This window comes from Ornithodoros turicata, unplaced genomic scaffold, assembly GCF_037126465.1.
Source record: "Ornithodoros turicata isolate Travis unplaced genomic scaffold, ASM3712646v1 Chromosome37, whole genome shotgun sequence".
NCBI classification, from domain to species: domain Eukaryota; kingdom Metazoa; phylum Arthropoda; class Arachnida; order Ixodida; family Argasidae; genus Ornithodoros; species Ornithodoros turicata.
In genome coordinates, this window is record NW_026999367.1 from 132,978 (window position 1) to 205,066 (window position 72,089).

At 45.4% G+C, this 72,089-nt stretch overlaps 1 protein-coding gene across 3 annotated transcripts; it reads right to left on the reverse strand.

Moving 5' to 3' along the window:
- Positions 1-2,392: 2,392 nt before the first annotated feature.
- Positions 2,393-25,052, reverse strand: LOC135373993 (uncharacterized). 3 transcript variants are annotated; one of them, XM_064607012.1, is made up of 10 exons: positions 24,927-25,052; positions 24,435-24,505; positions 23,851-24,171; positions 23,562-23,730; positions 23,309-23,447; positions 21,208-21,350; positions 18,498-18,627; positions 17,346-17,519; positions 9,759-9,905; positions 2,393-2,683 (listed from the first exon to the last, which is right to left on the reverse strand). In XM_064607012.1, exons 3-10 carry the CDS (start codon positions 24,092-24,094, stop codon positions 2,501-2,503), a joined length of 1,329 nt encoding a protein of 442 aa, XP_064463082.1. In that variant the 5' UTR covers positions 24,095-24,171; positions 24,435-24,505; positions 24,927-25,052; the 3' UTR covers positions 2,393-2,500. The 3 variants fall into 3 exon arrangements, with proteins under 3 accessions (XP_064463082.1, XP_064463081.1, XP_064463079.1); XM_064607011.1 differs by having other exon boundaries at positions 24,340-24,505; XM_064607009.1 differs by having other exon boundaries at positions 23,851-24,505.
- Between the last annotated feature and the right edge of the window lie 47,037 nt (positions 25,053-72,089).

The window sequence follows — 72,089 nt, forward strand, 5'->3', positions numbered from 1 at the left end:
GCTGTATCACCAACGGTCCAATGGTGCCTACCGTGTCGCCCACTCCCCACAAATACTGGTTCATTTTACTAACAGTCATTTTCCGTTTTTTTCTCCATTCATACTGCATGGGAGAGAAATTGTGTATTGTGTTATTTGTGTTATTTGTTATTTGTATTTGTGTATTGTGTTATTTGTGTATTGTGCATTTGTTACACATTACTGCATTACTTATTTGCGTGGCAGTATGTGTTATTTGTGTATTACTTATTGTGTATTGTGTTATTTGTGTATTGTGTGTTATGTGTGTGTTCTAAATAGCACGACGAACTTGCCACACATGTAAGATATTTCTATTAGTGTCTTGCTTATCTATGATGCCTTCTTCGCCTTGATGGCATATAAAGAATTCCCGTCGTAACTAGAAGCCAACATTTGTTGACAGTGAGAGGAAAAAGAGCCAAGAATTCGTCCTTTGAAAAGATATTGAATGCCAAAATCGCTATTCCGTCAGACCTGCCATATTCCTCCGGATTTTTCTTTTCTCGGGACCTACGGCAACTCGAGAAAAAATACTTTCTTCTATGCTCAAACTGAGCCAGGCTACAACATTACATATATATATATATATATTTTTTTTTTTTTTTCAATGGTGTCCAAACCACCTTGCCTGAGGTGAGATGTAACACAGACACTTTAGTCCGGCCTGATTTCACCACACAGCCTACGCGCCCGCAGCCTACATGTCTACAGAGTGTTTCACGGAAATCTGCCGGCTGAATAATTAGTGAACAGATGGCGCTAGTGAAGAAATTTCTTTTTGGTAAATACCCTGGAGACATCGGCTATGAACTGAGTAGTGAGCGGTTCATTGCATACAACTTTTAAATTTTACTTCGCACGCTTACGGAACCTCTGTTTTACGCATCGGGACGTTCAATGGAAAATATTTTCGAGTAATTAATTCGGTAATTAATCGGTTTCCATATTTGTTGCGCGGAACAGCGCACCAATACGCTCTTTGGATCAGCTAGCAAGCTGTCAATTTCGTGTTCATCCGCATGGTTGACGCACGGTGGTGACGGAAGATAAGGAAAGGCCGCAAGAGAGACTTCGGTATTCCTTCTCAAAGCGACAGGTAAACAGCTCTGGCGGTTCTCTCCTTCCGCGTGTGAGATAACGTGCTCTTATTATTGATGACGAATGCCCCGCGAGCGCTGTGAACTAGTAGAGTGCACTCGTAAAAATACCGCACCACATAGCATGCCTCTATCGTCCCGAATGATAACGTTATCGCCCGATTTGTTAAAAAGGCAGGTGGAGCATTTTATTTGTTGCCGTGCATCATTTGTAAAAAAAAAAGAAAAGAAAAGAAAAATCGCCTCCCATATTCATCTAATCAAAAGAGAGAACGTTGTCATCCGGGATGATGATTGTCTTGGATTGTGCTATGTGGTGAAGTTAATTTTCAAGAGTATAGAGAAGGAGAAGGAACACCAAAGCATCTTCTGCTGGCTTGCGGCTGTTCCTTATCTTTCGTCACCCCCGTGTGTCAAACAGGCGGATGAACATGAAATTGATAGCCTGACAGCTGATCAAAAGAGCGCATTGGTGGGCTGCTCCACGCAAGAAATATGTAAACCGAAACCAATTAATCGACTAGGTTTTTAATCAATATTTTTCACTGAATGTCCCGATACGTAAAAGAGGTTCCGTGAGCGTGCGAAGTGAAATTTAACGTTAGGATGTTTATTCAATTAATGAGCGTATGCAAATGACCCGCTCACTCAGTTCATAGCCGATGCCCCAAGAATCTTTACCAAAAAGTGATTTCTTAGATAGCGCCACCTGTTCACGAACTATCCAGCCGGGGGATTTTCGTGAAACATGCTGCATAGAGTAAATAAGATCACTGTATTGGTCAGGAGAAAATCTGTCAGAAAGGGCAAAAAAAAGAAACCTCTGTCCGCGGAAGTGTCGATCCCGAAAACGATAAAATGTGTTTACTCCCCCACTCAGCTTTAGGCATGGCATGCTTGACATCAATTCTCATTTTATGCGACATTATGATTAGGGTCGTTCGCAGTATCGCATATAGGACCGAAGCGAATCACATCCAATACGGGATTCTCGTCATTAACTTTGGATGTTTTGGATGTTGGCTCCATTCATTACCATAGCAAAATAGATAGCATAGCAAGGATAGAACGGCTTTTGCTCTACGGTATTGCAATATACGTACTGTCTTCGAGAGGATATCCGCCTGGCCGTACTCATAACGCAAATGCAAAGCCGACACTTCTCATAGCTTTATATTACAGTCCATACTTATGACTTTGGCTCAGCCATCACGCGAGGCAGCATAACACAGCCCCTACGCTGTCTAACACGGCAGGAATACTGCTGGCAGGAGTCATGGATGGAACATCATATATTGCATCATATCACATCAGATTGTTTCACGGCCATGTAAACAATATTCCGCATCCAAATGATAATCATTTTTTTGCCCATGAGCTTATCAGCACTGCTTGCAATCTAACCCGGCGTAGTTCTTGTGCATATTAACTTTTGCCCACTTCACAACGCCAAAGTCACCCTTGGAATCTACGGATGCTGATGGTGCTGAACACAGGTAGTGGAAGTGGACGTCGAAGATGATGTAGCCGCCCGTGAAGCCATAGGTATTGGAAGACATACACATCTGTCAAGAGAAGGAATATGTTGTCAGCAGGTTGTAATGCTTCCTCGAAATTTGCTTCCTCATATTTGAGGGTATGCGTGAGTTTATACAAATTACGTCTTCGAACTAATAGCTGTACAATACAGTATCTAATCTTTCAGAGTCCGCGTCTACATTTTATATCCGGACGTTTCACCAATGTTAACGAAACCCCGAGACGAGGGACAAGGGACACACACACACAACATGTCCCTTCAAGAACCCTTCTTTTCCCTTGTCCTGCCACCACACCAATACTACGAGCTCGCTACCATCCATCATTCACAGGCACCCACCTCCCACTTTAGTGCCTGCAATTCTGGAAGGACGAATATTCCGAACAGAAGGGAGGTATGCCCGTTATCTGAAGCAATCAGAACAATCTTCGCCTTATGGCAACTTCCCTCGGTACTTTTGCGCACTGGTAACTTTCAGAGGAACTTCAGAGGAAGTTCTTAGAACTCGTTGTTCACTCACGTCCACATATTTTCTCGCTTTCTCTCCGGTTCCTTTGTTGCGTTTTTTTGCCATAAAACGTGATATTCAATCAATGACATTTTATTCAGGAAGTAAGAACCGCTGTCATTGAAATGAAGCTGGACCATAGTGTGCCCACCAGGGGTAAGATTCCAAGCGTTCGGATAAACCTCCAAGAAAAACGCCATCATGACATTGGTAGACAGACTACATGGCAGACATGACATTTTGAGAGACTATCTTATTACAGTTTTGAACGAGACTTTTGCTTTCCAGCAGCGTGTCTGGTATTTTGGTTTGTGGTGTAGTATGCATAGCAACACAAAAAGACACATAAGCTTATATCGTAGAAGAACACATAGGAACACCGATGTAATCGTAGAAGTTTGTTCTCCCGTTCTCCCTCTTTCGAAGGCAGTGAGAAAATGATATAGGCTTGTGGACACAATTCAGCAAACGCTACCAAAGTACGACGGTTACAGTGCGGCCATTCGAAGGTTGTGTCACCATACTGTGGGATCGTACAGGAGATGTCGTCGAGGCACAGGTCAGTGATGAAACCAGGTTTATCGATAGCGCGCGCGAGAAATTGAAAAGTCGCCGCGAAAACGACGACGCTACGCGGCTGGCGGGCAACTGTGGTGATGGACTGGTGTGCTATACAGGGTGTCCCTCCGAAAAAGGGCCAGGGGCTAAAGAAAAAAACAGTGCTCTACGCAAATGGAACCAACTGCACGTGCTTGGCAGTTGTGTAGTCTATCGAAAAATATTTTTTCGTCCCCTTGTCAATTAATTAGCGGTAATTAATCGGTAACTATCGGTTTTAGCTCTTAGATGTCAATCAGGAAGTTGTAGTGCATGTCGAAAAAGACGCAACTGAAGTGGTTCGAGCTTGTGGTTTCGTTTTTTCCCGGGTTTAAAAATTGGTTTCAGAAGCCGCGCCCACCACAGAGCGCTCCCCATAATTCGGCGCCCGCGCGCCACGATTGCAGTGCACTCTGATAGGTGTGCCGTGAAACAGGTTAAATATCTTCCTCTTGTGTGACGTGACCCAAGGATGGTCTCCAAGCGCTAATCTCAAGGTCAATGTACGCCGGAGGGCGCTGGAATCGTCGCGCGCAGGTGCCGGATTGTGGGCAGCGATCTGCGGTCCGCCCGGCATCAGAAACCTGGGAAAAAACGAAACCACAAGCCATGGCAACCTCGAACCACTTCCGCTGTGTCTTTTTCGACAAGTACTAAAACTTCCTCATTGACATCTCAGAGCTCAAACCGATAATTAAAAAGTTACGATAATTAATTACCGCTAATTAATTGACAAGTGGCGAATAAAAATTAGGATAAAAAATAGGATAGAATTTTAGGATAGGCCACACAACTGCCAAGCACGTACAGTTGGTGCCATTTGTGTAGATCACTCAGTTTTTTTTTTAAACCCTTGGCCCTTTTTCGGTGGGACACCCTGTATACCGGGCTATACAATCTATGGGAGGCCTCGGTGGCTCAGTCGGTAGCGTGTTCGCCTTCTGATCCAGAGATCGCGGGTTCGAACCCGGCCGAGGACGCCAGCAACTTGGTGGCAGGGTACAAGTTGCTTAGACACGCCGTCTTCCGCGAGGGACGTTAAATACGGGGTGCCGTGTGATGAGCTTACATCGCACGTGGGCAAAAGCATGTATGCGCTGACACTCGCTGCGCGCGTAACGATTTTTGTGGGGCTGCGAGATGCTCTTCTGCTTCGACTCACGTGTCTTCCTGTGAAAGGCAGAACCTTGCACCTCGTCGACTAATACCCAAAACGTACTGATGCAGGATCCACATCGCGCGCAATCATGATTAGGCAGCGATTGTGATATCCCCCAGGTATGGATACAGCGAGTCTCGGCGACAGAGATCAACAACGCACACACTTTACACACTCGACGGGATGATTACACACTCCAAGATACAAGGAGGGTTGGCGCAGGCGCTGTGGCTCCGTTTCGCCCTCGCTACTCGGACTGCCGCTTCCGGGCTCCGCCGATTGCAGCGATGATAGCGGCCCGCACTAAGAAAACAGACGAACGCAGAGACAGACGAAATCGCATTTGTATTAATGTAAATTTCTTTCAAGTAGACATCTTGGACCAGTGTTTTCTTATAATTTTAGGCTTCAGGGGGTATTATGCACGGCACGGAGTGCCCAGTGGGATTTCACCGACGAGGATCGCTGGCCTATCCATATCGTGTGCAACAGTGCGAAAGCAACTGGGCCGGTGGATGGCCTATCGCCCAGTTTCACTTCGTTTTCGGTTGCTTTCGCTGTTTGATCCCTTTTGCATGATGTTTGGAACGTAACATTACGAATACAGACGCATTATAACAGGCGCAAAATAAAGTTGTTGGTGTGTGCTGTTGGTGTCACACACCTTTTTAGGTATCACATACTCGACAATTTCAAACACTCTGAACGTAATAGCATGTACCGCTATGTTTTCGAAAATGCCGCAGCTAGAAGCTGATTACATGCTAATGCTATTGCACATTGCTAACGCACATTTTCCTTTATCTCGAATTTTCAGCGTACTGCTTCAATTTCGCAGGTACTCCCGGGTTATCCGCGGTGCTCTTTGCACATGGGGCCACGAGGGCGCGCGCAGCGACAGCGAGCAGATTCCTTCGTAGCCACCTGTCGGCAGGCTCGTCTGCGTGACCCATAGGCTAACCTCTTTCATCGATCCACTCATTTCATTAAGTAGTCAAGCCTACCCGGATAATTGGCAGAGATAGCGACACACAAGGGCAGCGCGGCTGTCACACGAAGAGCACAGAAAATTTTCTGCGCCCTTCATAGAGTGTCTGCAAATGAATACCCTTTTTCAGGCAGGAAGCTGACAAACACCGCTGTGGAGCACACTCCTGAGATGTTGCGTTTTGTGAAATACGCCATTTGACACGGCGCTTCTGTAGAATACACCATTAGAAACTATCATTTCGATTTGCGCCACAGAGGTTTGTTATACACACTGAATACGGGGTGCCGCAGCTAACATTTAAAAAAATATATCTATATCACTTTTTCTGAGATCAAATCAATTGCAATATAGTATATGCTGAAGGGCACTCCTTAGGGGGGCATTAGCAAACTCGAACGCAAAGCAAAGCTACAAAGTTGTCCGAATGAGAGCATCTGTTCCCTTCGATCCCCTGATACCAGAATATAAAAAAGAAAAACCCGTTCAATAAATCGTCCGCAAAAAAAAAGAAAGAAAAATCGCCGATTTTTACTTTATTTTGTTCATTGCGCATCTTCGGAGACGCGTCTTTCCATCACCCCCAGTGTGGGAGGGTGAATAAGCGCAGTGCTGTCTCATGCGTCGAAGATGAGCTCTAACCTACAGAACAAAAACAAATGGCCGGTTTCACGTCAGTTCAGGCAGGCAGGTCCCATCGACCTCCTGGATTTTCATTATTTTTTTATATTTAGAAGCTCATCGTACATGATGACCAACAGCGGTAAAATAATTTCTACGGAATAGTTTTCGCGGAAAAAAATCAAGAAAATCCGGCCCTGAATTCGAGTGTTTCAGTTTTGCCGTGTTTGCGCGCGTATATCTCCCGAGTCTTAAAAGTTACTGCAGTGAAATTTTTTATGGTTTAGTATACCTACAGGCCAGCAGTCCGAGCGCAAATTTTGGCGCGGGAGCAACGCTCTGTGATATAAAAAATGTCGAACATGCTCTCTCGCGCAGTTTTGTCTCAAATTCGACGCGTGATTTTTCTGGCTGTAGATATTACTCACTGCCATATTTGGTATCAATTCACTCAGCTTTTAATGCTCTTTCATCTGATATATGTATTGCGCGTATAACCCCTACACGTATCTGCTGAAACAGGATTTTTCGAAAAAACGGATTTTGAGCGTCCGTTTCTCGAAAAGGCCCCTTTTTATTTCATTTATATTTTGCCAGGACATGGTCCGATGTTAGACCTTTCATTTTACGTAAAGAAATCCTGCTTCAAAAAGCGTACACTGGCGAATAGCGCGTTAAAACGCGGCCCTTGTCTGCGTGCGTACGTGTCGGAGCCCGGCTGCCGTTACCGCGGGATGGCGGGCCTCTAGTCGATGCTCCCTTTGTTTGGGCAAGGTTGTCTGGCCTTGTACCTGAGCTATTCGTCAGCAAGTTTCTCACGTCCTGCTCAAGAAATAATTCACGCCTGGGAGCAGCATCTGAATGAAATCCTACGTTGCCGTAAAGCCGTATTTCAACGGTTAGGTCAAACTCAATGGTCAGCGAAGGTAAAACCTCACGCTTTCAAGCTCCGCACACGGTGATACCAATACTGGACAAATAAATATGGAGTCAGGAGTTGCTTTTTCCAGGGTTCCCCCAAGTTCCTGCGAAGCTTGCTTTACTTCATTTTACAAGTTATGCAGAGGGCTTTCAGCACAAAACACGTGTTCTGTGTTGAACTTGCAGCAGTACATTTCTTCTCAGAGCTAGGGAAGTGGGCGGGTTCTCGCATTTGTCATAGTCACACTAGAGACGTTCAGAGCAGAGTCATACGAGAGACGCACCTAATGCACTTCTATTTCGCTCAAAACAGCACAGTAGCCATGCCTAGCGAAATACAAGCGTGCCACTGGGGAAAACATATTTCCATATTCACATGTGCGGTAACAGCTGCACGGAAACACACAGTTTTGGTGTTGTGAGCGAAGGCTTGTGTCACGATTCAGCACGGTCACTGTTGGCTTCCATAACTATTGAAGAATGGCTTGACGAGAATGTTCCTGTTGCAGCTAATGATTTACGTGTCAGATGGAGCTGCGAGCCATTTTAAAAATCGGCATAGGCTCTATGAGCTCTCCAAATCTACTTTTGCGAGACATTGCTGTTCAGGAACAGGCCACGACAAAAGTGCGTGTGACAGATCGGTGGAATAATCAAGCACCAGCCACGACGCCTAACTTGCGTTCACTCGAGCAAGACGTCATCTTAGAGTCACAAGATATGATAACGTGCTTGGCAAAACATCTAACGCGCGTCCATTTACTCCATGTATACGGGCTGAGGACGTGGCTTCTTTTCGAACACTTCGAACACAAAAGAAAAGGGAATAGGTAAACGTATACCACATCAAAGTGGCATACAAGGTTTGAATGCGTGACAAAGTAAGCATTGGAAAGTCGAGGCCGAGAAACATTCATACCTGGTACCGTGGACAGTGAATGCAGAAAAGTGACGTTTTCATAGAAAGTGGGTGAAAATATTTGTCGCTGTCATTGCAAAATACTGCTTTTTCGCAGTCCTGTAAATATATCGACATAAGCTACCGCTTTTGAGTACACAAAGTTGTCCCTTTCTTGTACGACATCACAGAAGGCCCGCCATTAGCGGTACCGGCAGCCGGGCTCCGACAGGTATGCACGCAGACTAGGGCCGCGTTTTAACGCGCTAATCGCCAGTGTACACTTTTTGAAGCAGAATTTTTACGTAAGATGAAAGGTCTAACATAGGGCCATGTCCTGGCAAAATATAAATGAAATAAAAAGGGGCCTTTTTGAGAAACGGACGCTCAAACTCCTTGTTTTTTCGAAATATACCTTAACATTTCCCTGTTTCAGCAGATACCTTTAGGGGGTATATGCGCAATACATATATCATATGAAAGAGCACTAAAAGCTCTGAATTGATACCAAATATGGCAGTGAGTAATATCTACAGCCAGAGAAATCACGCGTCAAAGTTGGGACAAAACTGTGCGAGAGAGCACGTTCGACGTTTTTTATATCACAGAGCGTTGCTCCTGTGCGCCAAAATTTGCGCTCGGACTGCTGGCCTGTAGGTATACTAAAGCATAAAAAAATTTCACTGCAGTAACTTTTAAGACTCGGGAGATATACGCGCGCAAACACGGCAAAACTGAAACACCCGAATTCAGGGCCGGATTTTCTCGATTCTTTTCCGCGAAAACTATTCCGTAGAAATAATTTGTTTTACCGCTGTTGGTCATCATGTACGATGAGCTTCTAAATATAAAAAAAATAATGAAAATCCAGGAGGTCGATGGTACCTGCCTGCCTGAACTGACGTGAAACCGGCCAAATGTACCCTATGACATCGGAACTGCCCTTATGTTGGGTTGCATTTTCTGTTTTCTGTTAATGTTCTTCCAGGACGCAAGAGGCGATTGTGTGGTCTTTCACTCTATCACACTGGGGGTGAAGGAAAGACGAGTCTCTAAGATGCGCAATGAACAAAATGAAGAAAAAATGCGTTCCTTCACGATTTGTGTTGCGGACGATCTATCGAAGGATTTCCTTTTCTGAAAACAGCTCCGCTATCAGATGACCAGATGTTTTAAATTGTTCAATTCAAATTTTCAAATTTTTAATTTTTTATTTTAATATTTTTTAAATTTAATTTGTAGTTTATAATTAAAAAGATAATCTTAATAAGTAAATTAAGACATTGCCTTACGAGTTTACTACCCTTTAGCTTATGCTATATCGCACCTCGGAAAAAGAAGAATATGTTCGCATTGTTCGAATATGTCAGGCTACTCAGATAAAGGGCCTTCACAATTATATACATACCTTTTGCGACATAGTGCAATGCGAGTCGTACGCTACTGTGTAATTGCTGTCAGTCGTACGGCCCGCTAGGTCGAGTCGGGTTTGGTCGACTTCGAGGCTCCCCGCATTGTTTATTACTACCTTATGATATTTTCCATTTCCGCACACCTGAAAATAAGGACTCAACGTAAAAGCAAATAGATCAACCTACCAACTTTCGAACTAAATTTCCCTGCCCTATCTATAGAACACAGCCCCTGATGCCTGAAACAGGATTGTGACCAATGAAAACTCCTTTCACGTCACACATAAAAAGACCATCCCATCCAGGTAACATGTGGAACGAGAAAGATAGCCCTCCTCGGTAACGTGTGGACTTGCTGAGCTCAATATCGCCGGTTGAAGCTCGACCGAGGACTGTAGCAATGTGGGAGAGGTAAACATTGAATCCAGCACCGTGTGTCGGTGTTTTACGACGCATGTCAAAAGAACCCCAGTTGGTCGAAATCACCCGCTATGCTACATTGTGACACGTGCAACATGTTGCCGTACTACATGGAGACAACCCTTACATAAAAAATCACTACAATTATTTTATGGGAACGGTACGGTAATGTTCGGCTCCCTCTGCAGCTTAGGACCTCAGGACGTGAAGTAGGGCACGCTAACGGGAGAGCAGCCCAGACGACTGTCTTGTCTGCTTCCAGTTTGCGCCGCAATATAGTAGCGGGGAGCTCGCCTAGTCATTTCCTTGCCATTTTCTTTCTCTTTTATTGCCAGAAACCGAGCAGGCGTTTTCCTTGGTCAAAACAAAACAATCTGGCCTCTTCACCAGCTAACACTTTTTTCACCCAGCCTCGATACAACCGGGCAGTGCGTTACGGTAACTATATATGGTGTAGTCACATTCGCACCGCGAGCGTGGCGAGAGCCCGCATTGGCCCACACGCCGAGGTTCACGTGGGTTAGCAGACGACGATACCCGAAGACGGATATTTGCTGACATTAGACTGAAGCTGTTAAAACGGCAGGATTCGGGTGGGCGGTCGGATGGTCCAGCGTGGTCGCACACCTAGAAATTTCCCAGCTCAGGCCGCGTTGCCACGAAATAACCAGCGAAAAATGTGGTCGGTTGTTCGTGTTTATGTTGCCGCTGTTTATTACCATGAATACTTAAATAGTTAACTGTACGTATGCAACCGTAATCTGACCAAGTGGGCTGTCGTGAATTGATGGCGTGAACAGGTGACGGTATTGACTCCTGCTCCCACATGTTATTGCTGTTTGTAATAATAACGAGCACAAACGCGCAAACACTTATAAAACAATTGGATCCGACCAGGATCTTATAATTGGATCTTATTTTTCTTTTTTTGAGGGGGGACCTCCCTTGGACAGCATACTACTACACTGAGGTCAATCGCAAAGAAACTACAGATATGTGGGTCAGTACTTTCCCCCTTCACCAAGTTACTTTTAACTTCACCAAGACTGACCCCGTCCCCCGGAAGTTATGGACCGCGACTTCACACTGATCGAGCTAAAGGCAGCGTTGAAGCTTGTGAACGCCGGCTCGTCCCCTGGACCCACCCGATAAAATCACCTACGCCGCCCTACGAAACCTTGACGGGCGGTCACTCCAAGCTCTCCTTCATGTCTATAATACCCCTGTTGGAAATTCCTACTTGACTCCATATGGTATTATGACACCAGGTCCTACATGATGAAGGAACCTACATACAAATAGGATCCTGTTTAATTGTGGGTCCTACATGCAAATGCGATCCTACATATAAACAGGATCCTATTTGGTTGTGGGACCTACATGCAAATGCGATCCTACATATAAACAGGATCCTATTTGATTGCGGGACCTACGTTGGGTCCTACATGCAAATAGGTTCCTACATATACGCTAAAATGGCGGAATACCAAGTCCCTCGTGGTGATCCCGTATAATTTGTGCACCCTATTGTGCTGTGTATATTAGGAAATCATGCAGCTTCTTCCTTTTTTTTTATTGATATCGTTCATCATCCCTCTGACATGTCTGTTGAACAATCACACTCTTGCCTGATGTACAGCGTCTTCAACACCTTTACAGATCATGCTAGATGATAGCTCTAAGATATATTTCTTGGAGGCACCTGAAACAATAAAGCGAATTAAGAAGCTAGATTTAACAAGGGATAATACATTATATGTCACATAAAATGTGCCAAAACCCGTGCACAGGTTAACCAGACTTCCCACATATGCTGTTACTTGAGGTCCAAAGACAATTGTTTTGTTTGTTAGCAGCAAGATCAATTAACTATGACAACTGGGGCTACAGCAAGGGTGTCAGTAAGGCATTACCTGAACAGGGTGAAAACAATGCACGTTGCGTTATAATATCCGCGATTATTTACATTCTGTGCATATTTCTTCCACACTCGGGGAAAATATGCATGACTCAAGCTGAGTTATTATGAATTAATAACCAAAAAAGGAAGATCTGTATCTTTAGAGCACCGGTACCCTGTAGCAGGGCCGCTGAAGCATCACACATGGTATCTTCAACCTGATGTTAATTGATGATACAGGTTAACCAACAGGGTAAGAGCACATGATTACAAATGGAGGATAAGGCAATAGGTAACAATAGGGTAATAATCGCACTGAGCGGATAAAGTTATAGGAACCCACACGCTAGGAAGAATACCAAGCAAAAGGTGCACGAAACATGGCATTACATGCACACAACTAACCTTCAATTCGCGAAATCCAACGGCTTTCGGTCTTCCAAGGTACACACACAGAAACAGGTCCAGATACCACTAGTAAGGCATGAAATACAGTCACAGCACTGCGGGGCACCAAAACCACCAAAACTACGACGAAAGACGCTTCCCGAACGAGAGCTCTCTGGACACACGTCCGAACGCTTCTAAGATTTCCCTTTCAAATGAGCTGGAGGCATTCCAAGCTCCAAGGCCGCGCCGCCTGTAACGGCTCTCCTCGTCTCCTCCATGCTCTCCTCGCGCTACATCCAGAAAGCAGAGAGTCGCGCGTACGGGCGACCAGCGCCATTTGAAAGAGGACGTTTTCCCCGTCAAAATAAGTCTTCAATCACATTTCTACGCCAACAAACAACCGATATCGAAAAAAATGCCCCCAGCCCCATGTATAACGAGCCGCTGTTGCCATGTTGTCCTCACTCGACAATGGAGAGAGATAGAAAGATCCCGCAAGTTTCTAGCCGTTCGGTGTTCGGAGTGCACGAATCCGTTAATAGGTGATTCAGATCTCCCGCAGGGTTCAAACCTAAAAACAGGGACGAAGGTTGCAGAAGGAGAGTCAGCCTAAGGAATTTCGGGAATAGCGCCATAACCTGTAGTAAATAGACGGGGGGTGCGAATTGAAAAGTTGTAGAGCAAAGAACGGAGAACGCGCATCCAAAATTTCCAGTAAATTGGACATTAGGTAAGCGAGATTACGGCACTAAAGGAACGGCACCCACGGAAGCGTCTCCGAGCGGGCGTCAGCCAGACTTGCTTGCGCCAGCGCCATGACCCTCCAACTCCAAAGCCCATATCTGGGGAACGGAAAGTCGCGCGCTTACGGAATTAAAGCGGTTAGTAAGAGCACGTCGAGAGCTTCAAAACTATGTCAAACACGACTCTGTAGGTGCAATGGAAACGTTTTTAGGAAAAAAACGGCCGGCAGACCCATGTATTGGGAGGAGTGTAAACACGGAAACCGGTAGCTCGAGAACCAGAAGACTTTGACAGCTGTAGTAAATTTTGCCACGTTCACCGAGTTGAGGCGAGTACACTCCAGAAAGATGAACTGTCCGACGCGGGCTTCCTTCCGAAAAAGGGCCCCAAAGCTTAGAAAAACAGAGTTACGAAGGCGTCTCTGCCCACAACCCCCGAACCGCTAAAGACCGATCCATGGTTCCATTTGACCGATCGTAGAGCGACTCAAGTCCTACTAGGACGGAAATTCTGGCGTCGACCTGACTAGCGGGGCGGATGTTACGGAGCTCCGAATTATCGGAAGTGCAGACGGAGGCCTGGAATTTCCAAGTATCTCGACTACTTTTAGGATTTCCTGCCAGCCGTGAGCGTGCACGTGAAGGGGAAGGATTGGGGAATCCGTCACAACAAACCGCGTCCTGATAGAACAGGTTTAGTCCTAGATATTAGACCGAGAACCCCATCGACACCGCAATGTCGCTCGATGGGGTTCACCCGCCACCTCGACCGCGGTTGCGCACTGCTGTCGAAGTCTGTGCTTAAATAGCACTGAAAGGGATGCACGCATCATTGTATACTTGATGTTTCGTCGACTAGTAATGGACATACTCTATGCATGTTCCATAAATGAATGCAACCAGTCCATTCAGTTGTTTTCAACCTAAAAATATATATCATGGCAAACATAACTAGTTCGTTCTGGGCCCCAGTTTTGAAGGATATATATATGCAATCAAATAACGTTTGTTGCTGTGTTAATATATCACTTCCATATCTCAAAATAATTCCCCACGTCCTCCCCACATGAAACCAAACAGGTCACGTAAGATCTCCTGTAGCTCCTTTTTGATGCCTTGAAGGATCCTACAAGTCTCCTCGTAGCCGGATATAGGCAATGTAGTGTCCTACAACTCTCCTATATTGCCGCATATGGGACAAGTAGGACACCACAACTCTCCTACATAGCCTAATATGAAACATGTAGGATCGTATGACTCACCTATATGTGAATGAATATAGGACATGTAGGATCCCACAACTTTCCCACATGATACAAAATAGGACATAAAGGATCCTACATCAATTTGTATAGGATAAATAGGATCGCATACAACCTATTTGGCTCTTTTTCAACAGGGACGTCTTGGCAACAAGGATTTTTACCACATACATGGAAGGAGGCATTGGTTGTTCCCATCCTGAAACCAGGCAAGCCCCCAATTGCCCTATCCTCCTTTCGCCCGGTCAGCCTGACAAGCTGTATGGGGAAACTGATGGAGAGAGTGGTTTTGCATCGCCTCGACTCGTGTCTCGAAAAACGTGCGTTCCCTCATGAAATGGATCCAGTTCTCGACCTAGTCTCTACAGTTCAACATGCTCGTGCCCATCGACGGATCGTCCGATCGGTTTTCCTCGACATCAACCGCGCATATGATACCGTCTCGCACAATTGTGTGCTGCACGCCTTGCGCTCGTTTGGAGTATCCGGTCGGCTCTTCCTCTGGCTCCGAGACTTCCTTACAGACCGAACTGTCGCTGTCCGTACGTCCCAAGGCCAAAGCCCTCAGCATCCTGTTCCTCAAGGAGTCCCCCAAGGAAGCATTCTCAGCCCGACACTCTTTAACGTGGTGATGGCCGGCCTACAATCAGTAATTCCTCGCAAAGTGTCGTTTTCCGTGTATGCAGATGACGTCGCCCTTTGGACAGTAGGAAAATCACGCCCGGCTCTCCAGCGCCGCCTGCAGCTCGCTTTAAACAATATCCATACGTACCTCACGCACCTCGGGATGGACCTTTCACCCGAAAAGTGTATCGAGCTCCCTTTGACGCGTAAAGCTATGGCCAATTTCCCTCTTTGGCTTGGTACAAAGAAGCTTGAACCGGTACGCTTTCACCGCTTCCTAGGCGTGGTAATCCACTCGGACTTGCGCTGGGCTTGGCACATTAAACAGCGATGGCTCCCCGCAGTTCATCTTTCTGGCTCAGGATAAGGCTGTGATCAGCGTTCCCTGCTCGCGGCTCACGCGGCATTGGTGAGGGCGACTGTGCTTTACAGCCTTCCTATTCTGCGCAGGATATCAACAACTTCATTAAATGCACTTCGGTCCCTGTTTGCTCGAAGCCTTCGTCGATGCCTCGGAGTTCAAAGAATGTTCCAAGTTCCAAGTACTGGCTGAAGCTGGTGAGCTCCCGATTGAAGTTCTCCGTGAACGGGAAACGGCTCGGCACTACCTCCGTTTGCGTGCTCATATTCCCCGCCACCCGCTCCTGAGGAAAATTTGATACCGCCCTGAAAGCGACTTCTATCGAGTAGCGCAGAGGACACGCTAGACTCTCACTGGCTTCATAACCAAGGACACTATACCGCCGAAGTCCCCTGGTCTCTACCGGTACTGCCCACTTTTGTACGCCTCCCAAACCTTCTGGAAAGAAGAGATCAGGTCCCCCCTAAGTCCTCCGATCCCATTTTTATGCTCTGGTAGACGTAAGTAAGTAAGTAGGTAGACGTCTGGTAAGTTTTCTACGTTTACGGCGGCATATACCGATGGCGCATCCCGAAACAACAAGTCCACCTCAGCATTCGTCATTCCATCCGAAGGCGTCGTGCACGGAAGACGCCTTTCACATCACACCTCCTCCACAGCTGCGGAACTCTTTGCCATCCTTTCCTTCTACAACACATCGCTGATTTTACACCGGCATACGAGGCCCATCCGCACCCCTAGTCACAGATGTGTTAATGGCTTACCACACTATCTACGCCGCAGGCCGCAGCTAGTTCTCCAGTGGGTTCCAGCCCATTGTGGTGTCGTGGGGAACGAGCAGGCCGACAGCGCCGCAAAAGCAGCACTCTCGTATCGGAAACGGACCCGTATTGTTCTGCTGAGAGGAGACCGCCGTTCAATTCTGCGACGCCTAGTGAAACCCTGGCTTCCCGCCAACGGACAACGATATTCTTCCCCCCTCTATGTTGAGCAGAGTTGATCCAACGCTCGCTTTCCGCATGCCACGAAACACCTCTCGTCAAGACGCTGCATTAATCCACCGAATACGCCGCGATGTGGCCTTTACAGCTCAGTGGCGTTACCGCTTGAGACATGTTGACTCTCCCACCTGCTGCCACTGTGGTGCAGGATCTGGAGCATATTCTACATTGCCCTCACTACCAACATTCCCGAACCACACTCTCCGAGTCTCTTCGTCAGCTGGACTCTCGCCCTTTCTCCCTATCGAAATTGCTTGGTCCCTGGCCCAATCCAGCCCAGCAACGCTCTGCGCTCAAAGCTCTTCTGACATTTCTGGACACCATCGGACTTCGATCGTTACTGTGAAGGGGCTCGTTATTTTATTCCCCCCATTCCAACCAGCAATGGGGTAGAGTATCGCCTGTGGCGATGAAACTCCCACTCTCCAAGGTCAAAAATAAAGTTGTTGTTGTTGTACTTTCCCCCTCCCTTGATCCACGCCTTGATCCAACATAACGCTGTGCCAGCGGCAGAGAACCAAACTGGGGAGTGTTTCATTCGCTGTCTGTTGCCACGCTGCTTTTTCCGGCAGACGTTGGGTGCTTCTCGTTTTACCCATAGAACAATGCTGCATCAAGTATGCCACATTTTCGAGGAGGATACGAAAAGCCTGACTGGTGACGCTATCCTTTTGGCTACTGAGGAAATTGTCTTGTTTCCTTTAGAAGGCGAGGTAGGGCGGAGACTGACTGGCATAACGAGGGGAAACGACCGGGTGACACGGAACAAGAACGACAACCGAAGTGAGAATTGTCTATCGTTCTTGCACCTTGTCTCTCGGTTCATTTTCCTTACCCCTATAACGTGCAGGGTCCGAACCATAACAGTCAATGTCGACTTACCAATTCTTTTGGATTGACCTGGGTGACATTCTGGCATGGGGCAGTGGGTGGTCTGGCAAAATCGCTGTCTTTATAAATGGTTAAAAAGGCCGCAGCGCTAAAGGAGAGCAATTCCGTTGTCTTCAAAGGCAGTGGTTTGAACCCAGTCACTTGCCTGAATGACAGCGACTCAACCTGCAAGAACAGTAATGACTCCAAAGGGGAGGTAGCTCGATCATCTGCACTAGTACGCATGGGGTGAGCACACGTCTTGCTTAGCTAAGGGCGTATGAACACCTCGTTCAGGAAAACTCGAGACTTTTGCCCTTCTTTTGTCCTATGCTGATCCGCAGAAACAGTTGGGAAAGATGGGGCAAAATCTAGCGCGCGTGCGTAGCAAGGTTTCTTATCGACGCCATCTGTCGAGCTCGAAACGCGCCTCGATCTTTGCCGAAAGACCAAATGGCATGGCTTATTGGACAAAAACATACGCTCGCATATAGGTCGTGGGAATGAATTCTTGTGCTCTCTCGGGTTTTCCTGCAGACCTGCCATATGCATGTGGGCACAGTTACCTCTGAAGTCGGTCCACGACGCGTATTAACCGTCTCGTCACAGCTGTTCTGTCCAGCTGTGCACGGCTGTATCTTCCAGTCATAGAAACAGTTGTTTCGCGGCAATAAGAGTCAAGGGGCGTCTCCGTCAATTAACTGGGGAATCGTTGCAATTTGCTGTGCAAGTTTCGCACGTGCATTTGTCTATCTAGTAGACGACGCAATTGCTCGGAAGAGAGAAATGTTCTCCCGTACGAGGTCGGCCAATCTGCCAGCGTTCTGGTCTAGGCCTGCGACTGTATATTTTACTATAGCCCGGTTTCACCAACATATTTTAACGTTTGAAACGAGATCAGCAGTCCCTGAACTTGTTTGTAACCGTGAACTTTACTTCACCAAGAGTAGTTATTTACTAAAGTATTCAGCACATTTCTCACTAACGTTGCTAAAAAGAATTGAAGTGCTAATTTCAAGGTTTAGCTACCCTTGACCTCAGTTCGAAGTTAACCAGCGTTGGTGAAACCGCAGTCATTTTGCGAGTGACATTATTTCCATCGTACAATAGTACCGGTGCGACGGATTTTTCCGTTTCCGAACTTTAGACAAAAACGTTGCTTACGAATGACGACTGCATAGACGGCATGGCAGATCTACCCCAGGGTGACGGTCCTGTAGTCCAGCATACGTTTGGGTCAGTTATATTGCGATTGAGAGTTGTTCGGTACACCATTGCGTCTGGCTTAATTCCTCTGTAAAGAGAAACTGCTATGATGAGAAGCAGATAGAAGCCCACACCGCATATTCTGTAGCTAGTAGACACTGACACAAGACTTACGGGACATTCATTTCGGCGCACTAGGGAGCCTATTCCATTCAATAGCAGCAACCGAACAGTAATGTTTGTCCACACCGTCCACACACGTACAATACGAACGTGGACGCACACAATAGGATACACAGTAAAAATGATTGCTCAAAATTGGGGCGAAGTCGCGACTGTTAGTGTGTGGTGGTGGAGATGGCATTTCAGGTTGGTTTTGCCACGCTATCCATCATTGTTCGGCGTCTGTTGATACGGTTTATTCTCCGGGAAGAATGAATTCGCTTGCCCATATTCAGCAGTCCGACTTAGCCACTGGTTTAGTGACGTCTGGTCAAGTCTGGTTTAAATTTATCGCGTGAGGACTTCGTCCGCAAATCACGAACCACTATCTGCTGTATTAAGCCGACTGCCGTGAGGCCCTTCGCGGCCTCCATAGAGTTTGTGTGCTCAGCGCATAGGCCTAATCTACGCTTCGCCGGAAATTTTTCGGCGAAGTACAGATACGTTTAGACTTGTAAAGCTACTAGAAGCGTTCGTAAGGCGGATGTCGTTGCACTCCAACCAATGTTTGCCCTCAATGTCTGATCTTGTTCGCCGTTCACACGACGTAAACCCGGCGCTCTAGCGATGGTCTAACTCCCATGTATTTGCATAGGACTGCTTTAAACTAGGGGTGGAGGTAGTTTATAGCCGGTCTAGCGGGGAGCAGCTGTGAATGAGCATTTTTTGATTAGATACTGTCGCCTAGTTTTCAAGTCGATTTCAAGTCAATTGCACAAATTAAGGAAAAAGAACGTTGTGATGGACCCGTGAGCGAAGTAAGTGAGGTAATAAAGTTCACGCCAATAAAAAGTTGAGGAATTTTAAAATCCGCTCTGCAAAGTTAGAACCGATATCGCCCGAGTTAGTGATGACAACATTGGCAGTTACACACTAGTCGCTTTGCCATCCAAAGCTGACAGGAGGTCGTGCACAAACAGCTGTTCCAAGAACAAAAACTGCGCTGATTATGCGTGGTTCCTTAAATACAGCACCTAGTGCCTCTGTCATACATCATTAACAATAGTGTTTGCTGTGCTGCCGTTGCTGGTTCTGATTGATACATTTAACGATTTGTTGCACACTATAGTGATCGCCGGTACTTGTGAACGATCTAACGATCAAAGTTCCTCGTTCCTGTTAAGTGTGTCCTGTTAAAAATGCATCTGTCGTGTAAACGGAGGTCACAAGAGAGAGGGAGAAAGGGGTGGTCACATGGAGCAGTTATACCTCCATGTGCTTTACAGCTATACAGCGGATTATGTTACCTGTTGCCCAGGATGTGAAGGCATAAATATAGAGCAAGTCACTCGCGTTCCAAAATAGTAATATTTAGAGGGCACCTGGCGTTATTTCATTTCATTTATTTGCATTTTCATTTATTTACCTGAACAGCCTCAGAAGAGGAATTACATCAGGGGGTAAAACATGCGCCCATAACCTATATTCGAGCACTAAACAAAAACTACTTCACACAAGGTAACAAATGCATCATGATTGGTAACAGTAGCAATATGAGAAGGTAAGCTATTCCATTCACGTATACCACACTGTACAGGAGAGAGTTCGGTAGGAGAATATTCGGTAGTTTAAAAACATGATCAACACGGCCAGAGATAAAGCATGCAAGCCTTAAATATGTCGAATAGTTATATGTTGGACGTCCCAGTGTATTAACAGCGTACAACATTTCAGGTCTGACTCTGGAAAAGGCTCTAAATCCCCTGAAAGCTTGGCTTGCTTGCCCAGAAAGATGCAAGCTCCCCAGGAAAGCACAATTACGTTCTGTGTCCTTATGAAAACACTATATGTTTTTGAAATCGCTATGAGCATGTTTCTTGGCGCGATTTTGTGCTGGTGAAATCTGGTTATGCTTACCGGCTTCAATGCATGGTGCTGCTGTATATGTCGACTAGGAGAAATTTTGATAAAAAAGCAAGCATGCCTTTAGAATATCAGACTTGGTTATTCGATAAAAGTACAGGTAGAAATATCCCGCAGAGGTATACAAGGAAATATTGCGAGCAGTGCTTTGTGCCAACAGATTTGTATGGACAAATTAGAGCCTCGACAGAGGCTGCTGAGAGGCATATACACTCAACAGTAGAGTGCCAAGCAGCCGCGTTTATAGTGTGCATGCGTTGTGGCCAACCGGCTTCAGAGCAGGAGAGAGTACGTGATCGATTTAAGCTCAAAGTCATTAAACAGCGGTTTAGGTCGCTTGGTTAATACGGGCAACTGAGTTTACCCGTGGCTCTTTCGGGACAACGACCAGGTAGAAAAAGTATCTTTATGTGAGTGTTGGTGCGTATGACCTTAACGCGGTTGTGTTGAACCATCAAATTAAAATATTAAAAGTGTGTGCAAGTCTAATCAGCGTAACCTTTCGACCCTTTCAAAGCCTGCCGCTAATATCCGGATAAGCAGCATCCCGGACCCTCACGTTGGGCACATATGATCTACTCACTGTACTAGCTGATTGAAGTTAGCCATGAGGGTGCTTGGTTGTTGGCTTCCATGGAGTATGGCCACACCTAGAAGCACGTAGCCAAAGTTCCTCCTTGGCGTTGGTTCTGCTTTCATATGGATGTTTAGAAGTCTGTCCGTTTCCTGAAAGAATTCAGTCAACACCTAGTCACTACAACGTTGTCATTGTTGGTATTCGTGGCAATTTCGACAATGCACGCGCAGGACACTCAACTGAGTTGGCGTTTGAAATGAGCGAGTGGTGTTCGAATGGTTAGGTTTCTGTAATGTTGGCTTCTTTGGCACGCTGCGCAGAAAATTGCATCCTGTGCCAGTTGAATCACCAATGCATCAGCTTCAGAGATCCGCGACAAAGGAATCAAGTAAGGGATTGTGGACTATCACGCGGCGGATACTAGAACGCACCTTTTGACACCCCCTAATATCTGAATATAGTCCAATTGCCGGGAGTAGACATCTTTAATAGTTTGAACCGCACCGGCTATCAACAAACAAAACAGTTACAAACAAAAATACAGTTAACGTTTCCGGTCCCATTCGAGTCCCATCATCAGAACGACGCTGTCCTGGTCGTCACCGGGTATTGACGTAGAAGAGGAGCGTAGCATTCTGGGAGGGGGCCTGGTTGTCGATTGATAGCTTCTTTTGTTTTCTTTATGTGCCATGACTCCAGCTGTCTCCTCACCCTCCATTTGTTCTCTTTCGCCAGAATGCATGGGTTGTCCAGGTCTAACACGTGCCCTGTTCTGCGCGCGTGTTCACACAGCTCTGTGGGGTTTGATTTCTCGATATCTTTCTTGTGTTCCTTCGTTCTTGTTCGTGTCTTCCTTCCTGTTTCTCCGATGTACACGGCAGGGCAATCTTGACAAGATACCTTGTATACAACGCCTCGTTCTTCCGGTGGCGTTCTGTCCTTGGGGTGGCTTAGTATGTTCCTCAGCGTTGTCGTGGGAAGAAGCATGAAGAAATAACAAAGGCCAAAGCGGATCTACGAAGAAGGGCATACCCTGAGCAGTTTATCTGTGATACATACCGCCGAATGATGAATACACTCCCGGAACAGGCGGAAACTACTCAAGAAAGACCCATGTACATTACCATCCCCTACGTGAAGGGTGTGTCAGAACCAATTAGACGGGTGCTCTCCCAGGTGAACATTAAAACTGCATTTAAGCCCACGACAGCGCTGAGGAACGTACTAAGCCACCCCAAGGACAGAACGCCACCGGAAGAAGATCGATGCGTTGTATACAAGGCACAAGATATCGAGAAATCAGCAACAAACCCCACAGAGCTGTGTGAACACGCGCGCAAAACAGGGCACGTGTTAGACCTGGTCAACCCGTGCATTCTGGCGAAAGAGAACAAATGGAGGGTGAGGAGACAGCTGGAGTCATGGCACATAAAGAAAACAAAAGCTATCAATGGACAACCAGGCCCCCTCCCAGAATGCTACGCTCCTCTTCTACGTAAATACCCGGTGACGACCAGGACAGCGTCATTCTGATGATGGGACTCGAATGGGACCCGAAACGTTAACTGTATTTTTGTTATGTTTGTTGATAGCCGGTGCGGTTCAAACTATTAAAGACCCCCAAATATTCCCTATAAGACATTAAAGGGCCCACATGCTGACAACAGTTCACCGGACTGTTTATTACATGTTCCATGTGATGTGTTACGTTTCGATGATAACTTTCCTGCGCGAATCAACTGCCACTGCCACGAATCAACAGTTTTCACGGTCATGGACACAATAAGGGCACGCCGGGAAAAGACAGGCACTACAAGCAGGATCGAGGATTTTTCTGAGGGCGGGGGAGTGGGTCCTGTCGTGGATAGCATGCTGCCACACAGCCAAGGTTAATCGAAACTATGTAACGACAAAAAGAGAGTGGTGTCGGGACGTGCGGATCCCCCCCCCCCCCAATATCTTAATCAGTCCTTGACTCCAAGGTGACACTCTGATGAAGATAACTACCACGGCAGCCTTATCCCCCTTGTGCAGGGCCGGCGTCAGCTCTCCCTATTTTACTACGCAATTTTTCGAAAAAACGGGTAGGACGAAACTCGTGGCTTACTGTTAGAAATGCTTCGACATGACCGACATAAGTGGAAACACTTGGACGGAGTTCCATGTCCAGGACAGCGAAGTCTCTGATCTTTGGCCAGTACGCTGCGATGGAATTTTCAAGTTTGCCCTGATTAGCGTTGGCTTTTCTGAAACAGAGTCCACCAACACGTCCACCAATGCGCCAGGACACGCGCTTCTCAGCACACTAACGGTTAATTTTGACGCATGCTCGTTTTCAGGGATAGAACTACTTCACTTACGAGCTCGGTATGTCGATACCAACTTTGCTTCTCGCAAGACCGATATTCTTGTTTTTGAGTTGATTGATGTCTTGGACGGTGAAGAACATGAAGTAACACACATCATCCAGTGGGTGAAATATTGCCTGAACGACTGAACTGACGCAAGCAAGAAACTTGTGAGGCAAAGCTGGGGATGAAAGAACATTATGGATTAGCAGTGACGCAGTGAACAAAATTCACAACGTACAAACAACACTTCTGCAGCGATAATCGTCAGTATCAAGGATTCACAATATAAACCACTCACGTGGTTTCAAGGTGGTGGTAGTAGTAGTCGTCGTGGTGGTAGTCGTTGTCGTCGTAGTGGTCGTGGTAGTGGTTGTCGTGGTGGTTGTAGTCGTGGTCGTAGTCGTCGTGGTCGTAGTCGTAGTAGTAGTCGTCGTTGTTGTAGTGGTGGTCGTAGTAGTGCTAGTCGTGGTGGTAGTCGTAGTAGTCTCAATTGGCGCTGTGGTCGTAGTCGCCGTGGTGTGGGTAGTCTTAGTTGGCACCATGGTCGTAGTAATCGCCGTCGTTGTATCAACGAAAACTTCGTGAGTGGTTGCCTCCGCCGTGGTCAGAGTTAGGCTTTCTACTAAGAATAGCAAAATTAGTAGCCACGACACAATCGCTTAACTTGAATTCCGTTACGCTAAAACATTCCATCTCGGGCTATTCCCTGAAAACAGCACTGATAACGTGATCTCAAAACCACAGCGGTGAAAGAATAACACGGCGCGAGGTGACTCGCGTGCCTGACCTTCGCAAGACGCACGCGTTGCGGGCCAATCAGGAATGTCCAGACCGAACAGAAGAGCTACTTTATTTTCTCAATGATAGGGTATACAGCTCCACCTGTTCATCTACGAGGGGTCGACAGTGTCCGGCGCTGCTGTTCAGCTGTAGACCCCAGCGGTTGATGTAGCCTACGAAAAATTAAAACTATTGTAATTGAAAATGTATTGAAATTATAGTCGCAACACTGAATACCTGAAGACATTCGGCAATATCGTATACCATAGAATGAATCTGATATAGGATCCACTGTTACACATATTACATTAACAGTGTTGGTGCCGGTGTTACAGGCATAAAACTTTACAGTGTTAGGCCTTCCCATTCGGAGATTCGATGTCAACGATACCCTGCCCTAATCAGGTGCTCAAGTTTACTCATAGTTCGAAGAAAGGAAAATTAACGCATAAAGTGCGCCTCGGCTTCTGCTTGGGAGTTACCAACATTCGCGAAAATGCTAACGGTATATACTGTGCTTTAAACCGCGCATGAGATGCGCGTATCTGACAAATATTGGTAGCATACACACAAAGCTCTTAACGTAACACTCGCCTTCCAGAAGGTGCAACGTGAAGCGGGATTATGTGAGCCCAAGGAACCATGTCCGGTGAGGTCCATGCATGAGTGAACGACGACTGGACTGTTGGAACTTCCGCACGTCCGGTTGCATGACCTCGCGCTGCTTCCTTCTGCTTCTTCTTCGTGACAGCTACCGGCCGCTTTCAACAGATGTATGCTTTCACAGCGCCAGCTGCACTGTAAAAAAAAAAATGCTGTAAAATTTATGGTCAGAATCAATTTTTTACCGTAAAAGGAACAGGTATGCTACCGTAATTGGAAATACGGTCCAAGCAGTCTAATTCATACGGCACCAATGAAATATACCGTAATTATATCACCGTAAATAAGACGGTAGTGTGTCCGTAATCCTGATAACGGTCAAATGGCTGTAGATTTTACGGTAGTCCTCCATACTTTCACAGTGGCTTACAGTATCTCACATTGTGCTACGCTTGCTGGGAACAGTTAATTTTAATAAATGGTTGATTGCTGTACATGTATATAAGCATATGGTAGCACAGCGTTGCTATTCATTGTATTTCATTAGATGCCAAGTTCATGCTTCAATAACGTTCATATCTGCTGCTGTACGTACACACCTCGGCATGTCGTACAAACAGTGGACATCATTGTTTAGCATACCGTGTGCTCTAAAGACAAAAACACACGAACAGACGGGAGCGTTTACTGTTCAGGATATTTAATATAACAAAGTACACTTGTGCAGCGTGTACTAGCGACAGAAACGCAACGACACTGGGGCCCAGCCTATACTGCGAGCTCCTTCACTACAAAGGCTACTTACGCTGGGAACAGGATGACGGATTTCTAATATACACAGAGATTACATAAACGGACAGAAAAATACGTGCCAAAAACAAACAGAACAGGGCTGCAGCGCGCAATGCTGCCGGCAGCAGTGTAGCAGCGTCGGCGGCACGAAGGGCGCACATATCGTCATCGCCAACGTCACACGTCACTTTCAAATTGACAGACGGCGCAAGGTATATCTATCTATTATCTATATATATATATATATCTATAGATAGATAGATAGATAGAAAAGATAAGGTAAAAGATAAAAGATAAAAATAATATAAGATATAAAGATAAAAGATAGAAAAGATCCAGGAATCCTTTTTACTATTCGCAACCTGCATTCCTAATTCAGCACAATACATACGCTCTTTTGTCTCTTTTTCAGGCTCACGGGTATTTCCTCAAGGTCCTGCTGCACAGACCCGGTCATTCCCTTTTCACTTAGTCACCAACCTATGTTAGTCATGACAAAAGCGCATGCGCTGCTCTCTTTCCCTTGTACATAACCCTCTCCCATATATAAAGCTTGTTCTTGTCACCAAACCCCAGTCCCGTCGAAGGCAGCGCTGACTGCCGAAACGTCGACCCCTATCCCTATATGTGTTAATAAACTCCCCTTTGTGTTTTCCTGTAAGCTCTTTGTCGTCTTCTGATTTTTCCAGCTTATTTCATTCTCGTGGTCAACCGCCCTCCCAAGCTTCTATTCTATTTCTACGATGACCACCGACAGAGGAGGACCGAAGATGCCCATCAGGAAGTATCCTTTTTATGCTCCTGTTATAGCTGTACTTGGTGACTCACAAACTAAATATCTCCATTTCCACTTCGACCCCAGATCCCGTACTGCCCCGACAATGTTCGTGTCCAAGAGCGGAGGCCGCATCGCAGACTTCAAAGAAGAGGTGGACCAGCTGCCTGCAAGTGTTCGTGTCGTGGTGTTGCACTGTGGGACGAATGATATGCCGGACACCGATCCCGACATGGCCATCCGTCGCTATGTGCAACTCATCGACCACATTCGCTCTCGGGGAAACATCGAACTTGTGGTATGTACCCTCATCTTACCCAGATCCTACAAGCGCCGTCGTCCTTATCTTGACAGGCGACGCGAATTCCAGTGCAATCCCCGGGCGTTTGCGTTCAACCAACGACTGATGACCCTGTGCCGAAGTGCCCGTGACCTGTATTTCCTGGACCATGGTTTCCACCGACAGCCCCCAACCAGAGTCCTTGCAGCTGACGGCCTCCACCCCAGTTTCGATGGAGTCACCCAGATCGCCCACCGACTGCGGTCCCTGGTACCCCGGCTGCTCCGTCGCCTACCCACACGTACAGCAAGTACTGGAACGCCGGACCCCGTATGTCCGACACTCCAGGAGGCTGCAGCAGGGACACAAAGAAGCACACGTGCCGAGAAATCGTCACGATCCAAGCAGCAGGATTGACTAGCCGGTGAGTCAGTACCAATTCACTCTCCACAAATTGTCAGCAGTAGCACTGAGGCGTTCTTTAAACTCAGAAAAATCGCGGATAAAGTTGCACGCTACACCTCCCATCGGGATACTTTGGCTACTTATCATGAAAACGACAGGATTCCGCGTGGTCTACAAATCCACAAAACATCAACCTTCCCCCTGAACCATGAACGCAATGTGCAATGGCTGTCCATTCTTAACAAAGCATCTTTAGACCTAACTAAAATTCTAATTTCTCACTGCCAAGATACTATCCAGTCTCTATCCGAAGACGCCGACGCCATTAACAGCACTACCTCGTTGTCAGACTTTAGACTTCAGACTTTATTTTTTTTTTTCTTTCTGTCATCATTTATACAAAAACTATGTAATTAACAGTACCACTAGGCAAGCCTGTGATGTGGTTCTGTATACATGAATACTACAAAAAAAGAATATGCAATGTCATATACATGCAGTCAATGTATATAAAAAACAACGTAAGAGATTAAGTTAGAGTAGGGGGACAGTATCGTAACAACAACAAGATACTTCAGCTTAGGCACAGTGATCACTGAAAAAAAGACGAGAGCCTCTTTTTAAAGGCATAAAGCGAGGGAGAATTGCGGATAACAAGAGGAAGACTGTTCCAGTTCTTACCGGAAAAATAGCAAAACGAAAACATCCCAAAGTCAGTACGAGGATATGGCAAACTCAACATAAAATCATCAGCTCGATGGTCGTAAACACTTGTGCTAAAATGTGGAGTCGTTAAACAGGAATTCACAAGATTATTGATTATTTTATACAAGAGTATCAAGCACTTATACTTGATAAGCACAAAAAACGGTCAAATGTGCAACAAGGAAAATGCAAATGTAACAGTGTCATGGAGTGGTATTTGTAGCATTATACGTAGCGCTCTTTTCTGCAAAACATACAGATCACGGAGTCGGGATTCATATGTCAACCCGTAAACTTCTAATGCATACGAGATGTGGCTATGAAATAAGGAATAATAAATCATCAATAGGCTGTGTATTGGCAGGATGAATTTTAGCCGTGATAACGCATATAATCCACTTGTGACTTTCTTTCTGACATGCTCAATATGAAATCGCCATGACAAGTGAGAGTCAATGTGTAGCCCGAGAAACTTTATATTTTCAGCATTTTTAAGTTCGATATCCCTGAAGCGTAATTCTAGGTTACTTGTGTCTAGCACTCTTTGTTTAGGGTGGAAAATAATGTAGCAAGACTTATCAAGGTTAGGTCTTAATTTGTTTATACAAAGCCATAGACTCAATCGCTGTGCCACTTCATTCGCTTTGCTATGTAGAGCATCCAGGCTTGTACTTTCCACGACAACATTAATGTCGTCAGCATAAAGAGCGGTGGTTACTGATAAGAAAGACGGTAGCTCACTGACATATACAAGAAACAGGAAAGGGCCCAGAATTGACCCTTGTGGTATTCCGCAGGATATGAGACATTGAGAGGACTGATGTGATCCTAGTGTTACATACTGTTTTCTTCCGGACAGGTAACTCCTGAAAAGTTGTAGAGTACAGCCGCGTATGCCATAGCTTTCCAATTTCGTCAACAAGATCTCGTGGTCAACGATGTCAAATGCTTTTGACAAATCTACGAACAAGCCCAGGGTTAGAAGCTTGTTATCTATGTTTCTTTTTATTTTATCCACGATATCTACTAAGGCAAGTTCCGTCGATTTTCCCTTTTGAAATCCGTATTGATGAGGAGATAGCAATTTCTTCTCATCGAAATATTTTTGTAAGCTTGTCCAAAGTAATTTTTCAATCACTTTACTAAATACAGATAATATTGAGATTGGACTATAATTTTTAAAAGAAAGTTGGTCGCCTTTTTTATATACTGGTACGACTTTGGCTAATTTGAGCCTTTCTGGAAAGCTACCCTCAGAGAAAATCAGGTTAGTCAGGTGTGCCAACGGTGCTGAAAATAGGCGGTGGAATCTTTTCAAGATATGAACCGGTACACCGTCGTGACCCACAGTGTAGGTATTTTTTAAGTTCAGAATTACTGATTCTACTTCGCCAGGTGTGACAGGAGTCAGAAAAAAAGATTCAGGATTTCGCTGTAGGTCTAAAGTGTCAGTAGGCTGCGAAGGTGTGTTATCGACACCTACAGATAGGAAATATTTGTTAAACTCTTCCGCAATTTTTTCTTTCGACGCGATAAGATTACCTGAGTCATCTTTCATGACGATGACATTACATTTTGCCCTGTTCCTGCCTAACGCGTGGTTAATCGTTTTCCATGTCTTGCGCACATCCCCACGTGCCTTGTATATGTGATCGTGATAATAGGAGATTTTCGCTGCGCGTAATAACGATCGTAGTATATTGCTGTACCTTGCAAATCGTTCCCGTAATAAAGAATTATGTGGATTCATGCGCACTTTTTTGTAAAGATTGTTCTTACGTTTGATACTCCGTAGAAGGGCTTTGGTAACCCAGGGCTTTCTTATTTGGCCTCTTCTATTGGCCTCTTCTACTCTGTCACATTCTCATAGATCAGAGTTAGACAAATTCCTCCAAAAGAAAAAACATCCACCTGAAGCTCCGAAAGCAAAATAAATTATTTAGAGACAAAATCGATTGCCTCCAACTCATAATACTTCCACAGATTCGGCACCCCCTAATTCCGAAGCCCGTAGCAATACTTCACAACTACGTCCAGATACCCCGTTAGGCAGCAACAGCCAGTTTGCCCCCGACATCCCCACACTAACCAAATGTAGCGTAGTGAACCTTTCTTCTCGTGACCTTACACCAGCGGAAATCTCTCTCCTGGAGAAGGGATTACCGTTTTGTCCCAATAACAGTAAAATCGATGAATATCAGCTACATCTGGATCTTGACAACTTTGCGCGGCGACTACGCCTTACGGAATACTTCTACGACAAACCGCAATCAAATCTAAATCCTTTCCGTATAAAATCCGATTTTACTCCCAACCCGAACCGATATAAAAGTCTTGATATGTATATCAAAGCTGTTCAGAAAGATATTCTCAGTACTTATGCAAACTCAAACAATCGGAAATTCCGGCACAATCTTACGAAAGCAGAACAGCAAAGCTTGTCCGCGCTAGAAAGCAACGAAGGTATCATCATCAAACAGGCTGATAAAGGAGGTGCCATAGTCGTAATGGATAAGCAAGCTTATGTGGCGGAAGGACTCCGTTAACTTAATTGTGCAGACTTTTACAAACCTCTCGAATCCGACCCCACCAATGAAATTGCCGTAAAACACTAAAACGGTTAAAGACCACTAAGAAAATTGGCGATGCGCTCTACGAATACTTACTTCCTAAAGACCCTAAACCAGGCCGATTTTACATGCTCCCTAAGATACATAAACCAGGCAATCCCGGAAGACCAATTGTGTCCAGTAACGGTACCGCTACAGAAAATATATCGTCCTTCGTCGATCACGTTCTCAAGTCTATCCCCCCTAAATTACCTTCCTACGTCAAAGATACCAACCATTTCCTTCAAACTGTATCGCAAGTAACCGTTCCCTCAAGCTGTCTCTTGGCAACGTTAGAGGTCACGGCCCTTTACACTAATATTCCCCACGCAGATGGTATAGCAGCGGCCGTTTCAGCATACAAAAATCAACCTGACCAGCCGTATGATCCTACTGTCCTCACCGAACTGCTAACACTTATTTTGACCTCCAATAACTTTGAATTTGATAACAAGCACTATCTGCAAGTTAACGGGACAGCTATGGGCACGAGAATGGCCCCCAACTATGCAAATATCTTCATGGCATCCCTGGAGGAAACATTTCTCGAATGTTCCGTATTGAAACCACTTGTGTACAAGAGATTTTTAGATGATATTTTTATCATATGGCCTCATTCTGAAAGCGACCTTCTCACGTTCATCAACCGGTTCAACGAAATTCACCCTAACATTCAATTTACCTCCAACTACTCCGCCTCCACTGTTACCTTCTTGGATGTGGAAGTCAAGTTACAAAACGGCGGCATCTCAACCAACTTATACCGGAAGCCTACAGATGATCAGCAGTACTTATCGTTCCGCAGTTGCCATCCAAGGCATACTAAGTTAGCCATACCTTATAGTCAGGCATTGCGCTACCGCAGAATATGCACTAACGATGCCGAACTAGACAACCATCTCCAACGACTAGAACAAACCTTCATTGATCGTGAATACCCGGACAAACTTGTTAAAGACGCTATAGCCAGAGCAAGATCCACAGATCGCCAACAATTGCTCCAAAGATCTCCTCGAGCCAATGGAAATTCTGCAGTAAATCTCACTGTCACATTCAATGGCAGCGTTCCTAACATTAGCCGGATACTCAACCGCCACTACACAATTATTTCACAATCTGATCGGATGAAGGAAATATTCTCACAGCCACCGCGCGTAAGTTATCGCCGGGCGCGGGACATCCAAGACAGACTAGTAAATGGCAAAATTAACAAACTTCGAGAAAATAACATTGGTTGCCACCCTTGTAATGCAACTAGATGCCAAATTTGTAAATCAATGCAAGCCGCTAACTCTGCAGAAAGTACCAATTCTAATTACCGGGTCAACATTAATGGCGACTTTAACTGTAATTCTTCCAATGTTGTCTATCTTCTTCAATGCAATGAATGCAACGCCCAATATATCGGACAGACAGCTACTTCATTTATTACGCGATTCAATAACCACAAATCTGACGTCGCGAAGAAACCTAATCTGCAGTGTCGCGCCATTTCAGTAAACCAGGACACTCAATCACCAATATATCTATTTTCATCCTGCAGTCAGGCTTTCTTTCCCAGCGGCTCAGGGAACATTTAATAATTGGGTGTTTACGTCGCGAGACAACTGAGATCATGAGCGACGCCACAGCGGGCTCAGGGAACAGCGCGAGTCTTATCTCATCCATAAATTCCAGTGTCAGATAAACGAAGATCCAGGAATCCTTTCTACTATTCGCAACCTGCATTCCTAATTCAGCACAATACATACGCTCTTTTGTCTCTTTTTCAGGCTCACGGGTATTTCCTCAAGGTCCTGCTGCACAGACCCGGTCATTCCCTTTTCACTTAGTCACCAACCTATGTTAGTCATGACAAAAGCGCATGCGCTGCTCTCTTTCCCTTGTACATGACCCTCTCCCATATATAAAGCTTGTTCTTGTCACCAAACCCCAGTCCCGTCGAAGGCAGCGCTGACTGCCGAAACGTCGACCCCTATCCCTATATGTCTTAATAAACTCCCCTTTGTGTTTTCCTGTAAGCTCTTTGTCGTCTTCTGCTTTTTCCAGCTTATATATATATATCAAGTGAAAAAAATAGCCGAAGCTCTGTAGCTGCACGTTGAGCATATGTTTACAATTTGATCGTGCACTCCCAGCCAAGGACAGCTGTTTCGCTCTAGTGGAGCTCGTCAGCCTGGCGTAGGGAAGTGACACGATCTTGGGTCGGCACAACAGTGGGTCTCGGCGAGACGTCAATGTTCCACGGTGACGACGCCACCTGTGGAGGCCGCAGTGCAAGCCAGCAAGTACATATAAAAAGTGAAAAAAATAGCCGAAGCTCTGTAGCTGCACGTTGAGCATATGTTTACAATTTGATCGTGCACTCCCAGCCAAGGACAGCTGTTTCGTCAGCCTGGTATTTATCATATATATATATATATATATATGACGAAGACAGTGCCACTGTCGAAACGTCGGCCATTCTTTTTTTAATCTATGTGTTAAATTGCCCATTAAATAAATTACTTTTTGTTAACGTTCCTGTAATCTGTAGTCCAAGTCCTATTATTTCACTTATATATATATATATATATATATATAAAAGGAAAAAAATAGCCAGAGCTCTTTGGCTGCACGTACAGCATATGTTTGTAACTCAAACGTCGCCATGCCAGTGCTGGACAGCTGTTTCGGCCTTGTTGGGCCTCATCAACAGTACGCAGGCAGGCAACGTTTGAGTGGATGGCGTCAGAAGGTCACGTAACACGTGATTCCTCCCGTCAGGGTGAGATAACTCACTCACTGAAAGCCCAGTGAAGTTTAAAAGGAAAAAAATAGCCAGAGCTCTTTGGCTGCACATATGTTTGTAACTTGAACGTCGCCATGCCAGTACTGGACAGCTGTTTCGGCCTTGTTGGGCCTCATCAACAGTACGCAGGCAGGCAACGTTTGAGTGGATTGCGTCAGAAGGTCACGTAACACGTGATTCCTCCCGTCAGGGTGAGATAACTCACTCACTGAAAGCCCAGTGCAAAGCCAGTGAAGTATAAAAGGAAAAAAATAGCCAGAGCTCTTTGGCTGCACGCATAGCATATGTTTGTAGCATATGTATGTTAAATATATATATATAGTTGAAATAAATGGGAGACAGAAGACGAAAGTAGGGGAAGTAACAAAAAAGGGGGTTTATTAAAACTTAAAAATCATAGAAGTTAGGGAGGATGTCTACGTTACGGCGGAAGCTCCGTCTTCTTCGGGACAAAAGAGCTAAATGTGGCCACGAGGCTGATAAGGGGCTTCAGAATGACGTGGTCGGTTGGGGGAAATTCCCGCCACCTGGCGGTTGTCAATTGGGGAAATTCCAGAGCGTTTTTGTGTCAGGTCCAGGAGTGGGGTCATCATCCTTGTGGGTCAGTGGGGATTTTGATCTGGCTGAAACGAGAAAAGGCAACAGGGTCTTATCTAGGTTGTTAGACTTCTTATTGTTGACAGCATGCCAGGGTCCTCGTTAATGGCCGATCAGAATTTGTAAATTAGGTAAGATTCCCGTTGTTCCCGGGAGCGGTCGGAGGTAAAGTTCGACTGGAGAATAAAAACTGAGGCTTCGTTGATTGAATGTTCTGGTTGTTTGAAATGGCGTGAGACTGGAAGATTAGGTTTCTTGGTAACATCCGATCGGTGATTGTCGAATCTAATTCGGAAAGAAGTTTTTGTCTGACCCACGTATTGGGCCCGGCATGTGTTGCATTGGATTAGATAGATAACGTTGCATGAGTTACAGTCTACGTCTGCGTTGATCTTGACGGTAAAGTTGGAATTCGTACTTCTGACCGTTTGTGCGGTCTGCATTAACTTGCAAATCTGGCATCTCCTGCCATTACATGGATGACAGCCCGCCGGATGGCTAGTGGGTTCGCCTACTTTAGAGCGGACCAAGCTATCTTGTAAGTTACGTGTACGTCTGTAAGCGACACGTGGTGGATTAGGAAATATGTTTTTCGTGCGTTCTGACTGGAGAAGGATACTGTGGTGGCGGCTAAGTATGTTGTTAATGTTTGGGATATTTCCGGCGAATGTTACAGTTAAGTTCACGGCATTACTTTCCGATTTGTTTTGTCTTTTCTCCAGTAAGCTTAGACGGTTTGCCTTGCGAGCTCTGTTGAGAGCATCTTCAACTAGATCGGGTGGATACTGACGACCGACAAAGGTTTGTTGCAGCTGTTCTAAATTTCTGTCCAGATCGTCGTCATTCGAGCAGATTCTCCTATACCGAAGGGCTTGACTATAGGGAATGGCCAGTTTCGTGTGGCGAGGATGACAACTATGGAATGACAAGTACTGCTGAGAGTCTGTGGGTTTACGGAACAGATCAGACGTTAAAACTCCATTGGTTAGCTTAATTTGAACATCAAGAAAGCTAACAGTGACGGCAGAATAGGTGTGAGTGAAGTTAATAGAGGTATGGAACTCATTGAAATCGCGTATAAATTCCAATAGGCTGTCTTCCGAATGTGGCCAGATCATAAATATGTCATCAAGGTAGCGCTTGTGTAAAGTGGATTTGTCCTCACGCGTGCTCAAGAATGCTTCTTCTAGTGAACCCATGAGTGGGCATCGCAGCTCTACAATGTGGATATCACTAAACCACTTCCTACTCTTCACACAGTTGGTGCTATGGAAAACTCCGCTCGCAATCGAGGTTCCACCCGACGGGATATCATCAACCGAGCCGACTCACAGTGCATTCCCCAACTGGATTCCATCAACTAAGCTGTCGTGCACCTCATTCGGCAGCGCTGCTTCTGAGCGTCGAGCAACCTTGGATACATCCCTCTCTCGCTTGTTCGTTAAAAGCGCGGGCTTTTCGGGACACGTCAGTGGGCATCGCAGCTCTACAATGTGGATATCACTAAACCACTTCCTACTCTTCACACAGGTGAGAAATAACTACTCCTTGTTTGCGAGGAAGTCTAGTAATTTGTTTTTGTTGGAGCTGCCTTGCCCACTTGTCGTATGCTCAATATGTGATTACCTTGTTGCCATGTACAATGCCTTAGCTTGCCTGTTGAATACACCATATGACTACATGCGCACAACACTTCTGGTTTCTGGTGATGTAGAACTTAATCCAGGACCCAATAAGCATGACCCGCAGTCTAAGCTTGACTCTATCTTTGATATGTTAAAAGATCTTAGCTCACGGTCGAGCGCTTTTGAGTCTGGTCAAGCTCAACTCTTAGGAGCAGTGTCGACCATTCAAAAAACGCAAACTGAAATAAGCACCCAGATCAGCGATCTAAGCGTTAGGTTGTCTACTGTTGAGAAGACGGCATCCTGTCTTAATAATATTCAGGATGAATTCCACGTGTTGAAACAGCAAAACGCACAACTACGCTCACGTCTCAATGACCTTGAGGATCGTTCGAGGCGGGAAAATCTTATTTTCCACGGTATTGTTGATATGGAATCGGAAACATGGAAGCAAACTGAAGATAAATTGATCGCGGTGCTAAACGAAAAGATAGGTCTATCGCTTACTCCCGAGGCCTTCGAACGCGTACACAGACTTGGCTCCTTTCACTCAGCGAAATCGCGCCCCATTATAGCAAAGTTTTCAACATTTAAAAGTCGCGAACTTGTTTTTCAAGCCAGAGCAACAATTAGAACGAGTGGCTTTACGGTTTCTGAAGATTTCTGTGAGTCTACACGGCTCGCGAGAAAGAAGTTAATAGAATACGGTAAACAGACTGGTCTACCATTCAGACTTCGTTACAATAGGCTATACGTTAATAACAAGTGTTACCAATATGATGTCCATGCGAGTGCCGTTCGTGAGGTCAGTACCCATGTGTTTGCCTCGACCTCTAGTGGTTCTAATACAAACCACACGCCACATTCTTGTACTCACTCCAACCCACAATACTCGCCACCCACCACCCGTTCTGCAACGAACGCCAGTGCCTCTTCTGCATAGCAATTTTTGCCACCTTTGAGCACCTCTGTTCCTAAAAAATTTTCTGTTATGTACACTAACATTAGATCACTTTGGAAACATCGCGGTGAATTGTGTTCCTTTATAGATTCCTGTGAAGCTGACATTGTTTTGCTCACTGAAACTTGGCTTTCAGCAAAAGTGTCCAACCATGAGTTGTTTCAATGTTGTAAAAATTTTATAGTGTATCGTGCAGACCGAGGTCACAGGGCAGGTGGAGGCGTCCTAATCGCGATATCTGATAAAATCTCATCCTCTGTTGTGAACATCCCTACCAATCTTGAAATATTATGGGTATGTGTAACTTCCAATTTCAAGCGTCTCATCCTTGGCATCTGTTATCGGTCTCCTTCATCTTGCTCATCATTTGTGGATGATTTGCATGACGCTCTCAACATTGTTGTAAACAGATTTCCTACATATGCAGTTTTGTTAGTGGGCGATTTTAACTATCCCTATATTACCTGGCATCCTCATATAGAAATTTCCCCAATGTCTCGCGAATGTGACGCGTTTGTTAATGTTTGCAGAGATTTCAATCTTTATCAGCTGATTGATGGCCCAACAAGGGTTACAACTTCTTGTGCAAATACACTAGACCTTGTTCTGACCACAGAGCCCGACATCGTTTCAGATATAACCATTGTACCTGGGCTAAGTGATCATTCAATCATTCACTTCTACCTTAATTTCCCAGCGCCACAGTCGCAGAAAAGAATTAAATATATAAGGAATTACAAGAAAGCGGATTTCACCACAATTAATAGCGAGTTATGCTCTTTTTTGGACACCTTTGTGCACGACTTTTACTCTCGTTCTGTGGAATGTAATTGGACACTTTTTAAAAACAAAGTTGCTGTACTCGTCGAGAGGTACATACCTCACGTGAGACTATCCTGTCAGTCACGCTCCCCTTGGTACAATACAGCGCTCCGAAGGCTTTGCAGTAAAAAGAAGCGACTTTTCCGCGCCGCAAAATTTACTCAGGACGTCCTCAAGTGGGGTAGATACCATGCGGCTGCCTCAGAATATAAGAAGGCTGCGGAAGAAGTTAAATCCCGTTTTTACAGCTTGTCTCTTCCCCACATGCTTAGGACTAATCCACGTCAATTTTGGAATCTTGTCAATAAAGACAAAAATCGGGACTCTTTCATTGCTCTGCGTAACTCATCCGGTGATGACTTAACTAATTCTCAGTGTGCTGAGGCATTCAATAATGCTTTTGTAAGCTCTTTCTCTAGCTCCACTGTATTTTCTTATCCCCCCCTGCTACCTACCAATTACATTCCTATGGACCCAATTGTATTTGACTGTCGTGGTGTTGAAAGTATTATTGACTCTTTGAAGATCTCATCCAGTTGTGGTACTGACTTCATAACATCTAAATTCTTAAAGAATACGTCATGTTATTCATCGCTTATTCTGTCAATGATTTTCAAGCAGTCTCTTGAACAAGGATTGTTGCCTAACGACTGGAAAGTTGGGAAGGTAGTTCCCCTTCATAAGCACGGTGATAAAAGCTCTCCACTTAACTACCGTCCCATCTCATTAACTAGCATTCCTTGCAAGGTTATGGAGCATATCATATGTACACATTTATTTCAGTTTCTTGATTCTAACTCTTTTTTTCATGACAGCCAACATGGGTTTCGTAAATCATTTTCCTGTGAAACTCAGCTCGTATGTTTTGTACACGACTTGAGTTCGAACCTTGACAGTGGATTCCAGACTGACTGTATTTTTCTTGATTTCTCTAAAGCATTCGACAAGGTTTCTCACAGATTACTACTTCATAAACTAAGTACACTCAATATTGACACATACGTCCTATCTTGGATTCATTCTTTTTTGCTTGACCGCAGCCAATATGTCACAGTTAACGACACGAATTCTAGCTTAACATCTGTACTATCCGGTGTGCCACAAGGTTCAGTCCTCGGTCCCCTTCTCTTCCTAATCTATATTAACGACATGCCGCAATCTGTACTGTCTTCATCTGTTCGCTTATTCGCAGACGACTGTGTCGTTTACAGGAAAGTTTCTCACATCTCAGATATTACCCTATTACAATCAGATCTAGATAACATAATAACATGGTGCAAGACATGGCATATGGAACTTAATATCGGTAAGTGCAAGCACATGCGAATTTCTCGGAACTTCGAACGTCATCCTCTGTATCTACTAGAGAACGTCCCACTTGAGCAAGTTCAGTGTTATAAGTACTTGGGGGTCCTTATCACTAGTGACCTCTCATGGCATGCTCACATTAATTATATAACAAATAATGCCCATCGTACTCTTGGTTACGTCAGACGTAATTTTAGTCAAGCACCACTGGACCTCAAGCTAACGCTCTATAAATCTGTCGTTAGGCCCAAACTTGAATACGCAGCCTCGGTCTGGGATCCAGGTCTGAGCGTACTTGTAGATTCTATTGAAAACATACAGAGGAGAGCAGTTCGCTTTATCTGCGGTAACTATCATCAACGGTCCAGTGTATCTTCTATGAAATCCACACTCCATCTTCCCGACCTCGCCATACGTCGTAAAATTGCCCGCATATGCCTCTTTCACAAAATATATTATCACAACGGTCGGCTACGTAACCACTTTTTACTTTCTCCCACATATATTTCCCATCGCACTAGCCATCAACAAAAAGTAGGAATTCCTAGATGTTCTACTAAAGGCTTCTCAGACTCATTTTTTCCACGCACATCGATCGACTGGAACTGCCTTCCCGGCTCCCTGACTGCTACCTCTTCGTCTCAGTTGTTTAAAAATGCGGTATGTGTGCACTATTCGAATGATTGACTGCTGTGTGAAATGCCAACCTTTAGTGTCTTTCATTTATGTGCTATGCTCAATAACCATTCTGTACACCACTCCCCTCTGAAATGCGTATGCCCTGAGGGTAAAATTAATAAATAAATAAATAAATAAATAGATTTGCATAGTTTGGTGCCATTTTAGTGCCCATAGCGGTGCCGTTGACTTGTAAATAGTGGCCATCGTTAAATTCAAAGTTGTTGTTCTTTAGGATCAGTTCTAGTAGAGTAGATACGACAGATGGATCACAAGAAGAATCAGAGTACTTTGAAAAAGCCGCCGCGGCTGCAGCTATGCCATCATCGTGGGGAATATTGGTATACAGGGAAGAAACATCTAACGTAACTAGAAGACTAGATGGGGGTGGCTGACATTGATTTAGTATATGCAGGAAGTTATTGGTGTCCTTGATGTACGATGGTAGTCGCGGGGGTATGTCCTTAAGAAGATGATCTACGAAACTAGAGAGTTTTTCAGTGGCTGTCCCATTGCAGGAGACGATTGGACGTCCGGGGTTCCCCGGTTTATGAATCTTTGGGAGCATGTAGAATCTACCTGGCTTTGAGTTACGGGGAAGAAGGTATTCATATACCGCCGAATCGATCTTCTTTGCGGCCTTTAATGCCTTTAGATGTTTTGTGATATCTGAAACAATCTGTTCCGTGGGATCAGTGTCTAAAGTTTTGTAAAACGTAGCACAAGCCAATTGTCGCAGTCCCTCATCGATATAATCCTGCATATTCATTACGACAATTGCACCACCTTTATCTGCCCTTTTGATTATTAGGTTTTTCGATTTTTTAAGTTGCGACAGACTACTTTGCTCGGCTTGACTCAAATTTGGTTTGGTTTTGCGGGAAGAGGGATTATATGAAGTAATTATATCTTTTTGAACTGCTTATATATATATATATCAAGATCTTTTTCGCGATTGGGCTCTGGCGTAAATTCACACGGTGGCTTGAAAGGTTTGGGTGTTGTATCAGGCTTATCATGAAAATACTCTTTCAGACGCATACGTCGGGCAAAATTATCTAAATCGAGATGGAGTTGGTATTCATCTACCTTGTTATTATTTCAACTATAATTACGTAGCCGTCCGATCCAACTCCAACTTTTCAAGAGATATATATATATATATATAAGTACAGAAAAGGTAAAGAAGGGATTCAGAAGCCTTGAGGGAGAGTTTAAAAAATTTATTACAACTAATTACGGGAGAGAACTAAGGTTTATTTACATGTTACAGGGGTCGACGTTTCGGCGACAGCGTCGCCTTCCACAGGACTAAAGGGGATTGTAGTGGGTCATCGCTTATAGAAGGGCGGGAAGAGTTACGAGAGAGGAGGAATCGGCACGTGGAACGGGTGCTGGTCTTGGGGGGTTTTTCCAGGAGCTTTGTCCTTGGTCGTCACTGGGGAGTGGGGATCTGTAAAGATAAAAGGAAGAGGCGGCAGAAAGAACGGAAGTGGGTCGATGTGCTCAAACCTGATCATGAGCTGAGGCTGCGGACTGTGGACAATATGCCCGGGTCTTCGTTTATTGTGCATTGGAATTTATGGATTAAATAAGACTCACGTTGTTGTCTGCTACGGTTGGATGTGAAACTTGACTGTAAAATGAATACAGTTATGTCACTGAAGGAATGGCCAGGTTCGCGAAAGTGGCGGGAGACCGGGAGATTTGGTTTCTTTGTCACATCTGATTTATGATTGTTGAATCGAATTCTGAAACTTGTTGTAGTTTGGCCAATGTACTGTGCATTACAAAAATTGCACTGTAATAAATATACGACGTTAGAGGAGTTGCAGTCGTGGTCGCCACTTATCTTTATATGGAAATTACAATTTGTACTGTGAACTGTATCCGCGGTCTGCATCAGGTTACAAATTTGACATCTACGTCCCATGCAAGGGTGACAGCCTTTTGCTGTATGTTCCGGTTTGTTAATCTTAGCGTGTACCAAGTGATCCTGAATGTTCTGCGCACGACGATATGTTATACGGGGCGGTGTAGGGAATATTTCCTTCAGACGTTCCGACTGGGATAGAAGGGGCTGGTGCCGTTGTAAGATATTTTTAAGGTCAGGGATATTACCATTAAAGGTTAGAGTGAGGTTAACACATTCTTCATCTTTAGGTTGCTTTGATTTTTTCAGGAGATCCGTGCGGTTCGTATGGCGGGCTTTACTGAGTGCATTTTTCACTAGGTCTGGCGGGAACTGTCGATTAACTAAAGTTTCTTCAAGGCTGTCAAGGTTAGCATCTAGTTCGTCATCGCGGGAGCATATTCTTCTGTAGCGTATGGCCTGACTGTAAGGGATGGCTAATTTAGTATGTCGCGGATGACAACTGTTGAATGACAGGTACTGCTGGGAGTCTGTTGGTTTACGGTACAAGTTTGTTTCTATGGAGTTGTTACAAATCTTAACATGAACGTCCAGAAAGTTTATGGCTTCTTTAGAATAAGTGTGGGTAAATTTTATAGTCGGGTGGACGTTATTAAAATTATCTATGAACGACAAAAGGCTTTCCTCAGAATGGGGCCACAACATGAATACGTCATCGAGGTAGCGTTTGTAGACAAGGGGTTTGAGCAAACATGTTTCTAGGAAGCGTTCTTCAAGATAGCCCATGAACATATTAGCATAGTTGGGGGCCATTTTCGTTCCCATAGCTGTACCACTAATTTGGAGATAATGTTTGTTGTCAAATTCAAAATTGTTGCACGTAAGTATCAGCGAGATCAGAGTTTCTAGGAGAGCTGAGTGAAGCGGGTTATCGGACAATTTGTTAAAAACGTCTATTACTGCACGGGTGCCATCATCATGTGGAATGTTAGTGTACAGCGAGGTGACGTCCAATGTAACTAACAGACAAGCCGCGGGGACATTGGTATCGGAAATTATTTGAAGGAAGTGGTTAGTATCCTTGATGTACGATGGTAATTTGGGAGGGATATCCTTTAGGAGGAAATCGACGAAGGTGGAAATCTTTTCCGTTGCTGTGCCATTGGATGATATTATGGGGCGTCCGGGATTTCCGGGTTTATGAATTTTTGGAAGCATGTAAAACCTACCGGGTTTCGGGTCCCGTGGGGAAAGGTATTCGAGCAGGGTGTCATCAATTTTCTTTTCTGATTTAAGTTTCCTTAGTGTTTTAGTAATTTTGCTGTGAATATCAACGGTGGGGTCGCTATCCATGGTTCTGTAGAATGTTTCGCAGCTAAGTTGTCGAATGCCTTCTGTGAGGTAAAATTCTTTGTCCATAACTACTATTGCTCCTCCTTTGTCGGCTCTTTTGATGACAATGTCGTTACGTTGTTTTAATTCAGAGAGGCTATTTTCTTCGGCTTTACTGAGGTTTGACTTCCTTTTTCGTCCTCTAGTATTTTCATATGCCTGCACGACATCCCTTTGGACGGCTTTGACATACATATCTAAGGCTTTGTCGCGGTTAGAATCAGGGGTGAAATCGGATGGGGCTGCAAACGGACTTCTTGTTGTGCTGGGTTTGTCGTGGAAATATTCTTTCAGACGCAGTCGACGGGCAAAGTTATCAAGGTCTAGGTGCAGTTGATATTCGTTATACGGAACGTTATTGGGGCAGAAGGATAATCCTCGACTAAGAAGAGAGAGTTCGTCATTGGTGAGACTGACACAGGATAGGTTAACGACGTTCTTTGTGTTAGATTCAGAGGATGTACCATCGCTTCGGCCAATGGATGTTGGGGTCACCGAGGTGACAGACGATTCTGGATTAGGGGTCCAGAATCGTCTGTCACCTCGGTGACCCCAACATCCATTGGCCGAAGCGATGGTACATCCTCTGAATCTAACACAAAGAACGTCGTTAACCTATCCTGTGTCAGTCTCACCAATGACGAACTCTCTCTTCTTAGTCGAGGATTATCCTTCTGCCCCAATAACGTTCCGTATAACGAATATCAACTGCACCTAGACCTTGATAACTTTGCCCGTCGACTGCGTCTGAAAGAATATTTCCACGACAAACCCAGCACAACAAGAAGTCCGTTTGCAGCCCCATCCGATTTCACCCCTGATTCTAACCGCGACAAAGCCTTAGATATGTATGTCAAAGCCGTCCAAAGGGATGTCGTGCAGGCATATGAAAATACTAGAGGACGAAAAAGGAAGTCAAACCTCAGTAAAGCCGAAGAAAATAGCCTCTCTGAATTAAAACAACGTAACGACATTGTCATCAAAAGAGCCGACAAAGGAGGAGCAATAGTAGTTATGGACAAAGAATTTTACCTCACAGAAGGCATTCGACAACTTAGCTGCGAAACATTCTACAGAACCATGGATAGCGACCCCACCGTTGATATTCACAGCAAAATTACTAAAACACTAAGGAAACTTAAATCAGAAAAGAAAATTGATGACACCCTGCTCGAATACCTTTCCCCACGGGACCCGAAACCCGGTAGGTTTTACATGCTTCCAAAAATTCATAAACCCGGAAATCCCGGACGCCCCATAATATCATCCAATGGCACAGCAACGGAAAAGATTTCCACCTTCGTCGATTTCCTCCTAAAGGATATCCCTCCCAAATTACCATCGTACATCAAGGATACTAACCACTTCCTTCAAATAATTTCCGATACCAATGTCCCCGCGGCTTGTCTGTTAGTTACATTGGACGTCACCTCGCTGTACACTAACATTCCACATGATGATGGCACCCGTGCAGTAATAGACGTTTTTAACAAATTGTCCGATAACCCGCTTCACTCAGCTCTCCTAGAAACTCTGATCTCGCTGATACTTACGTGCAACAATTTTGAATTTGACAACAAACATTATCTCCAAATTAGTGGTACAGCTATGGGAACGAAAATGGCCCCCAACTATGCTAATATGTTCATGGGCTATCTTGAAGAACGCTTCCTAGAAACATGTTTGCTCAAACCCCTTGTCTACAAACGCTACCTCGATGACGTATTCATGTTGTGGCCCCATTCTGAGGAAAGCCTTTTGTCGTTCATAGATAATTTTAATAACGTCCACCCGACTATAAAATTTACCCACACTTATTCTAAAGAAGCCATAAACTTTCTGGACGTTCATGTTAAGATTTGTAACAACTCCATAGAAACAAACTTGTACCGTAAACCAACAGACTCCCAGCAGTACCTGTCATTCAACAGTTGTCATCCGCGACATACTAAATTAGCCATCCCTTACAGTCAGGCCATACGCTACAGAAGAATATGCTCCCGCGATGACGAACTAGATGCTAACCTTGACAGCCTTGAAGAAACTTTAGTTAATCGACAGTTCCCGCCAGACCTAGTGAAAAATGCACTCAGTAAAGCCCGCCATACGAACCGCACGGATCTCCTGAAAAAATCAAAGCAACCTAAAGATGAAGAATGTGTTAACCTCACTCTAACCTTTAATGGTAATATCCCTGACCTTAAAAATATCTTACAACGGCACCAGCCCCTTCTATCCCAGTCGGAACGTCTGAAGGAAATATTCCCTACACCGCCCCGTATAACATATCGTCGTGCGCAGAACATTCAGGATCACTTGGTACACGCTAAGATTAACAAACCGGAACATACAGCAAAAGGCTGTCACCCTTGCATGGGACGTAGATGTCAAATTTGTAACCTGATGCAGACCGCGGATACAGTTCACAGTACAAATTGTAATTTCCATATAAAGATAAGTGGCGACCACGACTGCAACTCCTCTAACGTCGTATATTTATTACAGTGCAATTTTTGTAATGCACAGTACATTGGCCAAACTACAACAAGTTTCAGAATTCGATTCAACAATCATAAATCAGATGTGACAAAGAAACCAAATCTCCCGGTCTCCCGCCACTTTCGCGAACCTGGCCATTCCTTCAGTGACATAACTGTATTCATTTTACAGTCAAGTTTCACATCCAACCGTAGCAGACAACAACGTGAGTCTTATTTAATCCATAAATTCCAATGCACAATAAACGAAGACCCGGGCATATTGTCCACAGTCCGCAGCCTCAGCTCATGATCAGGTTTGAGCACATCGACCCACTTCCGTTCTTTCTGCCGCCTCTTCCTTTTATCTTTACAGATCCCCACTCCCCAGTGACGACCAAGGACAAAGCTCCTGGAAAAACCCCCCAAGACCAGCACCCGTTCCACGTGCCGATTCCTCCTCTCTCGTAACTCTTCCCGCCCTTCTATAAGCGATGACCCACTACAATCCCCTTTAGTCCTGTGGAAGGCGACGCTGTCGCCGAAACGTCGACCCCTGTAACATGTAAATAAACCTTAGTTCTCTCCCGTAATTAGTTGTAATAAATTTTTTAAACTCTCCCTCAAGGCTTCTGAATCCCTTCTTTACCTTTTCTGTACTTATATACTTACGTGTCCATCCGTACCCCCTGAATCATCAGCATATATATATATATATATATATATATATATATATTTGTATACATATATATTGTATATAGTATAAAGAGGGGAAAAGCCATTAAAGAAATAAGTAGGTGATGCTAGACGTGTTTGAAATTCAAACTTACAGATTAAGATGGCTTCTATGGCTGTACGTAGAGAAACAGATACTCATGGAACGATGCGACAGCACCAGAGAACACGTGTTTCGCCGTGTTTGCGCCTCGTCAACCCTGGGTAGCTGCGCATCGTTCGGGATTGGCAAACCAGGGGTCACTCAGCAAGCGATATACACCTGGGAGTGTGACTGAGCACTCCTCAATGCCACAGTGCAAGCCAGTGAATTATAAAGAGGGGAAAAAAACCATTAAAGAAATAAGTAAATGATGCCAGACGTGTTTGAAATTCAAACTTACAGATTAAGATGGCTTCTATGGCTGTACATAGAGAAACAGATACTCATGGAACGATGCGACAGCACCAGAGAACACGTGTTTCGCCGTGTTTGCGCCTCGTCAGCCCTGGGTAGCTGCGCATCGTTCGGGATTGGCAAACCAGGGGTCACTCAGCAAGCGATATACACCTGGGAGTGTGACTGAGCACTCCTCAATGCCACAGTACTAGCCAGTGAATTATAAAGAGGGGAAAAAAGCCATTAAAGAAATAAGTAAATGATGCTAGACGTGTTTGAAATTCAAACTTACAGATTAAGATGGCTTCTATGGCTGCACGTAGAGAAACATATACTCATGGAACGATGCGACAGCACCAGAGGACACGTGTATAGCCGTGTTTGCGGCTCGTCAGCCCTGGGTAGCTGCGCATCGTTCGGGATTGGCAAACCATATATATATATATGTTTGTAACTCAAACGTCGCCATGCCAGTACTGGACAGCTGTTTCGGGCTTGTTGGCCCTCATCAACAGTACGCAGGCAGGCAACGTTTGAGTGGATGGCGTCAGAAGGTCACGTCGAAGGTCACGACGAAGGTCACGTCATATGCTATACGTGCAGCCAAAGTGATCTGGCTATTTTTTTCCTTAGTATATATATATATATATATAGATACTCATTGAACGATGCGACAGCACCAGAGGACACGTGTTTCGCCGTGTTTGCGGCTCGTCGGCCCTGGGTAGCTGCGCATCGTTCGGGATGACCCCTGGTTTGCCAATCCCGAACGATGCGCAGCTACCCAGGGCCGACGAGCCGCAAACACGCCGAAACACGTGTCCTCTGGTGCTGTCGCATCGTTCAATGAGTATCTGTTTCTCTACGTGCAGCCATAGAAGCCATTTTAATCTGTAAGTTTGAATGTCAAACACGTCTAGCATCATTTACTTATTTTTTTAATGGCTTTTCCCCCCTCTTTATATATATATATATATATACATATATATATTTGTTCGTATATATATTTGTTCCTTTAATGGCTTTAATGGCAAATGGCGACGGGGAAGTCGGTGCAAGTTCCATGTGTCTAAATACAGTGGGTTTCAGGTATGTATAAAGTGTTATTGTTTCTCAACACTCACCTCACATTGGGCTGTGATCATATTTCGCATGGCCGAAAGGTGTATCCGCCAGCGCACTTTTAATTATTACGTCTTCCTTACTAGACACAACGGAGGCGCCTCACGGAGGAGATTAGAAGTTCAAATCCTGCTGGCGGAGCAAAAATAAATGCACTGTACTCCCAGAAGACGCGTACTTTCGCCTTATTGCACGCGAAAAGGAAAATGATCCCGTGTATTATTTCCAGGTACCGTTACTTGAAGCTGCTGCCGGCTAGAAGAAATTGTGCAAGCTCCGTGCGCATATGCCCACTGATGCAGCCTGGAGGTAAATTATCTTGCTGATGTGTTATAGATTTACTTCTTGGTCCCATTTCAGTGCGTGAAGATACTGAATGCTAACCCGTTCAGCTGTAAATTTGGTATTCTAGGTGACAAGATCTAAGAACATGCGTATAGGACATATGATGTGCTTCATATGCATATGTACTTGTCAGTGTGGTGTTACTTGTACGATGTCGTGATTGTTGAACATGTTTTACGTGTTCTTGACCCCTGCCTCATTTGTTCGGTTCCAATCTGTTCCAGCAGAGATGGCCACTTCTGGGCACACCATCCTTCCTGGCCAAGTCGCGTGGAAAGGCATCCAAGACACGCTTGGCCTCGGATCACTTGCTGAAAGAAGACTCGGGAGGTGGCATCTCGTTTGCATGGTTTCTCGTGACACTGAGTGAGTATTTCAATTTTTATCATCAATCAGTCATCATCACATTGCTGCTTCAGCACTTTATCGTTTCACTCCTTCACCCTGCAGCAGCATATTTCAACTTAAAACTGATATTATTCTGGCTATGTACCGCTATAGTACCGTATGTACCGCTGTTCTTTAGTGACTGCAACACATGCTTGTAGTGTTCATAACTTAAATGTCACACCTATGTTTAGAAAGGTAGAACCTAAGAAGCTGGTGTCCCAATTGGAACTTCACATGAAAGGGTATTTTGTTGGGTTGGCATGCTGCTTGTCCACCCTTGAACATTAGCATTCCTTTGCGATTGAAATCGCGCCTTTTTACGCACTTAGAGTTTGTGGCAACAAGTGCATAGCATGCTGGATAATGTTCGTTGTCCCTCTCCTTATTTTTTGTCGGAAAAAAAGTCGTTCAGTAAAGCTACGTTCAGTAAAGCTAAAGTCGCTGGCTAGTACCTATAGCTGCGTGTCTTAATATATTGAGAGCTCCTGTTTCTCCCTAGCAGTAAGAAAGTATAGTACCCTCTGTAAGGCTGGTGCACCGCGATGCTGCGCTCTGCTCTTCATAGTATTTATTCCTCCAGAATGGAAGAAGCATTACAGAGTTGTTTCTTTGTTATGACTATAGTCGAAAAACTCAGTAGTAAAGAAAGTCCACTTTGGTCACAATATTGTTATACTGGAGCGATGTACTTGCAGTATGCTGTTTTAAAATGATTAGTTGGTAAAATGAATGCGAGGCAAATAGGGAGGTGGTTCCAATCATGATTTGTCCGCGGAACAACGAAATCAGTGTTAGATTCAACATGGAAATTGTGTGCTTTCTCTCCCTTTTTTTTTCGGTGATGAGTAGTACAGGTGAGGGACGCGAATGTGGCAGTATGAAGGACATTAAGGTGTAGCGAATTTATGCGGTACATATTTTATGGCAAAAAAAGAGGCGCGCAATTCTCTGCTGCGCGGTGAGATTAGTGCAGTGATTTGCTATAAACCATCCATCTCATTCCTGCGTACATCACCCGTGGCACAAGTCATAAAAAGTAAAAATATATACTTGCTTCAACGACGGCATTGCTGATTCTTTCATTTAACACATAACTTGTGATTGGAACTACCTGTTGAATAGCTTGGCATGTATTTCCTTGAATAATCTCAGTGTCATTTGTGACTGAAGCATGGTTATTTTGTAACAAAATATATTATTTTTACAATAATTTTAGACCACATCTGTAATGACAAACACTCTAACAGCATTGCATCTTCACACAGTCACTTTGCGCAAAATCATCAATATCTAATAAGATTTAAATCAATATATGTACTATCCAAATACGAGTGACTTAAGGTCTTTATGACCAGTATAAGACCTTAAAGGTACTGTAAAGCAGTAGACAAGCATGATATGCCGGTGATGTGACCTGGGACTTTGTTGCTTCTAAATACCATATGCGGAACCATACGACCAACAATGCGCTGTAAATATTTTTAATTTGCCATGAAAGATGCGGCATAGTGGAGCGGTGCAACGCCTGGTGTCAAACAGCCCCCTGTATAGTGGGCAACATTGAAAATTAGTATTACACACTATTACATCGGAACTTCGTTATTCTAGTAACCATATTATTAGTTTTCCTGTTTACCTATGCATTTTGAAACCCCTGTTAACACTGATTTTTGCGAAGTAACCCACCACTGTCCGCTGTTCGATGGAGGCTCTCCCTACTTCTACTCTGCTGCGCCTGCACGCTCCTTCTGTTCGCGGCCTCTTTCGAACAAACAAACTCTGTCTGTGAACCTCTGTGAACAAACAAGTCCCGATGCTGTCTGGCTTCTTGAACGTCTGACACATTTTTTTCAACAGCTCAGCTTTTCATTTCAGTTCGCTTATAGTTCGCTTATCCGTTTATCCTCAGATGTGGATCATTGTGTGGATTGCAGGGGCGGATTTTATGGTGGATTGCTATGTCGGGCCCAGTGTTACACGCATGTAATGTGGTCGCCGCCGTATGTGTCAGGGGTACGGATTCATTTCTAATACCTAGTACAGTGTTGCTTGTAATCTTTAATTGTAATTTTCTAATTAATTGCACCATCGATTGGAATGAAACTTGCGCAGTTTGTGTCCTGGTGGCTTGGATTATCGAATAGCCACACTAAATTACATTTGATCGGTGCTGCTTTACAGTACCTTTAAGATATTTATTCGCCTGTATTGCAAAGTACTCAGCCAGCACCATAAAGTTGTCTGTACTAGTGCCACCATACTGAATGTGTAATGTGCAGAGGTGTGTGCATGTGGAGCTGTATTCCAATGGTAGCAGCTGTCGTACTACAAATACTGCATTTTCTTTCTTACAGGAGTATACCGTGTATCAGCCCTGCAGGCGCAGCAAGCTGATGAACAGAGCCACAACCTACGAAGAAGTTCTGTCGATTGTTTTTGAAAACAGCAGAAGTGTAAGGGAACGTTTTACTTGGTAACCAGATACACTTAATGTACTCTGGAACTCTAAGATGTTGTTTTGATCGCTGCAGATTCAACCACACTTCACAGATTTTTCCACCCTTTCTCTGTATGCACAATAAATGCTCGATCCTCTACTCTATGACTTGTGTCACACATTACTGCATGACTTGCAATTCCATTAAAGGAAGACACAGTTACACAACCTACGGTGCTGTTCCCACATTTGTGGGAATCAATGCACGCCACACTTAAACCAAAAGCCGACTCTCTCAGGTAGCTGTGAAAATTACGGGAAAGAGCCGGCAACATAGCTGCCATTAAAATCCCTGTAAATTTTACGACTGCATTTTTTGTAAGACACCATAATTTTCATGGGGAAAAACCAGCATTCTGGTTACATGAAAATTACCATAAATTTAATGGCAGTACTTCTCCCGAAGTAGCCGTCATTTTAACGGGATAAGTCTGGCAACAAAGCTGCCATTACAATATACGTAAATTTTATGGTAGTTTTTTTACAGTGTGCTAACGGGAAGGTTCTAAGAGATCGCAGCCCTCCTCGGTAGTTCAGTCGGTGATGTGTTGGCTTGCTGAGCCCAAGCTCGTGGGTTCGATCCCGGCCGAGGACGGCAGCAATGTCGGGGGGGTAAAACGTTCCAATCTGCTAGATCCCTCGCAATCCAACTAACCTCCCTACTCAACCGGCGCCACGATAATTAAACAAACGAGAGTGCAAGCAGTGTGACGTCACGTCAAGTCTTGGTTTGTCGCCTAGATTAGTGTCCTTGCACATGGTGGAGAGCAATGTGCCAATGGAAACAATAAACAATAGGTGGATGCAGGCTAGCTGGTTGTATCATTTGCAAGAATTCGAGACAAAACGTAAAGCATGCTTCACCTGTTCGTATCTGCATAGGACAATGTATTAGAAATCTACAAGCGAGTGCAACACATGCTGACAGCGCTAGAATTCGCTGGTGGCACGTTTGCTGTGGCAGGGCAAATCATCTCTGTGAGGCCGACAACGCCAAGCCCGTTCACTACCACCGCTACCATCGTGAATCTCTTTAATGCAATTTCCGTGGGTGAATATCGAGATCTTCGGGGACTTATTTTGGTTCGAAAATTTTAACACTGTAAAGAAGATTTCATTTGCTGCACGGAAGTGTTGGAGTGAAGCCCACCAGTATGTATGCACCATGCATTCCAAACACCTCATTCGTGAAGAGTTTGGGACCCCTGTGGTCAAACAGAACGTTGCGTAGTATTCGTGAACTAGCCCGTGAAGTGAAAAATCTTTCAAAATTAATGTGAGCGCAAGTGACTGACTATTGTCTTACTGTATGCATGGTGTCACAAAATACGCCAACGTGCGAACAAACCCCTTAAATTAACGTAAGGAATCAAATAATTTTCTAGCAGACAACATATACGTAGAGTAAATGCTGGCGCGGCTTCGTAATGGTGATATACGGGATCGCAACATCGACTGAAAATCCTCGCTGCTTATTTAGGATCTCTGCGACGCTCAACAACGTTATTTGAGTTATAATGATTGGGGAATTTCATCTCAGGGGAATTTCACCTCAGGGGCAGTACACGAATATAATTGGGGTTGGCTTTCCCGATTTTGAGGTGGGAGAGTCGGGTCGTTATTTACAAATCGGAAATTCGAGGTACGATCGCCTCCTATGTATACATTCCGATGTTATCTGTTTTTTTTCTCTGCCCATGAAACATCTGATGACTTAAAGGGGACACACATACACATAGAAATGGGATGACCAATATTCAACTTCAACTTCAGAACCCATCGCATCTCATCACATCATTCAACTTCAACTTCAGAATCCATCACATCATAACTCATCGTTTAACTTCAGGACCCATCACCGACTTCAACTTCAAAACCGCGATAGTTTCACACCATCGCGGTTTTGAAGAACTTGAATTCCTATGTTTCCTATGATAGGTTCTGAAGTCTGTGATGGGGTTGTGAAGCTGAACGCCGCCGACCACCCGGCTCCTGCGCGGAGTCCGTGTGTCCCGGAGCCAGGATGACCAGTAATTTACTGTCTGTCAAACAGTTTTTCTTTCTCTCTCCCGATCTGTGCATTCGTCGACGCAGTTTACAACAATTCTCACTTTTGCCTTTTTTTAATTTTTGCAACAGTCCTCTCATCATAATCACTTGAGTGTAGGGGTGGTCACTTTATGATGTAACTTCCCTAACGTATCATGAGCAATTGTAGAAATTATTTTCTCTTTTGCTTTTGTTCAAGCAGGCAGAACGCGGGCTCCTTTCCTTTTATTTCACTGCTGAATGGCAGTAACCTTCCCACGTGCGCGACACTAGCCTTTCTGCTCCGCGTTGCTGCCCGATGTACTGGATGTACGGTACCATGAATACGATACCACGGTACCGTTCTATGAAACGTGCGTAGAAAATGGGAGCTTGCAGAACTGGAATTTTCGATTTTATTCTTGCTTGGTGTGCAACTGACGAAGTATATTCGGACCTCCGCTCCCAACTGGGAAAATACTAACTGATTATGCATGCAAATAATTAATTTCGGCATGGCACTAAGAACTCTCATTTCTCACTGAGTTTCAGTTTCTGAACTTGAAAGTTGTTTGTAACTTCGTTACATATGTACTTCAGTGACGTTAGTCGTAACTAGCAACGTTTGGGTGGTAATTAACATCCCCATTTCTGCTGAAATGTACTTCATTGGAAACGAATATCTAAGAAATAGCACGTGCGTGCTTTACTTGATGGAACAGCGGTGTCCGATGGATGTTACACGCAGGGAACAGATGATTCCCCCAAATATGACCAATGCGCCTCAGATAAATAAGAGAGCTATAGTGACTCTTGTGTATTCATTTAAAACAGAAGATGTCCACAAAACAATGCTTGCCCGACCTTGTGCTATTGCAATTCCAATCAATCAAAGTAACAATGCATTCTAAGAAGACACAAAATCTAAGTCTCTATAGTAAAACGCGCGTCGTCAGCACGACAGCGATCTGCCGTCGTCTAGTAAAGCGTGCATTGGTGACCCACGGTGAAAGCCCAAAAGTGCTTGCAAAAAGTATCCGATTTTCGTGAGAACTTTGCACGCGGAACCTCGAACATTCGTTTTGCAATGTGCGCATATAATCGGTACTTCTCTTTGACACTGTCTTGTTCCGGCTCTATGCATGACAAACTTTACCGCAAAAAAAGTAAAGTTAGAGACAGGCCGCTCGTGTAGCTATACTTCAAGACACGTTGCAAAACAGACAGACAGACACACACAAAAAACTACACATCTTATATACGCACGTTTAAGCTGTAGGCGAGCAAATGAGTCAAACAAAGCAACTGGGACTCATACACCGCGTGACCGGAGAACGCCAATTCGCCTCTCCGTATAATCTACCGCCTGCATTTGCAACCTACACGTGCCTCCGGCTACACGACATTACCCTCTGCACCCCACTACGCAATAGAGTGACGCGTTCCGTACAGTTTCCCTCCCTGCGCTCACTGATAAACAACGAGGGTGGGAGGGAGTCCACCAGGCACCTGAAGTGTCAGGCCCCATACCAGACACGAAACGCGGAGCGTTTATCTTCCCTCAGTGCACTCCAATAAATATTTACCATTCGCTTCGCACGCGTTTGCACAAGTAACAGCCACTACACGCGAACGTAAGACATCGACTAAACATTGCCAGCTTCAAACCTTAGTATGAGGACTTCGAAACCCGTTAATCATGTTCAAGACCCATTAATCATGTTCAAGACCCATCGTGTTGACTTGAACTTCAAAACCTGTCACGCTGACTTCGACTTAAAAACACATCACGCTAACTTCAACTTCAAATCCCGCGCCATCCCGCTTGAGGTGCAACAACAACAACAACTTCAACTTCAAATCCCATCACGCTGAATTCAACTTCAAATCCCATCACATTGACTTCAGCTTCAAATCCCATCACATTGACTTCAACTTCAAATCCCATCCCACCACATCATACCCCTTCATTCAAGTTCAACTTCACATCATGTCATAGCCCTCCATTAAATTTCAACTTCACATCACATCATGCCCTTCATTCAACATCACGTCATTCTCTATGGATTGATGAATGAGGTCAGTTAAGGCCATCATGAATGAATTCGCCGACCTATGCTCATGTGCTGCCTCATTGGTGGCAGTGAAGGCAGTAACGTCAGAGTCGCATAATTTTCGTTATTCGCTGTGCGCATTTTTTCCTCGTCTGTTACCCTCTTTGCTGTGAAACTTCAGCAGAGTGCTCTGTGAAAAAGAGCACCTTACATTTATCTGTTGCAGCCCCGCTAAGCCAACACACAGAAAATAATGCAGGCCCTATTTGTTATGACCCCTGATGCATTTGGTACATTTCTTTTTGAAAGCCCTGTTCTTTGTCGATACCAGCAGAGGTAAGGACCTTTCGTACATGTCAATACATTTGATGCTTAATCCAGTACATGCTACAGCATTGACTTGGACGTTTTGGTGTGTGACAGTGCAATGGAAATTTTAAGATGCTATAATACACTATGCATGCTAAGGATGAATAAATGTATACGTCTGGTAGCTTTTAGTTGCTTTGGGGCCAGGGCAGGGTTTCCCTCTGCATTTTGTGGGATGTGCCCTTATTTAGGTAGATTATCCCATGGGTGTTGGCTATGATAGCCCAGTTCGTCCCTGCTACCAACCAAGAATGACTCTGTCAAGTGCTTCTCCACTGTCTGCCGTTAGCGACACGAGTGTCCCGTCTCCTGCACCTTTCTTCCCGTCACACCTCACAGTGACCATCGCTCCCCGGGCCTTCGAGGAAGAAGTGAGGTTGGTTTTTATCGGTGTACAATGTCAGCGCAAGCTGACTTGTCTCCGAATCCGGGAGCAGGTCACAGAACCAGTGCACACGTGAATGGCAAAATTCCTTCGCTGTAGTTACAGGTGTGTTCCTGTCTACGCTATCTGCAGTGTAACTCAGCAGAGTGGCATATATAACCTAGACTGGTAACAGCAAGATGTTAGTTCGTGCCACGATCACTGCCGACTGCAGAGTCCCGATTAAATCGGGTTGGTTTTTATCGGTGTACGATATCAGCACAAGCAGACTTTTTCCAAGGCTGCGAGCAGGTTACAGATCCAGTGCACACGTGAATGGCAAAGTTCCTTTTGCTCCAGGTCCAGGTGTGTCCCTGTCTACGACGTATGCAGTATAACTCAGCAGGGTGACATATATAACCTAGAATCATAACAGCAAGATGTTAGTTCGTGCCACGATCACTGCCGCCTGCAGAGTCCCGAAGAAATCGGGTTGGTTTTTATCGATGTACGATATCAGAACAAGCAAACTTTTTCCAAGGCTGGGAGCAGGACACAGACCCAGTGCACACGTGAATGGCAAAGTTCCTTTCGCTCCAGGTCCAGGTGTGTTCCTGTCTACGAGGTCTGCAGTGTAACTCAGCCAAGTGACATATATAACATAGAATGGTAACAGCAAGATTTGGGCCGCGATCGCCGCAGACTGCAGAGTCCCGGAGAAGCCAGGTTCGTTGTTTTCGGTGTACGATATCAGCACAAGCAGGCTTGTTTCCAAGGCTAGCAGCAGGTCACAGAGACAGGACACAGACTTCTGCCAACGCTCAACTGCCTTGAGCATGGTTAATTAATTAGAGCTAATTGGGATCGCCCACAGTAATTAGGATCATCCAGTGAGTCACTGCACTTATTGGGGTGCACCTAACTCGAGTCCAGACCAGTTGAGCATTTGCGGCATCCTGTGTCCATAAAAAAAATAGATAGATAGAGTTACATGTACCATTTATTCAAAAATCAACGACGCCGTGGCAATGAGAGCGCACCGGAATGTCCGAGTGAGCAGCGCCCGCCATGTTGCTTGTTGGCGGCAGGTAGCTGCATCGAAGACAAGTGGCCACTTAGTTGCAAGGCATCACACCAGATGGCGCCACCGTCATAGCTCCATGCGAGAAAGACAGAGAACAACAAAATACTAGCAGCAGGTAAAATTGGAACACTGTTCAACAAGTCTAGACATGCCAGACCGCAGGCAAAAAGGCCTGACCGCTACTGCTAAACAGCATGGAGAAAACAATACACATCGGGGAAAAGGCAACCGAGGCAACCAAAGGCAACCACAGCGCCACCGCACAAAGTTGCACAGCTAACACAAGACATTCACCACAAAATGGTAGGCTCACAACGCTAAACGTGCGTCAACACGGAGAAAAGGCTTGGTCACTGCAAAACATGCGTGTACAGGAAATAAGGCCTAACTGCTACGGCGAGCATGCGAGAAAAGGAGCGCAGTAAAACAAAGTACAAACTTCGAGCATGCCAAATCACTTTCCTTTCCCCTGCGGCGATGGTGCGACCGATCCTGACGACAGCGAGACACAAACTGAGCTGGTGGAGCGACCGAGCGCACGTCTGCACTCCACAAGAGCCAGCGAGCAAGTGACTGGGGCGCCTCTCCGCGGCCGCTACGCATGTGCGCTATTATCGCCCTCTGCGCCGCCCGCCCGGCCGTCATCGAGAGGTGATCTCCTCAGTTTTCTTCTCTCCTTCCAGTTTTCGTGCTCCTAGCAGCAGCGGGTTACTTCTCCGTTTCAGTTTCACTCTCGTTTCTTTGCACATATTTATTTGAAAACGCCCTACACAGGCAGCGCGCACTGTGCTCGAGTCGTCACTCACACCATGGAAAATACCATGTGTGGTTTATTCTCCTGCATTTCTGGTCAGCACCAGGAAAAGACAAAAAACGAGGAACTTCGCGAATTTATTCACGGCATCCTGAAGGAAGCCTTTGGAAGTGCACCTCGTGGAATGGTTGCAAGCATGTTAAGAAATGTGCCAGGAGAAGATGAAGACGCTCGACCGCATCTTAGCGGCAGACAGACTGACAAAAAAGAAGACCAACTTTAATCTGGATAATCTGTATTGGGAACGCATTTCCGATGTAGAGGACTTTTTGTTTCCGACATCCTTTTCGCTGTGTTTTAAGCGGCCCCTCCATGTGCGGCAAATCTACTTTTGTTGAGAACATGCTGAGGAACCTGAATGACGTGGTGGACAAGCCTCCGTCACCAATCTTGTACGTACAGAAATATGCTTCACCGATCATGCAGGAGGAATTTGGGGGCTCCGTAAAATTTACCAAGGAGCTACCACGAGAGCGAGACACGTAGCGCGCTACACTCATCGTCATCGACGTTCACATGACTGATGCCGGTTCCTTGAAGGAGGTGACCGATCTTTCCATTCATTCGGAATTCACACCATGGCAAAGCGTCGATCTTCTTACTCGTTCAAAACAACTTTTTCGACAGTAGCCATTTTAGAACTATATCCTACAACGCCAGTTACGTCGTCCTGTGGCGCAGCGTGCACCAGATGGAACATTTCAGCCAACAGCGATTTGGCAGAAAAAGATCGGAGTATTTTCGGGATGCAGTAAACAAGCAATGTCGCCACCGCATGCTTATTTACTCGTGGATCTTCACAACTAAACGCACGAGGACCAGAGTTCGAGGTAAGTCGTTACTGTAACTAAGTTCCTTAGCTACTCGTTTTTTGCTAACTTCTAACTTAACTCGGTACTTTTGGGCCGTGGTAACTTGCAGAGAAACTCGTTCCTTTTTCAGGTAGCTTTGCCGAAGTAACTTATGTTCCAAGTTACTTTTAAGTTTTACTTTTAGTTTTAAGTTCCAGTTTAGTTTTCTTCCTCGTCCGACATGAACCACCTCTCTGAAATTTGCCTCAATGTATTGAATGGAAAGGTGGCTCTAGCTCCAGACACGTTCGTGCGTTTGAAGAAGCACAAATTCTTCTTAAGACGGCTCGCCCAAAAAAAGATTCACAAGAATCCGCAAGATTCGAATCACTATCTGTCTCAGCAGCGAGGGCAGCGTGTTCTTTCATTGGTGGTTCCCCTCCTACTTTCTGCCATGTTGAATCTTTTTGCCAATGGCAAAGAGAATAGAACTGACCACCTCCTCCATCGGGAACATTATTTCCTCAAGAGCAGTGACGACGTCAAAGTGAAACTCTTACTGCAAGCACTGTATCGCACTCTTAAGCAGTACGGATTCGATCGTTACAACAATAAAAACAAGACGTCGGATGCTACAAATGACTTTGATTATTCGCTCCTCTCTCCAGAGGTAGACGAAGAGGAAGCGGAAAGGGTCGTCTCGGAATTAAAGAAGGTTATTTCCTGGGATCTTGAGGGTTGTGTCTCCCTGAAGGGCAAGCCCATCAGGCACTCCTCTATTTACAAACTCATCAATTATTTGTTGCAACGTAAGACGGGAAAGAAACCTTCCTAGTTCCTTAAAGTTCCAAAACTATTGCGCTCTCGCCATTCTGAGAAAACTGGACGCCTGGAAGTTTAGTACGAGGAGACGCATCATCGTGCTAAAGATCAACGATGTGTGGCAAATTGAACTCGCCGACTTTTGAAAATACAAGAGATTCAACGGTGGCTACAGCTACATTCTCGTGGCGATCGATTATCTCTTCCGTTTTCTGCGCACCCTCCCGCTAAAGACAAAACTCCCTGCAGAAATGAAGAGGGCCATGATAGCACTTTTCCGGGGAGGTAACGTGCCTACACATATCTTTTGCTACAGAGGAGGGGAATTCTACAACAAGGCCGTCGAGGAGTACCTGTCACGAAAGAAGGTCCACATGTATTCCACCTTCTCTCCAGTAATTAAGGTATCGCAGGCAGAACGGATCATAGGACTTCACGTGACAGAATATTTAGTTATTTTAGGGTGACCGGAAAATACCACTTCATTTCCATGCTTCACAAGATAGTTCACTACTACAACAACACCAAACATAGGACTTTGGATATCAGCCCGTCAGAAGTCACGCCCAAAAACCAATTGGAGCTGCTCAATAAGATAAATGGGAAGCCCGTCAAACTCCTGCATGAAAAAGAAGCTCAAAGTGGGAGATAAAGTGAGGGTCATATTACACAGAAAAGGTTTTCAAAAGAGCTCGGAAGGGAGTTAGTCGCCTCAGATTTTCACCGTCTCCTGCCTGACAGACACTTCTCCTTCCATCGTGCATCTGGAAGATTACTGGGTTAAGGAATTGGACGGATCTTTCTACCCCGACGAGGTACTCGTCGTAACTCGAGACGTTGATAAGCCTTGGCTAGTAACGAAAGTTCTGAGAAAGAAGAAAGTGAATGGTCAGAGCGTCTCCTTCGTTTGCTGGTTCGGTTATGACAAAGAACACGACAGTTGGGTTCCGAGCACTGACGTGGTCAAGATTAGGAAATGACGCCAGACATCTATGCCCACCTCTTCATGAATGCCAGCATGCATAAGTTTCTCTCGAATAAGCTCAATGCCTTCACGGTAGCTTTCGATAGTCTGCTTCAGCTCTTGAATCTCTATAAAGTTGGTCTGATGGATCTCAGCGTAAGCTATGATTTTTTAAATATCGGGTACGAAAGGCGAGATGCGAAAATCGAGGTTTCTTTCGAGGACGCGGTCGAAGCCGGGAGAACTTTTCGTGTCACCTCGGATTTCGAGAGGGATTTGGGAAAAGCCCTTTCGGAATTTAACGCTTCTTTCGCATACAATAAATGGTGATACGACATCGTCTTACCCGTCGACGTGGAAGCCATGGAATTAGACCCAGCATAGTTGAGCAGCATATCCAGGTTTATCGTTCCCATCTGGCAACAAATAAAACCGATCGCCAAGAAAACGTTGAAGCGCTTTGAGCGGAATTTGGCCGAAGGCGGAGGAATATCGCGCACAATGAGAAAGACGGCCATAGCCACGGCGAGAGACGTGCTCGATAGCATGGAGGCTCTGGAAACAACAACAACGGAAAGAAACGTCGCAAAAGACAACAAAAGGTGCCGACGCACGACGCACCTGCAGATATCTTTGGATCGCCGTGAGGGTCACACATTCGCTGTGCGCTGCGACCATCATGACGTCAAAGAAAGACAAAAAGCACTCGCAACTGTTGCCGCTCTGTCTGACGAGTGACGGATATTCGAGCCCCCTTCCATTCAATACGGCGTGAAAGATACTTCGTACCAACTCTTTTATCTGGTCAACGTGGTCAATAATACAGTGATCGAACTTTCTATTCAAAATTTGCAAAGGGCACAGTTAGATCTCTACGGCAGTTTCGTGTCTTTGACCGCGCGCATTGTTCGGGACGACGGGGAAGAAATGAACGAGAAAGATGTCGTCTTCCCAATAAACCGTCTGTTGAGTGGTATGTTTAAGACGGTCACCGTTTATGCGAACAACAAGCTCGTCAGTTTCGGCAAATTGTACGCCTACAGGAGTATTTTGGATGTCGTGTTTCATTCCACGCCCCTGGATCAAGAAACAGTGCACGCTGCAGGACTGTGTGGAGGACGACGAACATTTAAAACGCGATTACGACGTCTCGGCTCGTGGTCCGAAGCAACGGCACGAAGAGACGAAGGGTGGAAAATACTTTAACCTGGTCGGATAGGTCAATACCGCACTGTTTCAACAGCCGCGCCTGATGGTACCTGCCATCGCAATTTGCGTCGTTTTCCTGTTAAACAACGATGAATTTAAACTCATATCGGCCCCCAATGACAAGAAAACGTACAGTTACGAGGTGGACCTTAAAGAAACGACGTTACACTTGAAAAAGTTTATGCTTGCAGCTTCCGTGTTTTTCGAATACGAGCGGCGGCTTCAGACCACGCCGGCCATCTACGTCTTACGCGGATGGGAAACCAAAGTGCAGAGCTTGAGTGCCGGGAGCTTGGACGCTCACTTTGAACACGTTTACCCCGAAAGGGTGTCTTCCAAATTATGCGTCGCCTTCCTCGCCACGTCCGACTTTCTCGGCGACATCCAATCGAACCCCTACAAATTCTGCCATTACGACCTGTCTCATTCCCCAGTAAACCATTTACATCCATGCAATATCTATGTGATATCTAATTCCGGATATTTGGATATCTGCTGGAGGTTCGTGAGAATCCAACTTACATCTACAGGACGTCTGTGAGATACGCATTTGAACCCTCCTTTGTCATCCCAGATATGTCTCCGCAAGGTATTTTAGTGGATGTCTGGACACAGATTGGACGTCACGAAAACTTCTGACATAAAATTTATTATTAACTTGCGGTTACTTACTTTTAGTTTAATACATATCTGAGATGACGACGCCACGCTGATATAAAAGGAAAGTACATATTTATTACCAAACATATTATATAAGTTAATTACCAGATGTTTGTCATCATGTGCATGTTTGTTGAAATAAACGCCTCGAACATCAACAACAGCAAAAAAATCCAGGAACTGTAGTGTGCCCCGCCAGCGTTCGGCCACACTCCGACACAATGTCCAATAAGGTGCTCTCACCTTAAGAAAAATACCTTTTTGTCCCCTTAACCGCGTACACATTTTTGAAGGGCGACCAGAGCATTGAAAATAGTCTCTGTTGACAAAATGGCCAGAGCATATACTGAAATACAAGTTGCTGGGGCGCACTCGTTATGTGTGTGGCGAAAAGGAAACGTTCGCCTGCAATTACGCTTCCTTAAAGCCATTCCACACGCGATCACCGTCCTCTTGATTTCCGAGTGTCCCAAGCTCACGTGCGTCGACAAGGACCGTACGGTCACCTTCCCATAGAAAAGATGTACGAGGGCGGCATTTTGGAACTTGTGTCCCTGAACCCCCTTGCTTCCTCCATGCTGAGAGGCATTTGCGGTTCCGACGAAGCCTTCATTTTATGCAAACCCGTCTATTTAATCATAAATATGGAAGAGCGAAGAAAGCGCGGCCCGCACTGGGTGCTCTATCTGAAAAACTACGACGGGACTGCTGTATTTTTTGACAGTTAAGGACTTTCCCCCATCGAAGCAAACCTTTGAAGGACTTTACCAGTGGACGAGTATAAGGAGAAGTGTATTCAATCGCCTTTTTTGCCTTACTGCGGGCTTTTTTGTATCTAGGTAACCACGCCCATGTCGAAACGCTACAGCTTGAATAATTGTGTATCTGTGTTTTCCTGCAACCTCGAAGAGAATGATAAAACAATAAAACGTCTCCTCGTGAGCGAACTCACTTCGTAAAATAGTCTATTTATTTTTTCGCGACAAAGACGATTGCGAGACAATCTTCTAATGTGCTGAGCCGACACTGTCGCTTGTCACCGTGACGCCGATGGACGTGTGTAGAAGCCAGTAGCGACGGACGACGGGTCGGTTGAAACCAACGTTGATGTGACATGGTTCGACTGCCTCTCCTTTTCTATACTTTTCCAACAGCTCTAGCTTGTAATCTATGAAACACTTCATATTCTTTGCAATCTTCCCACTGACGGTATCGACTTGAGAATCGAGCGAAAGTCACCCCTGCAGCCATCACTGTGACTATAACCGCGTAATCGGAGCAAGCCCGATACATTCGTGTTTCCACAAAGGTTGCAAACCTCTGCTCTGGCGTCATGATTGAGGGGGAATGAGAGTATACAGATTTTTTTTATTATTTATCATGAGAGGTTACATGAGTTAGCCTCCAGCTTTGGTTACGTAGCCGGCAAAACAGCTCAAATACGTACGAAAGCTCGAGTCTAGCCAACGGCTGGGGTTTCTCGACCAGAGTCCACCGCAACGAGAGGTGCACAGCTGATCGCCGATCCGCAAAAAGGAGGTCTTTGGAGGAGGCTTGAATGTTAGGACCAGGGGTAGATCTCCTGTCAGTAGCCATTCGTAATCAGTGCGAAACGAGTGTGAGACGCACATGGTTTTAAAAGAAATGCACGTACAGCTTCTGTCACAGAGCGACACTGATGGTCAGTCTTCTCCATCTTCCTTCAACAGTCGAAGTCCTTCGCAACGTACGTCGAACGACACCGTCCGACGGCCGAGAAACGGGCCTATCAATCAGCCCGTTCAATGTTTTTGCTCTGAAAAATGTGGCCAGTTATAGACACATTAAAAATAATGAGAAAACATACCTTTTGACTACAATTCACCGCAGTTGGTGCAGAACAAGAGGGCGCTGCCAATTTCCCGAAATATTTGAGGCGGGAAAAAAACGACTTCAGGCACAGCAAAAAGTGTTGTGAACTGTACACGAAACTCTTCAAGCATTTCGACGATGATGATGATGACGTCATGGGTATTACTTAGATGATCTACCAAGATGTGCATGATGGCATGGGAATAACGGCCCAACGATCGCTTCGACATTTATAGTAAAGCTTTTCCTCTCACTCTCTATGACGTCCTTGAACGTGTTTGGACATGTTTTAACATGGTATGAAGTGTTTAGAGACGAACCCCCAATAAGAAAAACGTCACGCAGCACGACTTAGACTAGTGGTTAGTCTATCAGTCTAGCGTAGGAGGTTGCTGGGTTCGAATCCCACTCTGGGTCTTCTCGTCGTCATATAGAAGTTGGCCCAGAACCCACCAGAGTGTTAGCTAGACATTAGCGTAATATTTTATTCAACGTCGAAGGTATCATTGTCATATGCGACATTACAAAGAAAAAAGATGCAAAAGACGGAAGGCAGGATGGGCAAAGTACAGACGACCAGTCACAATGTGAGGAAGAGGAGAGCGGTGTAGCGACTATAAAAGGTGCTCTGGTTCTACGGCGATTGATCGAAAGCCAATGAGGGGCATCCATCCATCCACGATGTGAGTCGTTTCCTTGAGCAAAATGTAAGTTGACCGTCTCTGCTGTGAGAGTGCATTCTATGTACGGCATTGTTTTTCAGGAACCAGTAGCCGCTCTCATCGCATGGCACTGAACACACACAGGGAGGACTCATCCTATCCTCTGTCATCATCATCAATCTCAAGCGTTCCTCAACTGCAGGGAAAAGTGAGCATTGTTCCGTGAGGGGGAATCTCGTATTGATTTTGTTTGACCGCAGTGCCACGCTGTCCCGTTTGTCAGTACGACCCCATCGATGCCATGCTCGTGGCCGTAGAAAGAGAGCATGAAGCTAGAATAGAAATTCTCGGTAACAGCCGAGTCTTCCCTTCAGATGACAACGACGACAATAGGGTCACTGTCCGCCTTTCGTTTTAAACTTGAAACGGACGATGTGTGAAGGGGATCAGTCGTATGCAGATTTCATTCCTGTGTCTGGTAGGACCAGAGATGAATCACCAAATGCAAGCGCAGACTTTCGCAGGGATGAGGACTGCGTCAAGGGTCATAGAATCGTTGAATTATGAGAACACGTCATAGAGAATCATCCCTACGTCACGGAAAGACGATTTCTTCCTTTCTTTGTCACAGATGAGACATTCGAAGGGACGGCTACCAGGTACAAGCTTCTCTGTTCCCTGCACGACGACAATGTTGACGATTTGCGACTCTATCTACCGAGCATAGCTCCAGTAATCATGCGTCCTGGAACCATTTCCCATGCCTTTCAAATTTTGTCTGTGCTCGAAAGCGCTCATGATTAAGGACGAAGCCGAAGGTTTGACTTCTCTCTCCTCTCTTCTCCTTCACAGAATCCTCGCAACGCGTAGAAAACTATGCGAGAGAAGGGTCTGGTTTCACCTCCAATGACATCCAGTGTGTCGACTTAAACCTAACGCACTTAAAACTGAAGCGGAATGGGTGCACAATCGAGCTTCCTGTGTGTTGTTCGAATGTTGAAAAGAAAAACAAAGACTCTCACAAACGTCAAACTCCCTCCGAATCACGAAAACGAGTGTTTCAAATCCGTTGAGGAGCAAACAAAACCTTCATGTCAGATATCCCAAATAATACATGTATCCTCCGAATCCGGAGACACGTGTAACGGACTGGCCACCCTGATTCCCAGTCACTCACAAAGACATTGCCCTGTGGGATAGAAAAAAGAAAATATCCGTGTAGATCTACGTGTTCAACTAGCAGACGAGTTCGATACCTACTGGACGGGTTCCCTGCACACTCTATAAGGATAAGGTCCATCTGCTCGAGGTTAGGGGGCATTTCTATGGAATCAGAAAATTTAGCACTTTCATGGGACAAAGTGACTATTTTTATTGTGAGAAATGCACGTCCGGTTACGGGACGAGAGAGGCACTGCAGCAGCACGAACGTCTGTGCCGAGACGTAAACGAAGTGATTCTCGAAAAGCCAAAAGCAGAGGAGAGCGTGTCATTGAACAAGATACAGTACATGCATCCTTATCTTGTATCGGGCACGGACCAGTATTGCTCTGCTGAGAGGAGATCGCCGTTCCATCCTGCGACGCCTTGTGACACCCGTGGCTTCCCGCCAATGGACAACCGACATTCTCCCCCCATCTATGTTGAGCAGAGGTGATCCAACGCTCGCTTTCCGCATGCCACGAAACACCTCTCGTCAAGAGCTGCATTGATCCACCGAACGCGCCTTGATGGGGCCTTTACAGCGCAGTGGTGTTACCGCTTGAGACAAGTTTACTCTCCCACCAGCTGCCACAGAGTCGCTCTTGAGGATCTGGAGCACATTCTTCTTCATTGCCCCCACTACCAACCTTCCCGAACCACATTCTCCGAGTCTCTTAGTCAGCTGGACTCTCACCCCTTCTACCTATCCAAATTGCTTGATCCCTGGCCCATCCAGCCCAGCAACGATCTGCGCTCAAAGCTCTTTTGACATTTCTGGACACCATCGGACTTTGATCGTTATTGCTAAGGGGCTCGTTATTTTATCTCCCATATCCCCACCGCAATGGGGTAGAGTATCACCTCAGGCGATGAACCTCCCCACTCGTCGTCTCAAAATGAAGTTGTTGTTACCCATTTTGCAGTGCTGGACATAGAGAGCGTTTTGAAAAAGGACACGCTCGATAAGGACGCCGTGGGCGTGCACAGGATGAGCTCGTACCAAAGGAGGACCTAGAAGGAGCTCCTGGCATCCTTCTCCGTGAACACGGTATGCGATTCGAAGCCCAAAAGCATGGCCAGGTACTCGGAAAGTCTTAAGGTGGTGGTGCCCTCAGAAAGCCAAATTCTACATTTCTGTTTGGTTTCGTCAAAGCTGAAGCGCACGCGTTAGGCTACGCGCTCGTTAATTGCATCCAGCAGTGTTTGGGGTGTAGCATAATACGCGGTAGGCAGATGTTCTTGCAAAGATCGTTGGATTTTTGTCTTGATCCTGAAAGAAAATTGGTGCGCTACGGGAAGAGAGACGCGTAGCGTTTCTCTGTGTCCCTCGACGGGTGTGAGTTGTAGCAGTTTGACAAAGGGTTCCGGTAGTGCAAACCTTTCGGCGTTTTCAGAGAATAGACGTTATCCACGAATTCTAGCGAGGCGTCCAGCTTGTGCGTCTGGAAATACTTGTTGAGTGTGTTAAGTAGGGACGTGGTTTCCGAATTTAAAGTGACGTCGCCGAACGCGACGGGTGCTGCGTGCTCCAATAAGATGGATGTGGCTTCGTGTTCGCTCAATTTGGGAGGCTTCACCGCACGACCTGCTTCACGTGATGCTAGCTAGCGCCTGGTCGAGCCGAGGGTCCAATTCCACGGCTTTCACGTCGACGTGTAAGACGAAATCGTATTGCGATTTATTGTACGCGAAAGAAACATAAAATTAAATTCCAAAAGACTTTTACCCAAATCCTTCTCGAGATCTGAGGTGACACGAAAAATTCTCCTGGCTTCGACTGTATCCTCAAAAGAAAGCTTGATTTTCGCATCTTGCCTTTCTGAGCTGAGGGTCCTATTCCACGGCTTTCACGTCGACGGGTAAGACAAGTTCGTATCGCGATTTATTGTACGCGAAAGGAAACGTTAAATTCTGAAATGGCTTTTCCCAAATCTCTCTCGAGGTCTCAAAGAACCTCAAAAGAAATCTTGCCTTTCGTATCCAATATTTGAAAATCGTTGCCTAGTCTGAGATCCATCAGACCGACTTGATAACGATTCGAGAGGTGAAGCGGACTATCGAAAGTTACCGTGAAGAAGTTGAGCTTATTCGAGGGAAACCTATTCATGCTGGCGTTTGAGAGGAGGTGAACGTAGATGTCTGTTGTCATTTCCCAATCTTGACCATGTCACTGCTCGGAAGTGAACTGTCGTGTTCTCTGTCGTAACCAAACCAGCGAACCAAGGAGAAGCTCGGACCATTCACTTTCTTCTTTCTCAGAACTTTCGTTACTAGCCAAGGCTGATCAACGTCTCGAGTTACGACGAGTACCTCGTCGGGGTAGAAAGATCCGTCCAATTCCTTAACCCAGTAATCTTCCAGATGCACGATGGAAGGAGAAGTATCTGTCAGGCAGGAGACGGTGAAAATTTGAGGCGACCAACTCCCTTCCGAGCTCTTTTGAAAACCTTTTCTGTGTAGTAGGTTCCCCACTTTATCCCCCACTTTGAGCTTCTTTTTCATGGAGGCTTCGACGGGCTTCCCATTTATCTTATTGAACAGCTCCAATTGGTTTTCGGGCGTGACTTCGGATGGGCTGATGTCAAAAGTCCTGAGGTTGGTGTTGTTGTAGTAGCGCACGATCTTGCGAAGCACGGAAACGAAGTGGTATTTTCCGGTTACACTAAAATAGCGAAATATTATTTCGCGTGAAGTGTGTATGACCCGATTACGTGACCTTGATTATGGGAGAGAAGTTGGAATACATGTGGACCTTCTTTCGTGTCAGCTACTCCTTGACGATCTAGTTGTAAAATTGCCCTCCACTGTCACGAAAGATGTGTGTAGGTGCATTACCTACCCGAGAAAGTCTTATCATGGCGCTTTACATTTCGGCGGAGCGTTTCGTCTTTAGCGGGAGGGTGCAGAGAAAGCAGGAGAAAGAATCGATTGCCACGAGAATGTAGCGGTAGCCACCGTTGAACCTCTTGTACTTTGAAAACTTGGCGAGATCCATTTGCCACACATCATTGATCTTGAGCACGATGATGCACTTTCAACTTTCTACCCACCGGACGGTGTAGCATGTAGGCGTCCTGCTTTCTGAGAATGACGAGATCCTTCTTTTTGCTCAAGTGACACGCTTTTTTTCTATAGCGGTTCACTCCCCCAAACCACCCTCTGGTTTCTCATATCCCTCCATAAGTCATGCACACAATGGAGACTTGCTGCTCTTGAGGCTCGCGAGATTTGGGCAGAGAAATCAGGCGCAATAGTTTCGAGATTTTAGGGAACCAGGAATATTTCTTTTCCGTCTGACGTTGCAACAAATAATTGTCTAGTTCGTAAACGGAGGAGCGCCTGATGGGCGTGCCCAACACGGAGAAACAACCGTCACAATCCCAGGAAATAACCTTCTTTAATTCCGAAACGACCCTTTTTGCTTACTCTTAGTCCATCTCTGGAGAGAGAAGCGAATAGTCAAAGTCATTTTAGCGTTGAACGCCTTGTTTTTATTGTCATAGGGGTCTAATCCGTACTACCTGAGTATGCGATACAGTGCTTCCAGTATTAGTTTCACTTTGGCGTCGTCGCTCTTCTTCGAGGAGAGAATGTTGAATGAACTGGTCACTTCAATTTTCTTGGGCATTGGTGAAGAGGTTCAACACGGCGGAAAGCAGGAGAGGAAGCACTCACGAAAGAACGCCCTGTCCTTGCTGCTGAGACAGATATCACTTCAAACGTTGTGGATTCTTGTGAATCTTTTTGTAGGCGAGCCGTTGTAGGAAGCGTTTGTGTTCTCCAAATGCACAAACATGTCTGGAGCGTGAGCCAGCTTCCCGTTCAATACATTGAGACAGATTTCTGAGAGTTGTTTCATGTCGGACGAGGAAGAACGTCTGTGAAGGTGAAGGTGGAGATTCATTTCGGAGCGTACCTATATTGACATTCACCCAGAAGGATACTGCTACGCAACCTGTGATGCTTGTGCGTACAGTTGGAAGATCCACGAGTACATAAGCGTTGGCGACAACATCGCTTGTTCATATGCGTCCAGAAAATACTCCAATCTTTTTCTGCCAAATAGCTGTTGCCCGAAATGATCCATCTGGTGCACGCTGCGCACGGTGCGCCACAGGACGACGTAACTGGCGTTGTAAGATATAGTTCTGAAATGGCTACTGTCAGAAAAGATGTTTTGAATGAGTAAGAAGATCGGCGCGTTGGCGTGGTGTGAACCCCAAATGAAAAGTCGGTCACCTTCTTCAAAGAACTGGCGTCGGTCACGTAAGAGTTGACGACGTTGAGCGTAGCGCGCGACGTGTCCCACTCTCGTGGTAGCTCCTTGGTAAATTTTACAGAGTCCTCAAATTTGTCCTGCATGCTCGGCGAAGCATATTTCTGCACGTAGAATATTTGTGATGAAGGCTTGTTCACGACATCGTTCAGGTTCCTCAGCACGTTCGCAACGAACCTAGATTTGGCGCACATGGAAGGGTCGCTTAAAATAGAGCGAAAAGGATGCCGGAAATGAAAAGGTTTGGGCCAAGCCATGTTGCGTGTGTACACGTTGCACAAAGAAAAAGAAGAGACTGAGACACATAGCAAAATGCATCTCTTTTATTTACATGTCGTCATCATCTAGATGGAACTACATTCCCAATACAGATTATCCAGGCTAAATTTGGACTTTTTTTCGTCAGTCTTTCCGCCGCTAAGATTCGGTCGAGCGTTTTCATCTTGTCCTGACACATTTCTTGACATGCTTGCAAGGCTTCCATTGGGCTTCCTCCATGATGCCGCGAATAAATTCACGAAGTTCTTCGTTTTTTGTCTTTCCTCGTCGACCAGAAATGCAGGAGAATAAAGCAGACATGGCGTTTTCCACGTATCGGTGAGAAAGATGGCCTTTATACAAATAAACGCGTGCAAAGAAATGAGAGCAAAACCGAAACGGAAAAGCCACCGGTCGTTTCTAGGAGCGTACACAGCGGGAGGAGCAGAGAGCGAAACCTAAACGGGGAGCGCCAGTGAGGAGATGACCGCTGGGTACCGGTAGCAGCAAGGGGTGATAGAAGCGCGTGCATACGTAGCGGCCGCGGCGAGGCGCCCCCAGTCACTTGCTCGCTGGCTCTCCTGGAGTGCAGACGTGCGCTCGGGTGCTCTGCCCTCCCCACGCCGGGTTAATTTGTGCCTGCCTATCGTCGGGATCGGTCGCACCATCGCCGCGGGCGAAAATGTGAATGATTTGCTGATGTTTGCACGTTGTTTTACAGCGCTCCTTTTCTCGCATGTTTGCTGTAACGGATATTCCCTGTACGTGCTGGTTTAGGCTTGTGTAGCAGTGACCCGCAGCTTACCTAGGCTGTTGATGCACATTTAGTGTTGTGCAGTGACACTGTGCTTAGGCCTAGTCTATCGCCTATTCCCTGATGTATACTGTTTTCGCTGTGCTGTCTAGCAGTAGCGGTTCGCCTTTTCTCTCGCACGACTAGTCTTGTTGAAAGGTGTTACAATTTTTATGTGCCACTAGTCTTTTGTTGTTCTGACTCTCTTGCATAGAGCTATGTGGTGGCGCCATCTGGTGTGATGGCTTGCAACTAGGTGACTGCCTGTTGTCGATCTCTGCAACTACCCGCCGCCAGAAAGCAACATGGTGGTTGCTGGTCACTTAGACATTCATGAATGGTTTCTTCGCTAAAGCGCAGCCGATTTTCAAATAAATTGTTTCTCTCCACCCTGTCTCTATCTATTTTTCTTTTTTCTGAACACGAGTTGTGCACAACGCTCAGCTGGTCTGGACACGAGTTAGATGCTCCCAAATTAGTGTGGTGGCTCCCTGGAGGGTGCTGATGAATGTAGGATGTCCCAATTAGCTCTAATTAATAAATGAATCGTGTTCAGGACAGTTGAGCGTTGTGCACAGCTCATATCCAGTCATTACTACTGCTGTTTTCTCGCTGTTGACGTGTCGAGTGAAATTGATCTATAGCGATATGGACAGCATAATTTTTTTCCCTCATATGTGAAAGCCTGGAAGAGCAACTGATGAAGATTGAGAATGAGTTGACGGGCATTCCTATCCGCTTTTCAACGACAAGCATGCAAACTAGATGGGGTACTTCAAAGACGGGATGGGAGGCGATGCTATTCAGGAAGTCGTAGCCATTCGATTGAAAATGTACAGCTTTCTCTTGGCTGGGTCACACAAACAGATCACGTGAGCGAAATGAGTTAAGAAAGATGTGGTGAGGAAACATTTATTGCACAATGTGTACCTAGATTCTCTGTTCAATGAAAAGGCAGTCACTCAGAAGCAGTGCACCATCCAGAGTATAAAGTAAAGATACACCATTTCGCGACTCAAGAGGAGCTTGGTTTCCTACGACAACGTGCTGAACACTCCTTCCCTTTTGGAAGCTGCGAATACGGTAGGCTGTGATGGTGATTTGATGCGTATCCCTAGTAGCACAAAACGTCACGGAAACGTCTTTATTTGGTCAAATTAGGGTAGAAGACGATCAGAACGTCAACGCGACGTCTAGAAGCCGTAATTTATAGTATGTTTATAAGACGCGCCGATTTAACGTTTATAATACGTCTTCGGCGTCTCTGTTGAAGAGATATCCTAAAGGAAGACCTCCCGTAAACGTCTTCCGTTCACGTTTGCAAGAAGTACTGAGTTTCCGTTTATAATACGTCTTCGCCAACTGTGTTCAAGACGTATCTTAGACAAGGACGA

Bases quoted from the DNA above. Each gene is read 5' to 3' on its own strand.
- LOC135373993 (XM_064607012.1), bottom strand. From the start codon at position 24,094: ATGGTGCCAACTAAGACTACCCACACCACGGCGACTACGACCACAGCG. The intron at 23,731-23,850 runs GTGAGTGGTTTA...TTTCATCCCCAG, and splicing joins TACCACCACCTTGAAACCAC to CTTTGCCTCACAAGTTTCTT. The intron at 21,351-23,308 runs GTAAGCCACGAG...GAATTCTTTCAG, and splicing joins ATGTCGAAGCATTTCTAACA to GAAACGGACAGACTTCTAAA.